The following is a 60,948-nucleotide window of genomic DNA, read 5'->3' as shown; positions in this document are numbered from 1 at the left end:
GTCCGTCGGTATATGTATTACGTGTTCTCACCATCTGCGAGAGAATAAGAATATAATGATTTAATCATCGATGATAGAATAAGATTGGACGACAGAATACGAAAAATGTGATATTGTTCCTAAACTTCGTAGCCTCTGAAAGATAAGTATAGACGTCTCCGTTTCGATCCTTCAGACTCTACTAAGCTTGATCGTGACTCGTGAAAACTAAGTAACCTAGTGCTCTGATACCAACTTGTCACAACCCGAAATTCCCATCTCCAGGACCGTGATGGCGCCTAACATTTCACTTGCTATGCAAGCCAACGTTAAAATAATCTTAACCATTTTTAAGCAAATTAAATTAAACATAAGTTAATTACTGAAATAAAGTGTGGAAGACCATAACAACCGAATCATCACAATACATCCCTGAATCTGGTGTCACAAAAGCACGAGCTACTAGAATAATACAAATAAAGTTCTGAATAAAATTCAAGTTGTTTGACAGATATTACACAGCTAAGATAAGATAGAAGGGGACTTCAGAACTGCGAACGCTGTGCTGTTATACCTCAAGTCTCTTATGAGTAGCTAAATCCGATCACATCTACGGTACGCCACTAGGACCAACTCCAAAATCTACACAATAAGTGCAGAATATAGTATGAGTACAACCGACCCCATGTATTCCGTAAGTGTTGAGCCTAACCTCGATGAAGTAGTGATGAGGCTATGACAAGACACTTACGTACACAATCTTTACAAGTATATACAAATACGAAACAACAATAATACAATAAATAACAATTTATAAATTGGGAGGGGACATGCGAATGGGAATGATATAATAATTTCAGTGGGAGAAGTATCACTTAGCAGCCGATTAATTCATTAACAATAAAATGAGCAACTGATAATATAAAAATGGCACGGCACCACCCTTTGTACTTTTACTCTCATCCCTCCCATAAACTGATAGATAAATAATAATAATAATAATTGGCACTATATCACCCTTCGTGCCTTAACTCTCTTTTGGCACGACATCACCCTTCGTGCTTTTATACTCTCTGAAAATGGCACAACATCACCCATCGTGCTTTTACACTAAAAAATGACACGACATCACCCTTCGTGCTTTTACACTCTTTCTCACCATATTCAACAATAATTAAATCAATAACAATTTCATGAATAATGATCAATTAATCAATAATAAACTTAAGCATGAATGTCTTAATTAAATAAGTAATTATTCAAAATGAAATAAATTCCTCCAGCATGCTTTGACTCAACCACAACGCATAAGTACTCGTCACCTCACATATACGTTGTACCCGCACATTAAATCGCGTCACAAGTAGACAAATAAATCCTACTCTCTCAAGTTAAGGTTAACCACGACACTTACCTTGCTTTGCAACCAAATTCAAGATTCCAATAAACCTTTGCCTCGCGAATTTATGTCTGAAATCCTCAAATCTAGTCAATAACAATTCAATATACTCAATATAAATCGTAGGAATTAATTCCATATGAATTTACTAATTTTTTGGATTAAAATCCGAAATTCATCTAAAAATTAACAATTGGGGTCCACGTCTCAAACCTCGAAAAAACTTACAAAATTCGAACACTCGTTACGAGGCGAGTCCAACCATACAAAAATTATCAACTTTCGATGTCAAATGGACCTTCAAATCTTAAATTTTTATTTTTGGAAAGTTTTACAAAAATTCCAATTTCTTCCATCTAAATACGAAAATAAATGATGAATATAGACATGGATTTATGAAATATAATCGCTTTGGTTATAGAACACTTACCCAATTCAAAGTCGTGAAAAATCCCTTTGGAATTGCCAAAATCCGAGACTCAAACTCAAAAATGAGTAAAAATGGCTAAAACCCGATTTTATGTATTTTGTCCAGTATTTTTGCACATGCGGACTATATTTTTGCTCCTGCGGACTCGCATTTGTGAGACAAAGCTCGCATTTGCGGAACAGGGCAGCATGTATAGTGGCCGCATCTGCGCCTAGAAATGCCGCACCTGCGACATCGTAGAAGCGCTCCAGTGACCGCAGAAGCGGTATTCCTCACAGAAGCGGCTCGCCCATCGAGAAGCGGTTGTGCACCTGCGCTCATTTCTCCACAGAAGCGGAGCTCGGCAGGGATGTCCAATGTCGCAGAAGCAACTGGAATTCCGCAGGAGCGACCACGCACCTACGCACAGAATGTCGCAGGTGCTACGCACCAGAACCAGCAGTGGGCAGCAGGTTCCAATTGCTTCGTGGCTCGTTTGAAACTCATCCGAGCCACCCGGGTCCTCGTCCGAATATTCCAACAAGTCCAGAAACATAATACGAACTTACTCGTGATTTCAATTCACGTCAAACAACATCAAAATTATAATTCACACCTCGATTTGAACTTTTGATTTTTCAAACTTTTTACTTTGCAAAACTCGTGCCCAAATATATTAAACGAATCTATAATGACTTTAAATTTGGCACACAAGTCATAAATGATATAACGGAGCTATTTTAATTTTTGAAATCTCAATCCGAGTGTGATATCAATAAAGTCAAATCTGTGGTCAAACTTTGAAAACTTTTAGCCTTTAGATTTCTAGTTTTTGTTAAATAGCAATAATTTGAGTTAGGGACCTCCGAATTTGATTCCAGGCATATGCCCAAGTCCCAAATTACGATACGGACCTATCGGAGCTATCAAAATACTGATCCGAGCCCATTTGCTCAAAATATTGATCAAAATCAACTCAATTGAGTTTTAAGACTTTATTTTACATTTTAATTCATTTTTCACATAAAACTTTCCCGAAAAATTATACGGACTGCACACGCAAGTCAAAGAGTGATGAATAGCGGGTCATCACAAATGATGATTTGAAGATAGAAAGACTAGAAATTGATCGAGAATATTTTTTAATCATTTGTACCCTTTTGTTAGAGCTTGATAGAAAAAAAGAAAGAGTATTTTGTCCACCTTTTCTAACCTGCGGAAGACATTTCATAAGAATTCATGGAACTCGTATGAATTTTAATATTTGTGGGTGTTGGGATTCGTTCTAAAATATATGATGGCATAATGCAATTCCTTTTGTACATAGTTTTTATTGTGATGGGAAAATACTTTTCTGGGGGCCACAAAGTGGTTGGATCGTTGGATCAAAGAAATGAGCACGGTCTTTAAATTTTGGAATGATATTTGCCTAGTTAGCACTTTAAGAGAAGGGTCTCAGTGTCATAGTGGACTTCTGTTAGGGCTAGGGACAATTTTGTCTACTATCTTAACGCTGGAATGTATTTAGACCAAAAGTAGAATTAGGGATAAACGTGACTAATTTACTAAAGTAGAGGGACAAATTTGACCTTTTTCTATAATACCAAAAATATCGAATTGAAATGTCTTAATACCGCACCATACTTACCGACGAACACCCATGCCAAACACTCAATGTTATTTGTTTGGAATAACTATATTTTATATTGATTAAAAAATTTAATTTATATTTTTTGTTTATATTTTATATTTTAATTGAATTCTTTTATAATAAATGTTTACATTTATTTTTCTTTTCTAAATAATACTAATTGCAAATTGAACATTTAAAGTCATTTTTCGTAATTTGATACTTAAAAGTACTTTTTTAAAAGATTGGTCAAATACATGAGCTTGCAAAAAGCACTTTTGAACAAAAATACTTTTCAAAATAAACAGTCTTGACAACTTGGCCAAACAGGTTCTTATATGATAGAATATAAGGGTCCACCGAACTCTATAGAGAACCAGGTTCCCTATCAGTTCCACTAGAACACACGCACACTGTAGTAAGTAAATAACAAGAGGAATTTTACGTGAAAAATTCCCAGTTCAACAGGATTAAAAGCCACGACTTACCCTTGTAGGATTTTAACTTCACTACTGAGCAACTCTTAGATTACAATCTCCGCAACCTAGGAATTATCCTCTTAATCCCTCACTAACTTGTAATACTCTATTACAAGCCACTTTGTAATAACTCTATTATAAAGACTTTACAACTCGACTAACTCTAGCCAAGACTCAAACACAAAGGTATAAAGTTTACAAAGAGTTTCCTACAGAATACATCTAAACAAGCTAAGTAGGAATTACAATTGAATAACTATTACAAAGTTACAACTCAACTAAGGACATACAATGACTTGCTGTGGGAAATTGGTCCGTAGTAGTGTTGCGCTTTATTCTTGATGCACTTGAGAATTGATTGCTTGATGATCAATAATCGTGAGGGAGCTTCTATGAATTCTCTAAGTGAACAAGTCCTTTGTTTTACCTTTCTTAATGTTAATAATGCACTTGTGACATCACTTGGGATGAAGTAAGCAAGGTAGGTAAAAGACACTCCTCATAAAGTTGACTGTTGCACTGTTTCTACACTGTAGCGTGTGCAAGCAACAACGTTACAGCTGGGGTAGTTGACTTGTACAGTTTTCTCGGGAAACGATAGTACTCTAATCCCTCTGTTGCTCCTTTGAATCTGAAGAGTCGAAGCATATTCCAAGCTGGAACCTTTCGATCTTAAGGTCTTGAGGATATGTAATTGGTTCCTTATCTGGTTCTTGAGAGTAAGTTTGTTAGATCATCAAAACATAAAAGCAAGGTACTTGTAACCTATCAATTTCTCCCCTTTTTATGATGACAAATTTATAATTGAAAATCCCAAAAAAAACCACATAGAACCAGACAGTGAACCAGAAAAGCCTTAAGTTTCCCCCTGAGTCTGTATTCCCCCTTAATCTTTCCCCTTTTGGCATTATAAAAAGAAGAGAAACAAGTATATAGCAAAAATAAGTCTAGCTTGAGTTAACTCATGCCACTTGTGTGCACACAACATGACTAAAAACAGAGCATAAAGACAAGGCATAGTTAGCAAAAAGGGAAAAGATGGCATTAACATTAATTTGCATTTTTCAATAGGAACAGAGTCAATGTTACTACCACCATCCATAGTTTTGAACAAACAAAAATAACACCACAAACATCATCATAAAAATTGACACTGAGGGAATAGATCGATCACTAAAGACTGGACACTAAAGGGACACTGTTTAGGGAGCATTGGAAGGAGATGGCTTAGAAAGGGCTTGGAGGACTAAATTCATTCGAGCATTTGCTGACATTTGCTCGTTGAGCAGTCTCTCTTTCAGGCCCTCCACTTGTTTCCTAAGCTCAATATTCTCTTTTGTTAGACGAGCAACCTCTTCTCCTTGAGAACTACTGGAACCAGGTGCCTCTTGTAGCTGACTTAACTGAGTCTCAAGGATAGCATTCCTTGCTTTCAATTTCCTTATCTCTGAGGTAGCACTGTTCTGAGCATTGATCAACTGAGATATGGTAGAAGTGCTTCCAACCCCTCCAATTTTCTCGATAACTCATATTCTTCAAGAGTAGCTTTGGATAAAGTTTGCTTCTTTGTGCCCACTTTAGCTTGTCCCAGAGGAACCTTGAAGTGGCTAAAGTCCTTGGTGAGAAGGAACCCATACGGCAACCTATGATTACCATCTTTAAAGTGTGTCACTTTGTTCATGTGCTCTATCACAATCCCAGGCAGATTAATGGTAGTGAAGTTGTCCAGTGCTTCCATGAGGAACAAGACTTCACGAGAGGTGATAGATCTTCTCTCAGCTCAAGGCAGCAGTACCTTGTTCACCATCTCAAACAACAGTTGGTATACAGGAAGGAGGGCTTTCTTCTGAACCCGTTCCCCCTGCTGAACTGCTATGTCCTTTAATATGGAATTTCTGAAGTTTTGAGAACATGATCCATGAACACTAGACAGACCTTCAACAGGCACACCAAGAATGGACCCCAACAAGGTAGAGTCCATCACCATATCAACTCCATTCACCAACACACAGATGTGATCATCTTCAACTTTAAAAAGGTCAGCATAGAAACTTTGAACTTCCTCTTCATACACCATTGGAGCATCATTTGTGAACAAATGTGTCCACTGTTGGAACTCACAAATCTCAACCAGCTGTCTCATACCAGCCTCCTCCAAGATATCAGGGGCAAATGTGCGGCCCCATAGCACTTTTTGACTTCTTAACCTCTCTTTCCTAGCAATCCTTGGATCACCCACTCTGGCCTTCTTTGAGGAATTAGGTTCCTCATCCGTATAAGATTTTCTCTTAGCAGACTTGCAAACATTCTTTCCTTTTTCATCAGACTTCACATACTTTTCACCCAATTCTTCCATTATCTTGGCATTAGACTCTTCTACCAACTTATCACCAGATTCTTTCACCACATTTTCACTAGCGACAACATCATCAGACTTGTTCAGACTTTCAGCAAACACAAAAGATCCCCTTTTAGGCTTGGGGATACCATGCTTTTGTGAGCGCTTTCTAGTCAAGGAACCAGGTTCCTGTTCTACTTCATCATCCACATTCACAACTGGCACTGTCTTCTCGCTTACAACTTTCCCATCTTTCACTAATTTTCTTCTCCTTGACTTAGCTTGGCTGTTCTTAAGCGCAGACTCAAGAGCCTCCTTCTTTTGCAACCTTGTAGTAGGTCGCTTAGGAGTAGACTCTTGAGTAACCATTGATATATGCCTAGTCAAGCTAGCAATTATATATCATCAGAATCCTCTTCACTTTCCCTAACTACTTCTTCAGAATCAGATCTCATCTCAGGCACAACCACACACAGAGGCTCAGCATCGAAATGAGGGGAGGGAGCAGGATCAATACTGACCTGGGGCTCTTGAGAGGACCCCTGAGTTGGATCCTCTGAGGAGGGATCATGTCCCTCATTTGGGACCCTAGTAGTATTGTCATGTGTCGATTGTTCAATAGGTACAAACTCTCTAGCCTCTTTCATAGTCTTAGACTCTTCCCCCTAAGTCCCAAAACCATCATCACCTCCTTCTATAACAACCCCTTCAAAAGCTATGGAAAACATGTTCTCTATTGCCTCTTTCTCTTGTACATCCATGGAGAACTCAATAGAGGAAGGAGTGTTACCCGTGGACACAAGATCATGAGCAGTCTTTGTTGAGTCAAACTTCTCGGAACTATCAGTTTGATATACCTTTGACCCTTTTTTTATAGGCGAACTTGAAATTTCCTTATTTTCTTCTTTGTCAGCAGTACTCTGTTCATCCCTTTTTTTGGGCGAAGTAGGAGAAGGACTCTGGGCTACAAAACTTTGGGGAGTGGAGATTTTGTGACTCCTATGAGAACCAGAACTCAAGTGGGTAGGAGAGGAGAGGGAATATGGGGGTGACTCTATCCTAGAGTTTTGGTTAGCAGTGGTGTGGGGTGAGGAGTCTAATATCGGTGTTTCAACAGGTGAGGACTCAATGGGGATGTCACTTGGAACACTCGGGGTTGTTTGATTTTCAGCCATGGTGAGAAGAAGAGAAGGGATTTGGCAGTTTAAAGAGAGGCAGAAGAATGAGTTTTTGAAATCTGATGGGAGGAGTTGTGACAGTGATAGATGTATAAATGATGGATGAGTGACCGGATAAGAAAGGGTGGAAGTTTTGGGAGTTGGGTCGGTTCTCAATGGGTGAGACGTTTGGGTTCAAAGGACGCAAAGAAAAAGTAACTGACATACTGATGATATGGCACTTATTTTAACCGTTCAAAATTGTGCATGAGAGAACAAAGAAACTACTAACCTGTGTTAGGAGAACTAGGTTCCCTGACTAATCTTGCATTTGTAAGCTTTGCCCTTTTTACCAGCACGTATTGTATCAATTGCCTATTTGCTTTGTAATCATCATGCGTGTCTACCTGTAACGGTATAGAGATGAGTTAGACTTTGCCAGAAAATACTTTTTAGCTAATTTTACCTGAACATTTCTTTCATAGCCAATCATCGAGGGACCAGGTTCCCAGTTGGGCTTTATCAACCCCAGTGCCAGACGATTTCTTTCAAAATGTTCTCTACTCAAGGCCTTGGTAAATATGTCTGCAATCTGATCTTCTGTGCTGCAGAATTTCATGCAAATGAGCCTTTTTTCAACATTGTCTCTGAGGAAGTGGTGACTCACATCAATGTGCTTGATTATCTTATCTTGGACTGGATTTTTGGCCATATTGAGTGCACTTGTATTGTCGCATGGGAGAGGCACACAATCTGAGAACACTCCAAAGTCTTCTAGATGCTGCTTGATCCACATCGATTGAGCATATCAAGAAGTAACTACTACATATTCTGCTTCTGCAATTGAGAGTGCCACTAAGTTTTGCTTCCTTGTACCCCACGAGATTAGGCAAGAACCCAGGAAATGTGCTATTCCAGGCGTGCTTTTCCTGCCCACCAGATAGCCTGCATAATCAGCGTCAGCATACCCAATAAGATCAAAGCTCTCACCTGAGGGATAGTAGAGAACCAGGTCCTGCGTTCCTTTGAGATATCTCAATATTCTCTTGGCAGCCTTCAGATGAGATTCCTTTGGATTAGATTGAAACCTTGCACAAAGGCCCACGCTGAACATAATGTCTGGTCTGCTTGCAGTGAGATACAAGAGTGACCATATGATCCCTCTATACATGGTCTGATTTACAGGGGAACTAGGTCCATCCATGTCTAGATGGGTAGCTGTGGCAATAGGGGTATCGATGACTTTTGATGCTTCCTTGTCAACCCTTTTCAGCAATTCCTTGATGTACTTCTGCTGACTTATCAATGTTCCCTTCTGAGATTGCTTCACTTGAAGTCCGAGAAAGAAATTTAATTATCCCATCATACTCATCTCGAACTCACTCCCCATGAGTTTTGCAAATTCTTCACAAAGAGAGTCAGTTGTGGCTCCAAAGATGATATCATCAACATATACCTGAACAATGAGCAGGTTCCTCCCTCATTTTTTCAGAAAAAGAGTGTTGTCAATTTTTCCTCTTGTAAATCCATTTTCTATAAGGAATTTTGACAACCTTTCATACCAAGATCGGGGAGCCTGCTTTAGCCCGTATAATGCCTTGTCTAGTTTGAACACATGCTTAGGATGCTCGTGACACTCAAAACCAGGAGGTTGTTTGACATAGACTTCTTCTTTGCAGATAGCCATTTAGAAATACACTTTTGATATCCATTTTGAATAGTGTGAACTCCATATGAGATGCAAAGGCAATAAGAATTCTAATGGCTTCCATTCGAGCAACTAGAGCAAGTATTTCATCATAATCGATCCCTTCTTCCTGATTGTAGCCCTGAACTACAAGCCTTGCCTTATTTCTTGTTGTATTTCCAAACTCATCAAGTTTGTTTCTGAATACCCACCTGGTTCCTATGATAGTTCGATCTGCGGGTCGAGGGACTAGGTGCCATACCTTGCTTCTTTTAAATTGTTGCAGCTCCTCTTGCATGGTTGTGATCTAGTCTGCATCTTTCAACGCCTCTTTGATGTTTTTGGGCTCTATTTGAGAAAGAAAGGCTGAAAAGGCAAGTGAGTTTCTTACTTTTTACATGGTTTGAACTCCTAAGTCAAGATGGGTGATTATGTTGTCAAGAGGATGTGAGCTTTTATGCTTCCAATTTGGTACCTGAATCTCATTGGTGGAGGGCCCAGGTATGTCTGACTGAGGTTCTTGGGCGCTTCTAACTTCAGCAAGTGGAGTACCTTGGACTGCATCAACAACTCTATTTTTAACTTCAGTTGTTCTGATTGAGGAACCTGGTTCCTCTATGTCAGTTGGAGATTCATTTGTGCCATTGTCAATTGAATCCTTGACCTGACCCCTCATGTTAGTTTTTCCATTTGCCATGTCAATGACTTCACCAGGGACAGATGAGGGTTCTCCACCTTGATCAACACGTCTGTCTTTCTAACATAAGAGATGAGATTCATCAAACATCACATGTATACTTTCCTCAACACATTGAGTCCTTTTATTGTACACTTTGTAAGCTTTGCTTTGCGATGAGTATCCTAGAAAAATTCCTTCATCACTTTTGGCATCGAATTTTCCAAGAGCTTCCTTTCCATTGTTGTGAACAAAGCATTTACACCCAAAAGTCCTTAGATGTGTCAGCTTGGGCTTCCTTCAATTCAGTAGTTCATATGGAGTTTTGTTCAGAATGGACCTGATCATGCACCTGTTCACCAAATAGCAGGCAGTGTTAACAGCTTCTACCCAAAAATTCTTTGCAATCCTACTGTCAATCAACATTGTTCTTACCGTGACTTCAAGAGTTCTATTCTTCCTCTCCACAATACCATTTTGTTGAGGTGTTCTTGGTGCTGAGAAATTGTGAGTGATACCATTTTTGGTACAGAACTCATCAAATTTGGCATTGTTAAACTCTGTCCCATGATCAGACCTGATGTTGGCTACCTTATTACCCATCTTCACTTGGATCTTCTTGACAAAAGCAACGAACACTTCAAAGGTTTCATCTTTGGTCCTGAGAAACAGAGTTCAGGTGAATCTGGAGTAGTCATCAACTATCACAAAGATGTACTTCTTTCCTCCTCTGCTTGGCACCCTCATAGGTCTACATAGATCCATGTGAAGGAGATCAAGTATCCTTGAGGTGCTAGCTTTCTTTTTGGGCTTGAATGAGGATTTGACTTGCTTGCCTTTTACACATGCATCATACACTTTGTGATCCTTGAAGCTTGACTTGGACAAACCACGAACCATGTCCTTCCTGACCAATTTATTCAGCAATGTGAAGCTTGCATGACCCAGCCTCCTGTGCCATAGTTCAGCATCATCATCTACGGCACTTAGACAACTGGGATCACCATTCTGTAGAGACTCAAAATTAGCAACATAGATATTTTTGTATTTTTTTGCTACTAGCACCACCTTACCAGTCACTAAGTTTGTGACTGTACATATTTTTTACACAAATTCTACCTTGTTTTCCTAGTCACAGATCTGGGAAACACTTAGCAAGTTGTACTTTAATCCGTTCACATAGTACATATTTTCGATTGAGTGTGAGAGAGACTTCCCAATCCTTCCAACTCCCAGAATGTATCATTTCTTTCCATTTCCAAAGGATACACTCCCTCCTTGCAGGGCCTTAAATGAAAGGAAATCATTTGTACTTCCAGTCATATGCTTTGAGCAACTACTATCCGTGTACCATTATAGGCTGCTTCCTTTCATTGTTCCCTAAACAAGAAGATCAGGAGTTAGACTTAGGAACCCAAATTAGTTTGGGTCCCTTATAACGAGGAAAGAGGTGAATGAGGGATCTTTTGGTCTATGCAGGCATCATGCGTTTTTTATATGAGGGACCAGGTTCTATGCCAGTGGTTACTTTTTCAGCAAAAGATTTGTTTTTCTGCTGTGACTAAAATCTGGTCTTACAGTTTTCTTTAAAGTGTCCATTGTTACCGCAGTGAGTGCAATGCCAATTGTCAGGTACAGTAACATACTTGCTATGAGGGTTGTAGGGAATCTTTTCCCTTTGAAACCCAATTCCCTGCCTGTTTCCCCCATTGTTTGTGTACATGTAAGTGATAGCATCAGAAGACCAGGTCCATTTGAGTGACTTTTCAAGACCACTCTTCACTTTGCCTATTTCTTCCTAAAGTTGTTTATTTTTTTCAAGCTCAGCACACAAACTAGACTTCACTGAATTTAACTCACTTTCAAGCTTAATGTGTGCCTCGCTTGCAATTTCCTTTCCCTTTTGATAACTTTCAGGCCTACTCTCCATTTTAAGTTCCCTAATTGTTTCCTTCAAATCCACTACCACCACTAATAGGTCATCTCTCTCATGCTCAAGGTTAGCAACTTTCTCAGCTAATGCTTCTTTTTCCCTTTTTAAACACTCGACGGTCTCTTTTAGGTCTACCACAACCACCATTAGATCATCTCTTCCATGTTCTATATTGTAATTTTTTCATCTAAAGTATCTTTCTCTTTCTTCAGGTTCTCAATTTTTTTCTTTAAGTCAACTACAACAACTACGAGGTCATCTCTGGTCTGTTCTGCTTCTCCTAACTTCACAATTAAAGAATCTTTATCATTTATAAGACTATGATAAGCATCAATTAACACATTTGCCAATGACATGAGTTTTTTAGGAGAATAAGATTTCAGATTTTTCTGAACATCCAGAAAATTTACCTCATCATCACCGTCATCTTCATCATCATCAGACTGAGCCATCAAGGCAAAGATTGAATCATACTCAGTTGCTTCACTTTCCACTGCCATCATTGAACTATCACCATGATTATTTTCTTCTTCAGATTCACTGGAAGAGTCTCCGAATGCAGCAAGAGTTTGTTTTACAACATTGTTAGCGACATTCTTTCTATTGAGGCGTTTATCAGGAACCGGGTTCCTCTTGGCTGCTTTGTCAAAGTTGTTTTTGTACTGATCTTGCTTTAGGAGAGGGCAATCCTTGATGAAGTATCCTAGCTTGCCACATTTATGACAGAGGTCATAATATTTTGGCTTGCTAGAACTTTCCCTTTTTGGAATGCCTCCATTCCTATGAACCATCAAGTAAGCCATATCACTATCCTCACCACTTGAATCATTGTTGCCCGTCTTGAGGACCAAGTTCTTCTCTCTCTTGGGTTCTCTTCTTCTTCTTCTTCTTCTTCATTTCATATATTTTCAGATTGCCAACAAGCTCATCAATAGTTAGCTCCTGCAAGTCTTTCGCCTCTGTAATAGCGTTCACTTTGCTTTCCCAAGAGCTGGGTAGCACACTAAGGATTTTTCTGACAAGCTTGTTTCTTGGAATGATTTCACCAAGAGAGTGAAGCTCATTGATGATAGAGGTGAACCGAGTATGCATATCTTGGATGGATTCATCGTCTTTCATCCTGAAGAGCTCGTATTCAGTTGTGAGCATGTCGATCTTAGATTGCTTCACCTTTGTTGTTCCTTCATGAGTTGTCTGAAGGGCTTCACAAATTTTCTTGGCTGACTGACTTGCTGATATCCTGTTGTATTCGTCAGGACCAATACCACAAACAAGAATTTTCTTTGCACGAAAATTCTTCTCTACCGCCTTTTGATCAGCAGCATTGAATTCCTTCCTTGTCTTGGGAATGGCTATAGCTGGGTCGCCAAGGTTCTTGGTAGGGACGAAGGGTCTGTCATATATGACATCCCATAGCTCAGAATCTTCAGCCATGATGAAGTCGTGCATCCTAGTTTTCCATTATCCGTAATACTGTCCATTGAACCTAGGTGGTCTGTAAGTAGACTGGCCTTCTTAGAAGTTTGGAGAAGCAGCCACGAGGATCCTTTCTAGGTGTTAACCTGATAGAAAGAACCCGCTCTGATACCAATTGATAGAATATAAGGGTCCACCAAACTCTATAGAGAACCAGGTTTCCTATCAGTTCCACTAGAATACACGCACATTGCAGTAAGTAAATGACAAGAGAATTTTTATGTGAAAAATTTCTAGCTCAATGGGATTAAAATCCACGACCTACCCTTGTAGGATTTCAACTTCACTACTAAGCAACTTTTAGATTACAACCTCTGCTACCTAGGAATTAACCTCTTAATCCCTCACTAACTTGTAATACTTTATTACAAGCCACTTTGTAATAACTATATTACAAAGACTTTACAACTCGACTAACTCTAGCCAAGACTCAAACACAAAAGTTTAAGGTTTATAAAAGGGTTTCCTACAGAATACTTCTAAACAAGCTAAGTAAGAATTACAATTGAAGAACTATTATAAAGTTATAACTCAACTAAGGACATACAATGACTTGCTATGAGGAACTGGTTCGTAGTAGTGTTGCTCTTTGTTCTTGATGCACTTGAGAATTGATTGCTTGATGATCAATAACCGTGAGGGAGTTTCTATGAATTCTCTAAGTGAACAAGTCCTTTGTTTTACCTTCCTTGATGTTAATAATGCACTTGTGACATCACTTGGGATGATGTAAGCAAGGTAGGTAAAAGACACTCCCCATAAAGTTGGCGGCTGCACTGTTTCTATACTGTAGCATGTGCAAGCAGCAACTTTACAGCTGAGGCAGTTGACTTGTACAGTTTCCTCGGAAAACGATAGTTATCTGTTCCCTCTGTTGTTCCTCTGACTCTGAAGAGTCGAAGCATATTCCAAGCTGGAACCTTTCGATCTTAAGGTCTTGAGAATATGTAACTGGTTCCTTATTGGTTCTTGAGAGTAAGTTTGTTAGATCATCAAAATATAAAGTAAGGTACTTGTAACATATCATTATACAATCAGGTTAAGTAAAGGCAATTGCATTTAATATCATTGATTTATATTCTTTAATAAATGATAAATAATTTGTTATAACAACTGTTAGTTACATTTATAGTGTAAAAGATCATTATACTATCAATGCATATAATTTAAATCTAAAATATTATATATTGTTACTGTAAATGAAAAAAAGAATTTAATACCCAGAAACTGGAAAAACCTAAATGTAGAAGTATTGTATTTATACGAGAGTAATAGTATATTTTTGCTGATGCGAAAGAAACCAACTTTGCTCGATCCCTTAATTAAGAATTTTCCACTAGAATAGGTGTATAGCACTACTTTAATTTGTTTTTGCATATATAGCCAAGTGCATTGGCGAATCAAACGCAAAGGCAAGTTCAATTGAATCCATAGCTTTTTATACATAACATAAATTTATATGTAAAATTTTTATTAAAAGTGTAATAAATAGTATATATGAACCCATAACTTTAAAATTATAATGAGTTCAATGCTAAAAATTTTAAAGATTGAACTCATAAAATTTAAATTTTAAAATATGATACGTGCATTAAGCGATTCTAAATTTTGGCATCTTCTAATAAAAGGAATATTTTAACACTTTCAGTTTAATTGTGATTGAGTACTTTTACTTTAAAGAATATACGTGTTTGATAAATTTAAAAAGTGCATCTCGCTTTTAAGCACGACAGTGTTATTCGGCTTGATTTGGTGAATTTTGCGTACTTTTAGACCCTGAATCACCTTTTGGATTCGAATATTCGTTCAAGAAAAACTAGTAAGGATGTATCAGGTATTTTTCAATTACCAAATCAAATTAATTGTGTCAGGTTATTAAATTTAAAGTCCAAACCAAACCAATAAAAGTCGAGTTTTTTAATCTCGTATTTTTAGGTTTTTTGGATTTTCGATTTTTTCCTCCATAAAGTCTTCATAACACAAAATATAGAATTTGTGTTTCAAATATTTCTTTAATCTTAGTAAGACATAACTATATAAGGTGTTTTTCAATAAAATAACATAAATATGAGATGAATCATCGCATTGTACAAAAATATTCAACAATAAATATAATAAAATTGCATAAAATTTATTATTAATAAGCCATAATGAAAACAAACATAATTTAAAATTACTAAGTTGCTAAAATAAGTACAACTAATAAGTACTACTATTATTTATTTAATTAAATACTAAAAGAAAAATAAGTTATGCATTTTATCTAAACAATGAAAAAACTAAAAATAGATATCCAACACTATTTTCATTCATAGTACAATTGAATTGCATGTCTTTTATTAGCATTAATATTGATTTGATTTCACTTTAGGATTTATTTGAGTAACTAATATTTATGGACTATAAAACTTATTGGAGCATCCAAAAAATATAAGTCCAAGCTTGAGATAATACGCTAAAAGATAAAACTATGAAATATCTTAAGAAATACTTATAAACTACACTACAATAAATTTTTTATGTATTAAATATATTTAAAACTTTCATACCTATAATGTCGGGTTAATTTGGTTTCGATTTGATATTTTTTTAGTTAAAACCAAACAAAATCAATTATGGTCGGGTTTTTTCTCCAACACCTAACCAAGTCAAACCAAATTATAGTCGGAGTTCTTTTTCTCGGGTTAACTTGAATTATCGAATTGGTGCGGTTTGTTGATTTCGTTTGCACACCCTTATTTGTAAGGATTCTTTTCATATGTTGGTGGCGTCGCATATAAATTACAAATTCTGGTATTTGGCCATATGCAAAGCGTTGCAATAACTTTTTTAGTATTATTAATCAGGCGTCGTGAGATGGTAAGGATAATTCATATTTATAATTATTTTTGGCTCAATTTAATAATTGATTATCGTGAGATGATAATTCACATTTTTATACCGTTAAATACAAAAACAATTAAAATATTTATTGGATAAGATATTCACCTTTTTCAATCACAATCACTAAAAAGGAAAAGAGAATTTGGGACAGATAGTTGCATGCATCACGTTTTCAATGTTTATCATAACATATTGAAATTGACAGTCAAAATCCTTGTCGACAGCTTCCATCTTTTTAACAACACCAATATCACTCATATCCCGTGAAATTAGTATTGCATTTCTTTTTCAAAAGAGTGACAAAGCAATAAAATCTAGCTATAAATCAATCGAGAGAATAAAATTCCAATAAAATTTCTCGTGATATGAAAAGAAATACTAGAAGATTTAAGTACATATCATTCAAAACGAAACTTTTAACTAAAGACTAAATTGACTAAACCATCATCTATCGAATTAATTAACCTCATATTGAGAAACTTTTGATTAGTTTGAAAAGAAATAAACTCTTTTCTAGGAGAAGAACCAAAACATCTACAATCAAACATCTCTATAACATTCTTGTTTGTTCCGAATATTTTTGTATGTTATAACGAAGTGCTGTTATAGAGAACATATATTATACTCCTTCCGTTTCAATTTATGTAAACCCATTTGACTGGGCACGGAATTTAAGAAAAGAGAGAAGACTTTTGAACTTGTTGTGTAAAATGAGGCACATATATTTTGTGTGGCTATAAATCATTGTATAAAAGTAAATTGTTTCCAAATAAGGAAAGAGGTCATTCTTTTTGGCACGGACTAAAAAGAAAATTTGTTAGGATCGGAAACCCGGGTAGTGCGAAATTTAGCCAAACAACGGTATAATGACAATAACAAAGATAATGGAAGTTGATAATAATATCAATTAAAGCAGATAAAGAAGACACCAATTTAACGTGGTTCGGTCAAAGTGACCTACGTCCACAAGCGGAGAGGAGCAATTTCACTATACGAATAAGAGTACAAAACTAGAGTAAATACTCTAATTAATCCCAAATACTCTAAGAGAATAACCTCACAAGATCACTCCAAAGAAATGGTTCACACAAGTGCTTCCCAACACTTAACTCTCATACAAAACACTCTTAATAAAGGAGGAAAGGAAGAAACAAGAAATGAAGACTGAAGTCTTGTTGGTGTGTATAAAATGAACTAATGACCTTTCCTTTTATAGGCAAAAAAGTCTTGGCCTCTTAGGTGTAAAAGAAGAGATACAACTTGTGCAAATGATGTCCAACACATAATGCAATATTTTTGGGTCCCAAAGAATATTGCCAACAAAGTCTACACTTTGCAAATATACTTATACTTATGTGAGATGGACTCCATTAGCCAAAATATTAGCCATAATTACAAAATATGTTCACATAAATTGAAACAAAAGGGAGTAACATAGCATGAAAATTGGTTCCGAAAATTTTTGGCTTTTATAAAGAAGTGTTGTTATATAGGGATGGTGTTATATAAATGTTTGACTATATTATTATTATATGATTTTTGCATATTCTTAAAAAAGACATTTAATAACCTTAACCGTTAGAGTATGTCTAAAATTACCATTTATCTCTACCTTAAATTTCACACTTAATAAACACTCTATCAATTAAAAGTAGGTTTGAAAAGTGATAATTGACTTTTTATTTTTTCAAAAACGTCAGTTATTTTAATACAAATTCATATCGGAGCAATAAATATTTGAGATCGAAAGAAAGCACTTTGTATTCCATAGAGAAGTATTTGATTTTGTACGACTTCCATTTCTATATTTTTTTGTTTGTATTCCTTTCATAATACCAAGAGACACCACAAGGGAAAGTGAAATTATTAAAAATTGGTCAATGACATGCATCGCGTTTTCAAATATGTTTTTTGTTATTCTTTTTTCTTTTTGAAGTAATATTTTCAAATAAGCTATTCGCAACAATTAATGCCCCGTTTGTACATAAAAAATTAAAATAAAATAAAATATTTGTCCATGAAATTTTGAAAGATTTTAAAATTTTTTCGAAAATAAATTTTCAAACATTTTCAGTTTTTTTTTTTCATTCATAAAATTGTAATATGTTTTCAAGTGAAATGTATGTATAAACATAATTTTAAATTTTAAATATCATGTTCAAATCAACTTCAAATACAATATTTTTTTTCAAAAATTAAAATTTTTATATCCAAAGGCATACTAAATCTTTTACGGAGATGATAAAAAGGCTCTATACGGTTCAGAAGCATAAAACAACAGTTATTTCGAAACTATTTCAATAGGTGTACAGTCCCATTTTCTGAAAAAATGTCAAATCTACCATTTATGTTCTTACTTTACCCATTTTCGAAAAATATTATTATTGGGGACCACAGGACAGGGGCGGCTCCCAAAATTTTCTACCAACACAGCAAAAGATTAAAATTGAAAATCATGAATACTTTACAGAATACTTAGTGGACTTTTCGACATAGGAATTGTAAAATTCTGAAAAAAATAAAAAATTAATTTTAAGTTAAAATAATATTTAAAAATTAAAGTTGTGTTTGAATATTAATATAATTTTATTTGAATTTTTGTGAGTGATTTGCACTAAATTTTTTGTAAAATAGCCTTATATAGTTTTTTAAAATTTTAAAATTTTTCTTTTAAGTGAAAATTTTATGGCAAAACACAAAAAAAGTGAAATCTTTTTCTATTTTTAAACATTGTGGTTATAAACTAAAAGTATTTATTAATAAATATTTCTACGCGAGGGAGTATCTCATTAAACAAAAAAGTACACAATAAAGTGAAATTTCACTTTGAGCTATTTATTGTTCTTACTTCTCAACAGTCACGTGTGTTAGGAAAACCTTCATGTCGGCCACAGTTTATAGGCATTTAGATTTAGTGAGATTACAATTTGATAACAAAGACTTCAACAACCAAACAAACAGGGCCCTATATAAATTAAACAATTCACGCCATTTCTCTTCCTCCTTCCTCCGCTGCAACCCTTAGACAACGACCTCCGCCGCCGGCTAAATCTCCACATCCCCGCCACCGCCGGATTCTATTGTATACGTACAAATGGAGGTTCTTCATTTTACCGCTTTAAAGTCGTTGAATTCCTGCCTTCGTCCGGACTTAACGGCTAAAAGCTCCCCCATTGTTCCTACTAATGCCGTGAAAACGAGAAAAAGCAAAAGGAACGCATTTATCCGTGCTAAGGCGGTGGAGATCTTGTCATCTCCAGTTACGGCAGCGGAGCCGTTACAGGCATCACCGTCACAGGATTCACCTTCGGTTCCGTTGCTACGAGTTTCGCCGAGCTCGTTGCAGTGCGAACCGGGATACTTAATACCGAATAGTCCGGTTTTAGGTACCGGTGGTAAGATTGGTTACGAGTATTTGACAAATATCTTGTCGTCGAAAGTGTATGACGTGGCTTATGAGACTCCTTTGCAGAACGCGCCTAAGCTGTCAGAGAGATTGGGAGTTAATGTGTGGCTCAAAAGAGAGGATCTTCAGCCTGTATGTATCTTTCGGTTTGTTCTTTGATACATTACATAGGAATTGTTAAAGTTTGAATTTTTGTTATTAAATTAAGTTCTTGATATATTTCTGTGCTAATTAATATTAGGATTATCACTCTAGTTTTGGATTGAGGCATAGTAGTAGTTGTTGTTGTTGTGTAAATGGAATTTCTTCAGAACTAATTTTTTAACAGCTGAAAGCTACTTTACACTGAGAGAATATTTGGTTACTAAGAGTATTTGGTATGAGAAAGTCAAATGAAAACTTGAAAAATACTAAGAGAGTAGTTGGTATGAGAAACACATTTTCCCCTCAAAATGTCAAATGAAAGATTATGCAGTTCTTTTGTGATAGAATAGAACTACTGTAATAGAAATTTATTGTCCAGAAGTACATCTCATAGTTAGTGATTTAGCTACTATTAAGATTTCCGTTCTCCTTAATATCTGGAACTAAACCATATCAAATGGCTGAAGTAGCTTCTGTTCTCTTTGTTTTTTCCTGTGGGATTGCACTACAATTCACTGTCTAAGAATGATCTGTCAGGACTTTTTTGTTCTTTGACGTGACTGGTTTCGGGAAAGTTGAGCCTCCAAGCTATGCCAAGAGCAGGTTTTGGGAATTTGGTGTTTGCTTTTGGGGGTTGAAAGGTCGGGCAATGTATTAGGACTAGAAATTTGGGTGCTATACCTTATTGTACATAGCAACCGCGTAACAGAAAGGGAGGTCTTAGAGACTGTTTTTGGGATGAAGTCTTTGCTTAGATATGGATTTCCTCAACTTATTTTAAAAACAAGGTATAGATTTCCTCGGAGTGACAATTAGGGGGCTGCAGAGATATGCAAGAGACGTCAGAAATGTATAAGCTTTTATGTATATAGTGTGGGGAAAATGAAGCAGTTGACTTCCTTTGAGCTGGGGCTAGGGGAAAAGTCGGGTAGCTTTGGATCTTAATTTCTTGAATATTTTCTCACATTGTTGGATCTTGATTTTCAAATATTTGTCTATTACAGGCATGTACCTGTAATTTATTCTTTTAAACTTTGATAGAAAGATTCTAAGCTATTCGAGGTTTGTCTCATTATATTTTGATTATGCTTCAAATATTTGAAATTTAAGGAATCTTTTGAACTTACTGTAATTGCATTGTTTCAAGAACATCCATGTTAGGCATTTTTCTCTTATCACGTATTCATGTTTCTTTTTCCCTTTGACCAAACTCAACCGACACTCGAAGAGGAAATTGACTCTGCTCTACTCTATCCGTCGTTTGGCTTTGATCCACTCTTGTTACATTTTGGGTTGATTCGGATCTTTTTCTTGTTGGGGTTAGACGAGGTTTAATTACATTAGGGAAAGAAAAAACAAAATAGACAGTGGGCTTGTGCTTATCTGATTGGTTCTGTGGATTTATCTAGTTTTGTATCTTTTGTTTCCCCTAAATATTATTCCTCTATACTTTTGGCTTTGAAAAGTTAATGCTTGTTCCACTTCTGTAGGCTGTTATTCTCCTTAAGATTTTCTAAACTCCCCTCCAAAAAAAGAAAGAAAGAAAGATAGAAAGCATGAGTGAATGAATGAAAGAAGAGGTTCTTATAGTTGGAAATACAATATTTTGCATTGGAGTAGAGTACACTCAGTAAATTTGACATACTCATATGGGCAGGTCTTCTCGTTCAAGCTCAGAGGAGCTTACAATATGATGGCAAAACTTTCTAAGGAGCAGTTGGAAAGAGGGGTTATATGCTCATCAGCTGGAAATCATGCACAAGGTGTTGCATTAGCCGCTCAGAGACTTGGCTGCAATGCTGTGATTGCCATGCCTGTTACTACACCAGACATTAAAGTTAGGATTGTTGAATTACACTTTTGGTTTTTATAGCTATAGTTTTGAATGAATTCCGTTATTTTAACTTATCCATTTTTCTAAAAACCATGTTTTTCCAATCTGAGCAGTGGAAATCAGTTAAGAGATTGGGTGCTACTGTTGTTCTAGTGGGAGACGCATATGATGAAGCTCAAGCATACGCAAAAGCGCGGGCCGAAGCTGAAGGCCGTACATTCATCCCTCCTTTTGATCACCCTGATGTCATCATAGGACAAGGTACAGTTGGAATGGAGATAAATCGACAGCTTAAAGAAAACATTCATGCAGTCTTTGTGCCTGTTGGTGGAGGGGGTCTTATAGCTGGTATTGCTGCCTATTTGAAAAGGGTTGCCCCTGATATAAAGATTATTGGAGTTGAGCCACTTGATGCAAATGCAATGGCATTATCATTACAGCATGGTCAAAGAGTAATGCTGGACCAAGTTGGGGGTTTCGCAGATGGTGTAGCTGTTAAAGTGGTCGGTGAAGAAACTTATCGTCTCTGCAAGGAATTAATAGATGGCGTGGTCCTTGTTGGTCGTGATGCTATATGTGCATCTATAAAGGTTAGCCCCCATCTTTTATTTTACATGTTGCTTCATCTGGATTATGTGACTGTTTTGGTTTTTACCTTATATCTTACTAAGGACCAAATCTTTCAATGCCTGTTATTATGCTCCTTGAACCACACCACCAGTCTCCCTAAATGAGACTACCAATTGCAATTTTTGTCAGTTACCTCTATTTCTTTGCTAGGGCCTAGGAATTGTTAATTTTCTCACCTTTGTTCTGGCCTCTTGTGTTATATATGATGATACTATGCAACAATGTTTTAAGAGATGGAATGGACACAGCGGCGGATCTGCCTTGGAGCCATTGGTGCCTGTGAACCCATGCTTGTGGCTCTAAATTTGTATTTTTACTATACATTTTTTTTAGAAAAAGGTGATATAATCTTCTGTGGCCCCATGCTCTCAAATGAGTGTTTGGTGCACTGGTTCAATCTTTGCGATAAGACAAATGCTTTGTACAGGAGGTAATTAGATCAAACCTCATTTAGAGCTTTCTTCTTTTCTTTTTCCTTGTCCACTGGCAAGTGCCAAGCACTTTCTTTATCTTTTTTCCTTTTCCCCCTTTGAATCTTTCTTCTTTTCCCTTTTCTATTTTTTCCCTGCTTTTCTTTCACAACCAAGCAGCCTTAATCTCTTCTTTTTTTTTCCCCTCTTGAAAAGGACTTAGCATTATACTGAAATATATTAGTTAAAAGATCTGTATATTATCACTATAATTTTACTATCTTGATAGATTACTTACTATTAGAGGTTACCAATCAAATGATTGTGGTAAGAAATTACCTATAAGTAATCTCTAAGCGACATAATTCCGTAATACTAATAATTTACATCTTTAGTATGTAAAGATTGAATTCTTCTGGAAAAAAAGAATAAGCATATCTCCCATATCTCTCATCAACTACCAAGCCCCCAACTCTAATGACTTTACAACCTTAGCTTGAAAATTGCTTGAATCGCAAATTTGGCAGTTGCGACTCGTCCCTCTTCTGTCGTTGCCAACAGTGGTGCACCCATCTTCTTGAATTTCTGGATCCGCCTCTGAATGGACAGGGTGGTTTAAGCAAAATTATGAATCGTAAAAGAAAATTAAAACGTTGTAAAATAATATATAAAAATTGTAGGAAGCTATGAACTTTGATACCAGCATTCCGCAAAATTTCAGAAATGATCAGTGGGAAGAGGCACCACAGGTCTTTTACCCCCGGGGTTTCGGTCTAGTGGTAAGACCGCAATTTGTGATGTGTGGGTTAGGCGCACGTCACTGGTTCGTTCCCTGCCGCAGACAAAAGCTTGGTATCTAAGTGGAAAAGGGTAGAGGGACAGGCCTTTGTCCATCGAGTTTCGAACCGTGTGCCACAAGCTCTCGGGGATTTCTCGGTTATCAGATAAAAGGAAAAAAAGAGAGGCATTGGTGTTTAGTTAAACTTGATCATCCTTTTATAGGTGCTAGACTGTGGAATGTCCACTGAAGCAACATGTTTCTGTGCCAATTTTTTTTTTTTCGTAATCTTCTTAGAGATATATATGACCATTTTTCATGCAGCAAGTCTATAACAACTGGTGAGACAGCTTTTTTGCATGAGTTATACATCTTTTGATGTGACAGTTCATTGTTCCTTTGATAGGACATGTTTGAAGAGAAAAGAAGCATACTAGAGCCTGCAGGTGCACTTGCTCTTGCTGGAGCTGAGGCATACTGCAAGTACTATGGCCTCAAGGGTGAAAACGTAGTAGCAATAACTAGTGGAGCCAACATGAACTTTGACAGACTTAGATTGGTAACTGAACTCGCAGATGTTGGTAGACAACGGGAAGCTGTTCTTGCTACTTTTATGCCAGAAGAGCCAGGTAGCTTCAAGAAGTTCTCTGAAATGGTAGGTTACCTTGAGTGCTTAATATGGCTATTTGGTTAGTAGCACTTCCCTGAATAGCAGACTGAAGCATTCTCTTCGATTACAGGTAGGGCCAATGAATATCACTGAATTCAAGTACAGATACAATTCTGGGAAAGAAAAAGCTCTTGTACTTTACAGGCAAGGTCTCCTTGATATTCTAAAGAGATTTCGACTCATTTAGATGATGATTTTAATATTTATTAACACAATTACTTTATTCATGAAAGGACATAAACAAATTCTTAATATTTCCCAGTTATTTGCCTCTCCATAAATCTATTATTATAACCTATAATAAAGCCAGTTTTATTTTATTTTAAAATTTTAAATTGAATAATGCTAGCTTTATATTCGTTGTTTTATGGCCCCCCTTTTTAATGTGCAGTGTTGGTCTTCACACAAAATTAGAACTTGAAGAAATGGTGAAGAGGATGAAATCTGCAGAACTGCAAACCGTTAATCTTACGGATAATGACTTGGTCAAAGATCATCTAAGGCATTTGGTAATGTTTTTAGTCTCTATATCATATTGATTTAATTCCTAGTATAAAACAGTATGTGTAGTTATTCTAGTAGTGTTTTCGAATATTTTAGTTTTTACCACTATGTTAAGAAACTTAAATAACAATTAACACTAACAAATTAATGTTTTCATCTCTTGAGATTCTTAATTCTTCGAGAGTACATTTGCAGAGAAATGAGTTTTAACTTCCTATCATAGGTGACGAGATGTTTCCTTTGTTCTACCTGGTTTTATGAATTATGCGGTGCACATTGGATATTGATGGGTCTCTCTCTCTCTCTCTCTCTCTCTCAGATGGGTGGCAGAACAAATGTTCAAAATGAGCTTCTGTGTCGATTCACTTTTCCCGAGAAGCCCGGTGCTTTGATGAAGTTTTTAAATGCTTTCAGCCCACGTTGGAATATAAGTTTGTTTCATTACCGTGCACAGGTACCTATATGGAATCTCATTCTTCTAGTTCCGTTCTTCCCTTTGTCGGTGCTTGTCTTTAGTTTTTCTGCTATTACTTTTGAGTAATTTTTTCTATTGTTTTTTTGTCCTGAAAGGGAGACACTGGTGCAAATGTGCTAGTTGGCATCCAAGTTCCGCAGGCTGAGGTCGATGAGTTCCAGGGACGGGCTGACAGTCTTGGGTATGAATATGCAATGGAGAGTCTCAATGAGGCTTTCCAGCTCATAATGCACTGAAAAAGCTGCAGCTCATAATGCAAAGAAAATAACATGTGGAACTTGCCGACCTCACTTTCTCCCGGTTAGATCATTCTGAACTCTCGTTGTTAGCGGAAGATGCTTGGTTCATAGATCCAGTGTGCTAGATGATTTTGGGCTAGTCCTTATCTTTTCTATAAGTAGCTATTTGTATCATTGTATGTTATCTTAAGGCCTTCATTTCCATGAACAAGCAATTCACTTTCAAGATAATTTTAGGAGTTCTCTTCTATTTCAACTTTGGCCTTCTTAGTCCCAGCTTCATCATGTGTTTGGACTAAATTAATTTTGTTTCATGTTCATTATCTTGTTTTTGTTTTTCTGCGGGTGCTTGGATTTGAATTTTGAAGAATTACTTTTGGGATCATATTAAGAGAATAGGTTGGGTGGTTTGTTTTTCGGGTGAAACAAATAATTTACTTCCTTCCTTTGGCAGACTTGAGTGAGAATCTTGAAAACTGCACACCTAGTTCAGCTCGCATACACCTTAAAACTAAAGTCTTGACCTGTGTGGGCGTGTGCAATCTAGGTTGGTAGTGTCTGTTCTACGTATAGGGGCTGAAAAAAACTAACATTGAATGGAGATTTTCAATCGTAGTGGGAAATTTACATGGGTGAGCCTTCTACTCTTTCATATCGTTATGCTTACTTCTCTATTGATTGAGAAAAAACAAACTAAGAAACAAAAAGAAGATTTTTTTTCCTTTTCCCAGTTAGGTTCTTTTTGGTTCCTCTTCCTCAAATGGATCATGCCTTTCTATGCCGAGATGATATAGTGCGATCTAGCATGTCTCAGTTAAATACTATGGTCTCAAATTCTAATGGCGTTTCTAATTATAGTCAGAGGTGTATTCAAAATTTAAATTTGATGCATTCGACCTTTCGGTTCTTGTCGCTGAACCCATTACTCTTTTAAAATTATGGCTTTAGAAATTAATATTTATTACTTTATATATATATATATATATATATATATATATATATATATATATATATATATATACGTATATTGTCCAACACACTGGGTTCTTTTTAACCCAATTATTATATGCTACATGCATGTGATTGCAGCTTGTGTTAGAGATGATCTTTTCTTTCACTTTCTCTTCTCATTCTAAGCCACGATCTTTCTAAGATTAAATAAAGTAAAACATAGCATATGATAAAGAGTTTATTGACCAAACCAACAAAAGTCGATTTTTTCATATGCCTTAATATATCTTCAGCTCTTCACATACGTATTCAATAAAAGCTTTTAATATTCTTTTATTTTATTGTGTTCAAGTATTCTCTTTTCTCCCTTTCTTTGAGTGGAAAAACGTGAGATGAGTTCTTCAACCCGTTCTTTGAGTGCTTTGATACCAACTTGTCACGATCCAAATTAGCCCTCCGCAAGGTGTCGTGATGGCACCTAGTCTTTACGACTAGGTAAACCTAATATTACAAAAAATATAAAGAAAACACAACATTTTAAAGATAAACAGCATATTGTGAATAGCCAAGAGTAGTACCACTCAGCATATACAAAATGATTTCCCAAGACCTGGAATATCATTAAGTCACAAGTTGCTATAATTTATGTAGCTCTATACAAAAGTCTAAAGATAATAAAGAAAGTCTCTACGAGGGAGTAGAAGGAGACTCCGAAGATCTGCGGACGCAAGCAGTAGTATCTTGAAGTCTCCTAGAATCAGCAGCACACACTAACCCCGAGGCTGATAGCTCGCACCTGGATCTGCACACGAAAACATGTGCAAGGAAGGGCATGAGTACACCACAATGGTACCCAGTAAGTGCCAAGCCTAACCTTGGTCGAGTAATGACGAGGTCGGGTTAAGGTCCTACCGGAGTAAATATAATAAATTAAACAGTAAAAGATATAAGTAAAATTTACGGTAACATAGTTAAAGAAATTCTTGAAAATTTAACAGTTAAGGGAGTCCTCGGCTCAGAACAAGGTAAACACAGTGGGGAATCTCTCGGGATACTGTCCCGTAGTCCCAAAGTAAATATGCAGTGCTGGGGGATCTCCCAGAATACGTCCGTAGACCCAATGTAAATATGCAGTGCTGAAGAATCTCTCGGAATACGTTCGTAATCCCAAAGTAAATATGCAGTACATGGGGATCTCCCGGAATACGTCCATAGTCCCAATTTAAATATGCAACTCAAGATGAAATGACAGGTATAGCATCGAGTTATACAGTTTATACTGAACACATATAAGGAAAATAGGGACTTAACTAAGCATGACGCACAGAATGTCAAATAGGCAGTTAAAACACGTAAGCATGCTTCTCTAGTCTAAGTTTAACAATTAAACATATTAGTGCAATTTAATAAGGAAAAACAGTTTATGATTTAGAAAGGAAAAACGATATTTTTGCAATAATAGTCCGTGTACGTACTCGTCACCTCACGTACACAGCGCCCACACACCAATTAATATCGAACATCCTAAGGGGAAAGTCCCCAACACAAGGTTAGGTAAGCCACTTACCTCGAACCGCTTAAATCAACTCGATATCACGTTCTTGCCACGAGTATCCGACTCCAAATGGACTGGATCTATTTAAATTAATTGCATAATGTAAATATAACTACAAGTAACTAATTTAGCTAATTAATTCGAAGCTAAAGCGTGAAATTAGAAAAAAAACGCCCAAAAAGTCTTTCCGGTCCCACGCCTCGGAATCGGGTAAAAAATTATAAATTTTGAACACCCATTCACTCACGAGTCTAACCATATCAAATTTACTAAAATCCGATACCAAATGGTCCACAATATCCACAAATCAAACTTTCAAATCCCTAGCCTCTAAATTCCAATTTCCACCTTAAATACACACTAACTAGGTAGGAAAATACATGGCAAAGCAAGATTATTGATAAAAAATAAGCACAAGGGACTTACCTCAAGAAATGCCTCGAAAATGCTCTCAAAAATCGCCCTAAACCGAGTTTGTAAAGTCAAAAATGACAAAAATCACGAAGCCCTTCGGTTTTAACCACTGCCCAGGTATTTCCGCACCTGCGGAACCTGGGTCGCTTGTGCGGATAAAGTGCGCATCTGCGCAATTCACTTGCCCACCTCTGCCTTCGCACCTGCGATGAAAGGGCCACACCTGCGGAAATCCCTTCCGCTTCTGCGCATCTTGCGCATTTGCGGGCATCGCAGATGCGGCCTTTTTCCACGCACCTGCGACCCCTGACCAATCCACCAAACTCTGCTTCTGCGCCAATTTTCTCGCACCTGCGGGCAGCCTTGCGCAAATGCGATTATAGCAGAACCAGCAAAAAGCACCAGATTTTTCCTAAGTCCAAATTCATCCCGTTAAGTATCCGAAACACACCCGAGGCCCCCGGGATCTCAACTAAACATACCAACCAATCCTAAAACACTATACGAACTTAGTCGAGCCTTCAAACCACATCGAACAACACCAAAAATCATGAATTAAGCACAGATTCAAACCTAAGAATTTAAGAATTTTTCAAATTCTACAAACGATACCGTACCACATCAAATCTAGTCCGAATGACCTTAAATTTTACACACAGGTCAAAAATGACATTACGAACCTACATCCACTTTCGGAATTCCATTCCGAGCTTGATATCAAAATTTTCACTATCGACCGAAATCGCCGAAAAACTAACTTTCGCCAATTCAAGCTTAAATCCACTATAGACCTCCAAAACACATTCCGGACGCGCTCCTATCCCCAAAATCACTCAACGAAGCTAACGGAGTCGACTGAATTTCATTCCGGATCCGTTTTCACACAATTCTGACTATGGTCCAAACTCTAAGGCTTAAACTCACAACTAGGGACTAAGTATCCCAAAACTCCCCGAATTCCATAACCAAACATTCCGGCAAATCCCAAAAGCATAAACAAATATGGAGAAAGCAGATATTAGGGGATCAGGGATCTAATTCTCAAAATGACCGGCCGGGTCGTTACAACAAGTAATTGGAAAATCGCCCTAAAACGTCTCCCGGGGCCCACGTCTCCGAATCGGGTAAAAGTCATAAAATATGAACACCCATTCACTCACGAGTTCACTTGTACAAAAATCATCTAAATCCGATGTCAAAATCTCAATCAAAACCCAAAATCTTAGTTGAAGAACTTCTTCCCATTTTCCCCAAATTTCTCAACCAAATTTCTTAATTAGATGATGAAATCAACCATAGATTAGAGGAATATAATCATAAAGGAGTTAAGAATCGTTACCCACAAGCTTCCTGTGAAAATCCCTCAAAATCTCGCCTTAATCCGAGCTCTCAAAGTCCCAAGAATTGAAATGAGATAAAACCCTCGATTTGGTCATTTTTTCTGCCAGGAAACTCGCATCTTCGAGCCTTCAACCACACCTGCGGTACCGCTTTTGCGGCTAAGACTCCGCACCTACGGAGTTTCATTAAACTCCCAGGCTTCGCACCTGCGCACTACCCTCTACACCTGCGGACGCACTTCTGCGCTCACTTGCCCGCTTCTGCGGAACCTTGACCACCTCAGCTTCCTGCCCAAATCCGCTTCTGCGACCACCACACCGCATCTGCGGATGTGCAGATGTGGCCCTCATCTCGCATCTGTGCTCACAGGCTCTCATGACCAAAAGCGCACCTGCGCCCTTCTCTCAGTATGTGCGAGTCCGCACCTACGGTCTCCCCACCGAACGCAGGTGCGAAACACCAGAAACTAGCAACATCAGATATTGCGTAAGTCAAAATTTCCATCCGTTAAGCATTCGAAACACACCCGAGGCCCCCGAGACCTCAACCAAACATACCACCCAATCCTAAAATACCATACGAACTTAGTCGAGCCCTCAAACCACATCAAACAACGCTAAAATCACAAATCATCCTCCGATTCAAACCTAAAGAACTTGAAACTTCCAAATTCGACAACTTATGCCGAAACCAACCAAACCACGTCTGATTGACCCCAAATTTTGCACACAAGTCGTATTCAACCCTACAGACCTATTCCAACTTTAGGAATCGGAATCCGACCTCGGTATCAAAAATTTCACTATCGGTCAAAATCTCCAAAATTTCGACTTTCGCCATTTCAAGCCTAAATGAATTACAGAACTCCAAAACACAATTCGGACACACCCCTAAGTCCAAAATCACCTAACGGAGCTAACAGAATTGACGGAACTCCATTCCGGAGTTGTCTTCACACAGTTTCAACTATGGTCCAAATCCTAAGGCTTAAACCTCCATTTAGGGACTAAGTGTCCCAAAACACTCCGAAAACCAAAACCAAACCTCCCGGCAAGTCATAATAGCAGAAACAGATCTGGGAGAAGGAGTTAATAGGGGATCAGGGCTATAATTCTCAAAACGACCGCCCGGGTCATTACATAAATAGGTTTCAAATAGTGAGAATTACCTTTAGAAGCAAACTCTAGAAAATCCCTCTTTTGGTGTTGGTGGATTTGATGAAATCTAGCAAACCAAAGGATGTTGCAATGTTAATACTAGTGTTTCTCAACATTAATTATCACAAAACATGGATAAAAACTCACATTGGAGTGTATGGAATGCCCATGGCCGAGAGCCTCTCTCTCTAGAACCCCAAAACCTTCAAAATATTCTTTATTTTCTCTCTCCCCGGGCTTCCCTATTTTTATAAAAAATAGCCTGCGTAGGCAAATTACGTAGCCTACGCAGCTTCGCTATGCAGACTTGCGTGGCCTACGTAACAAAAGCCTCCCCTCATTTTTCATTATGTTTTTGCCTACGCAGCCTGGGTAGGCTACGCAAAAAGGCTACGTAGGTCTGCTGGAATACTTTTCTCCCTTTTAGCACAATAATTTCAAGTTATGCCTTTAATCATACAACTTGAGGACCTTAAATCCATCTTACCTTCATGCCTAAGTATTGTAATGATCTTATTACCCTTGTGTGAGTTCGCAAGCACTTCGAGATCTCGCAAAATATTCTCTTAAGCTCGAGTTCAGCTTAATCTTGTTAGAAAAATTTTCGGGGGCTTTACAATCTCCCTCACTTAGAAGCATTCATCCTCGAATATCAAGGGGAGGACGAAATCAAGTTCAAATATCCAATCATAACCCTTTTTTACCATTGCACTAAATGACCTCATTATTACTCATCTCTTTTTGACTAATTCTCCAAATTCTCAATAATTACGGCAGCGCTTCCTTTGTTTCTAGGTCTATCTAAATTTTCTTTACCTGCCAGCGAGCCACAAGGATACAAATAAAGAAGCCAACACTGCTCCACACATCATAGTAATATCAACAATATAACAACGACCTCATATGCCTCAAATCATAATTGCATAGCCACTTTTGGCATCACAACAATAAAATCTATTACAATGAGTCAAGTCTAGCCATCATTGGCAATAACTAAATCAACAACGCTAATAATATGTGTAACACTCAACTTATAATCAAGATAAATAAATTACTTACTTACTCCATTGAGTCAAAATACGATATTCACCAAATCTGAAGTTTCTAAGTAGTCATAAATATAGTTCCGGCAAGTGTGGATATCCAATTTTCCTATTCTCCCAGGCCACCCAAGTGGCCCCCTCGAAGTCATGATTACACTAATATATTTTAGCTGAAGCAACAATTTGAAATCCCAACCACTGACTCTCATAACAAGAATCTCAATTGATCATTTCTCGTAAATCAAACCATAATTATTAGTATCCAAACATGCTACCAAGAATAGAGAATTACATTACCTTTAAGGTTGCCTGTAGAAATCCCACGTGCCTCTCTATCCACATATTTTCGTAGTGTGACAAATAACACATCAAATCTATTAAGAGTAGTTCCGGTAGCAAAGTGAACTCACGTGCACACCTTCGATCTTTTTAGAAATCATACGCAACCTTGAAAAAGAAGGCGCTTCCATCTGGGGCTTGCAATACTTTTCATTAACAATTCCATTTTATGAATATTACATCATATTTCTTAAACCATGTTCTTGGTGAAGTCCGTCCGAATAACAACTTTACACTTGAGACACCTATTTATTTCCATCCCTACATCTTTTATAGTTCTCTTATAACCAAAGTTTCACCATAAGGCTTAAATTAACCTTACATAATTCGTCCTCCAATTTTAAACTTTTTGACTAAATTCACACTTAAGAGTTTTTCTTTATGGGTTAGGATCCCATTTATCAACTTTCTTGCAGAAAAGATTTCAAAATCATGTAACTCCTTTATTCGGATATTATTCATGATGTCATTCATCCATTCAAAACTCTTGAGACTTAAGTTCATCTGTATCCATTTAGAACATTACTTTATCCCTTCAAAAAAATCAAGCACGATATTGTCTTACCTTGTTCGCCAATAACGTGTAGTTTATCTCCTTGCCCTTACGACAATCACAACTAGAATTTCTTCAATCCCCAACTTGTTAATCATCATAGCTAATATGTCCTCTTCATAGAAAATATTCATTCCCCACTATTACTAAGTTTGTGACACACACACACCAACCATCGATTTCTTAATGTCGACATTCGTGGTTCCATTCACCAGGGTTTGTTTTTCATCATAGTAGCACCACTACCTGTAGGTCTTCGACACTTGGCCTTCAATATGACCCCTCTTAAGGATTATCGCTCCCTTTCGACATACTGAATTTACTTGGGCATCATGTCTCAACTTACATAGCCCACTTCATGTTTAAGAATACACTCGGAAAAAATATTTCTCTATTCCCTCTTGCTACTTTTGCGCAATAACATTTTCATGTTTATTTACCCTTTTTTCCCCTTTTAAACTGGTATTCAAGTATTCAAGTATTCAAGTCAGTTCATACCCAACCCGAACTTCTAAGACTCATTTGAACCATTTGATTGTTTATTGGCGACTTATTCGAATAATAATAATCTACCTCTTTAATTTCCACAACAAAAATATTGTACCTCTTTTATTTACAATAAACTTGTAGCTCCAATACAGCCTACTTTATTGCTCTTATACTTTGTCTACTCTTGGAAGATATTGATAAATTCAACTTGTCTTTTCCGTCTCCGGCAGGTAAGATCTCTCTTTCCTTCACCCATCACCTTAAGGTAAAATTACATGTATGGCTCTCCCCCACTTAAGAGTGAGTCTGTTCACAAGCTTCTATGCTTCTTCCATGGACTTTACAAAGTCTTTAAACCATAAGTACACTTGCCCGGTACACTTACGTGTCTACTCTAATGTTAAGGGTCATTTATTTCCCAATCAAAAATATCTTCTCATAGTCTCCACTTTCGACTGAGTTTGACTCAAATCTCATGATCATCATATTCATGTTATCTTTTGATTCTGGAGATATGATTGAATCTCTACACTCATCATATCTCTCTTGGTTCCTTTCCCTTCTTAAATACCATGACACTTTCAACCCACAACTCATGTTGCTAAGTATAATGATTCTCCACCCTTACTACAATATCATGATTAACATATTTCTCAGGTACAGACCTCATAACTTTACTAACGTGCACACTCATTGATCTTAGCTGAGATACGCATTTGGAGTACAACTCTGTTGTGTTATTCATGAGTTCATATTCACATATAGTTTTCTGCAAGTACAACTTCCTTATGCTTCTGAGTCCATGCCCGAATATGTCATTAACAAGCACGACTTCGTTAAGCTCTAAGCAGAAGCTCAACCATTTTGAACAAGTATGAATGCTTCACATGAATTCGTATATCATATCTTTATGCAACTTTTAATAGTAACTCTTTTTTTTTCTCTTTCCTTTTCGATCATACCATTACTACCCATGAATTTTAACATGTGTTTACACAATGAGATTCTCCATATCTAATAGGATATCCTTAGCCTCATTTACACACAACATCTTTAGGATGCATGAGACATCAATACATATATTTGAAATACTTACAATTCGTCAACTTTCGAAATATAATATTACCGTTCTCCAACTCTTTAGCCTTAATTCGTTCATGTAATATTTTACAACTCCTCAAAAGTATTACCTAGCCTCATACTTCATTCAACATATTTAACCCCTTTACAATGTAAGAGTTTTAATCAATCCATACTCAGCTGCTCCATTGGCCCATATAAAGCTTTTTGGAGTAAAATCTCGAAACTTCACCTTTCACAAATTTATCAACACCAATGAGACATACCTCATCTATTCAAGTTTAATATCATCCTTTCATGAAAACTTGCCTTATAAATAATTTATCTTACCCCTTTAACCTCTGAGGTCATGCCTTTTATACACTTCGTACCTTGACATTTTATCTACTTATCCATTCTAGTGTCTTTATATCATTGCAATGTATATCAATATTTATTATTAATAATTAATTCCCTTCATAATGCCTTGATCACTCAGAAATGCGCTTGATACTCTACAAATGTCATTGTTAGCTCATATGACATGATAATGACTACAGCCTGTCATACTAAGTGTCTATCTGGCCCACATAAACTTTCAGTATCCATCTATAATAATCTCGGGACTCGAACTTTTTTAATCGACTCAAAACTATCATATTCACTCGATTGAACTTTACCTCTCCTTGTTCAACTTGTCTTTCAGAACTGGTAGGTGATATATTATATTCATGTCCTTTTTCCCAAGCAGTCCCAACCATATACCAGGCCACTAGGGTCATGCCCTCTCAAGATGTGATTATTCTTTTTGGTAGCACAAACTTCCTGCAATTCTTGATGTATCACGACAACGGTCAACGCGATTCCCGGCTTATCTTTCTTCAAGCAGTCATTAGCTCTTGACAAAAAAAACATATGATTCGTTATTGCATCATTCGATTTGAATCTATTTTAGTTCATTTCTTATCTTTTCCCACATAGTCATATACAAAGGCACCGACTCTTTCTTGGTAGCTCATCTAGTAGCTAGTGTCGTTACTTAAATCTCAAGCATTATGCTCAACACTCTCCTTCGTAAACCCCTCCAGGATGTCAATACATACACACGATTTTCTCCTCACTTGAAGATTTAACGCACGATCTAGAGTGAGAAGAAAGGAATGAGACAATCCTACAATGTCCATGTAGCCTTTCCGTTATGGGTGTGGTGCACAACACACTAATAAGGAGACACGATTCCATAGACTTCCTAGGACTCGAATTAGAACCTAGTGCTCTGATACTAATTTTGTCACGACCCAAAATTACGTGACCGGCAACCGACACACTATCCAACCCGGGCGAACCAAACCGTACCAGAATGCCTATCTATATGCTAAGTAAATACATGCGGAAGCCTTTTTGAAAATACAATCATTTTAAATAATTAAAATCATACATGAAGTATAATCTTTAAATAAGTCATTTTCAATAATTGAAAATACATAAAGATATCAATGTCTATTTCATTTCATGATATATGAATGACCATCAATTATAACCCCAAAAGAGTACTAATAGTCTATGGAATCTCTAAGACATGAGAATAAAATAAACATTTGGGATAATCCCGACCAACGGAGAATAAAGAATCAACATGACAACTACCACGAAATATAAGTGGTGCCTCACCATACACATCGGAAAAAGAGTCATCCTAGCCTCATCTGTTCATCACGTACCACACCTCTTCCTGAAATATATAAAGTAAGCGGGACCCTAGAGAGGGGCCCCTGAGGGCTGAGTACACCACGGTGGTACTCAATAATTGGCATAGACTCTCTCTAACTCAAGTTCCTGGGACAAGGCTTTAAAAAAATAATGCAACCAACATTTGATATAGAATGATAACAATTATATCAATTCATGCTCTTTATCATGTTAAATGTAAGGACTAGAAAAATGTAAATTGTGATACAAACTTTTAAAGCATTTATATCAACCCATGATCCTAATAAAAATCATGAAAAACCATTTCAACTTCATTAAATCATTGAAGTCACTTTCATCTCTTTAGGCCTAAACATAACAAAATAATTTTTTACCTTTTTACCGGGAGTACTATACCGACACCGACATAATAAATAACTACTAAGTAATCGACCTAGCAACAAGTATTTGACCCTACTTGTCTGGACGACTTCCCGTAGTGCCGTACGAGTCGACTTAACCTCATTACCTTAAGTAATGATCATTTGCCCTCTCAATGGGGGACTTTATCCCACAAACCTCGGCTTAGCCTTGGAATGTGTCCCTACACCGGCACGTGTAGTTCCATGGTAACAAACTTAACATTCGAACCAGTATCGGTGGTCTCCCCTAGTAACTCCCAAAACATTTGATATTTCAAAACAAAAAATAGATTTATAGCATATTAGCCTCAAAGGATCTATTTATCATTGCTCATGGCCAACTAAACCATTTGGATAAAAACAATCAAATGTATGATCTTCTTCATGTTAAAGCTTTTAGCAATTTAACATCCATTCTTTATAGATACAACGAGTGTTATCCATTAATCAAGTTTCAAAAGAAATACTCTTCATAAAAATACATCTTTAGCCCTCAACTATTTTATATTCCTTCCAATGCTCAAGTTTGAATAAAACATTATAATATTTTCCTCAAGCATCATTTGACATCAAACCTTTAGAAACAAGATTTTCAACTGTAAAACAACAAAACTTTCTTTATGCAACCAAATCTTAGTTGAAGAACTTCTTCCCATTTTTCCCAAATTTTTCAACCAAATTTCTTAATTAGATGATGAAATCAACCATAGATTAGAGGAATATAACCATAAATGAGTTAAGAATCGTTACCCATAAGCTTCCTCTGAAAATCCCTCGAAATCACGCCTTAATCCGAGCTCTCAAAGTCCCAAAAATTGAAATGATATAAAACCCTCGATTTGTTCCTTTTTCTGCCAGGAAACTCGCATCTGCGAGCCTTCAACCGCACCTGCGGTACCGCTTTTGCGGCTAAGACTCCGCACCTGCAGAGTTTCATTAAACTCTCAGGCTTCGCACCTGCGCACTACCCTCTGCACCTGCGGACGCACTTCTGCGCTCACTCGTCCGCTTCTGCGGAACCTTGGCCACCTCAGCTTCCTCCCCAAATCCGCTTCTACGACCACCACACCGCATCTGTGGATGCGCAGATGCGGTCCTCATTTCGCATCTGCGCTCACAGGATCTCATGACCAAAAGCGCACCTACACCTTCACTCGGCATGTGCGAGTCCGCACATACGGTCTCCCCACCGCAAGTGCGAAACACCAGAAACCAGCAACATCAAAAATTGCGTAAGTCAAATTTTCCATCCGTTAAGCTTTCGAAACACACCTGAGGCCCCCGAGACCTCAACCAAACATACCACCCAATCCTAAAACACTGTATGAACTTAGTCGAGCCCTCAAACCACATCAAACAACGCTAAAACCACAAATCATCCTCCGATTCATACCTAAAGAACTTGAAACTTCCAAATTTGACAATCGATGCCAAAACTAACCAAACTACGTACGATTGATCCCAAATTTTGCACACAAGTCGTATTCAACCCTACGGACCTATTTCAACTTCTGGAATCGGAATCCGACTCCGGTATAAAAAATTCCACTACTAGTCAAAATTCCAAAACTTCGACTTTCGCCATTTCAAACCTAAATGAATTACAGACCTCCAAAACACAATCCGGACACGCCTCCAAGTCCACAATCACCTAACGGAGCTAATGAAATTGACGGAACTCCATTCTAGAGTCGTCTTCATACAGTTTCGAATACGGTCCAAATCTTAAGGCATAAACCTCCATTTAGAGACTAAGTGTCCCAAAACACTCCAAAAACGAAAACAAAATCTTCCGGCAAGTCACAATAGCAGAAAACGATATAGGAGAAGCAACTAATAGGGGATCAAGGCTATAACTCTCAAAATGATCGACCAGGTCATTACATAAATAGGTTTCAAATAGTGAGAATTACCTTTAGAAGCAAACCCTAGAAAATCCCTCTTTTGGTGTTCTTGGTGGATTTGATGAAATCTAGCAAATCCAAGGATATTGCAATGATAATACTAGTGTTTCTCAACATTAATTATCATAAAACATGGATAAAAACTCATATTGGAGTGTATGGAATGCCCATGGCCGAGAGCCTCTCTCTAGAACCCCAAAACCTTCAAAATCTTCTTTATTTTCTCTCTCCCCGGACTTCCCTATTTTTATAGAAAATAGCATGTTTAGGCACATTACGTAGCCTACGCAGCTTCTCTACGCAGACTTGCGTGGCCTACTTAACAAAAGCCTCCCATCATTTTCATTTAATATTTGCCTACGCAACCTGTGTAGGCTACGCCAAAAGGCTACGTAGGTCTACTGGAATCCTTTCCTCCATCTTAGCTCAATAATTCCAAGTTATGCCTTTAATCATGCAACTTGAGGACCTTAAATCCATCTTACCTTCATGCCTAAGTATTGTAATGATCCTATTACCCTCGTGTGAGTTCGCAAGCACTTCGAGGTCTCGCAAAATATTCTCTTAAGCTCGAGCTTGGCTTAATCTTGTTAGAAACATTTTCTGGGGATTTACAATCTCCCCCACTTAGAAGCATTCGTCCTTAAATGTCAAGGTGAATACGAATCAAGTTCAAATATCCAATCATAACCCTTTTTTTACCATTGCACCAAATGACCTCATTATTACTCATCCCTTTTGACTAATTCTCTCAATTCTCAATAATTACGGCTGAGCTTCCTTTGTTTCTAGGTCTATCTAAATTTTCTTTACCTGCCAGCGAGCCACAAGGATACAAATAAAGAAGCCAACACTATTCCACACATCACAATAATATCAACAATATAACAACGACCTCATATGCCTCAAATCATAACTGCATAGCCACTTTCGGCATCATAACAATAAAATCTATTACAATGAGTCAAATCTAGCCATCATTGGCAATAACTGAATAAACAACATTAATAATATATGCAACCCTCAACTTATAATCAAGATAAATAAATTACTTACTCGCTCCATTGAGTCAAAATATGATATTCACCAAATCTGGAGTAGAGGCCGAGGACATCTACGTGGTGCAGCCAGAGCAACCGCAAGAGCTGCTATAGAGGACCAACCAGTAGCTCCAGTTGGAGGGCAGGCCCCTGAGAGGCATGTTACTGCACTAGCCCTCTAGGAGACTCTAGCCTAGTTTCTGAGCATGTTCAGCACCTTGGCTCAGGCAGGATTGATACCACTTGCTCCTGCCACATCTCAGGCCGGGGGAGGAGCATGGACTACCGTCGCCGATACCCCAGAGCAGTTTCAGGTCGACCAGGTTCCAGATATCATACCGATATAGCCGGTAGCTCCAGTTCAGCCCGAGTTTAGGACATCAACTTCTGAGGCGGAGCAGCTCAGGCTCGAGAGGTACAAGAAGTACTAACCTCCTACTTTTAGTGGCTTGGCGTCAGAGGATTCCCAGGGTCTTCTTGAGGAGTGCCACCGTATCCTTTGTACTATGGGTGTTGCAGAGACTAGTGGGGTTTTTTTACTACATTCCAGCTTAGAGGAGCGGCCTATCAGTGGTGGCGCGCATACGAGTTGGGTAGTCCAGCTGAGGCAGCTTCACTCACTTGGACTCAGTTCTTAGATATGTTCTTGAGGGAGTATGTTCCCCAGAGTCTCAGAGATTCTTGGCGCGCAGAGTTTGAGCAGTTATGCCAGGGTGTTATGGCCATGTGAGAGTATGCAGTCCGATTTAGTGATTTGGCTAAGCATGCACCGGCCTTGGTTTCTATTGTTTGAGAGCAGGTTCATCGATTTATTGAGGGGTCAACCCCAGTATCAGATTGAGCATGGCCCAAGAGTTGGAGATTGATATTGCATACCAGCAGGTAGTCGGGATTGCTAGGAGGTTAGAGGGTATGTTGACTCGGGAAAGAAAGAAGAGAGAGACCAAGAGGTCTCAAGAGTATGGCATTTACAGTGGTACTCGTGCCCCAACGGCAGCTCGTCAGGGAAGGGGTTATATGGGTCGCCCTATTCATTCAACACTTCTAGCCGCCAGTGGTGCTCTGGCCACTATAGGCCCCAGGATCCTTATTATGCACTGCCAGTGTCTAGTGTGCCTCCTGTACAGGGTGCTTTCAGTGGCCAGTCCAGTCGCAGCAGCCACGTCCTTTGAGAGCTTGTTTTGAGTGTGGTGACACTCGTTATGTGGTGAGGGATTTCCCCAACTTTAGGAGGGGTGGACCTCCATAGATTTCTCAGGCACTGCGTTCTCCGCAAGGTCCTCAGGCTATGGTTACAGCACCAGCAACCACCCCACCTGCACAGTTAGCTAGAGGTGGAGGTCGATCAGGTAGAGGTCTCCCTAAAGGGGAGGTCAGGCCAGATATTATGCCCTTCCTGCTAGGACAGAGGTAGTTGCATTAGATTCTATTATCATAGGTATTGTACTGGTATGTCATAGAGATACATCAGTCTTATTTGATCCAGGCTCCATGTATTCATATGTGTCATCTTATTTTGCTCCGTATTTGGGTATATCCCGTGATTCTTTGAGTTCACTTGTTTATGTATCTACACCCGTGGGTGATTCTATTGTTTTTGACCATATGTATCGGTCGTGTTTGATTTTTCTTAGTAGTTTTGAGACCAGAGCCGATTTATTATTACTCAGTATAGTGGATTTCGATATTATTTTGGGCATGAACTGGTTGTCGCCCTATCACGCTATCATTTATTGTCATTCCAATATGGTGACGTTGGCTATGCCATGTCTACCGCGGCTAGAGTGGATAGGTACCTTAGATTGTGTTCCTAGCAGGGTTGTCTCATTTATTAAGGCTCATTAAATAGTGGAGAAGGGGTGTGATGCGTATTTGGCCTATGTGAGGGATGTTAGTATTGATACTCCTACCGCCGAGTCTGTTCCGGTAGTGAGGGACTATTAAGATGTATTCCTGATGGATCGTCCGGGCATGCCGCCCAACAGGGGCATTGACTTTGGCATTGATTTGTTACCGGGCACTCAGCCCATTTCTATTCCACCTTATCGTATGGCCCCAGCAGAGTTGAAAGAATTAAAGGAATAGTTGCAAGAGTTTCTCGATAAGGGCTTCATTCGGCCCAGTATGTCGCCTTGGGGTTCTCCTGTCTTGTTTGTGAAGAAGAAAGATAGTTCTATGCGATTGTGTATCGATTATCGCTAGTTGAACAAGGTTACACTGAAGAACAGGTATCCATTGCCATGTATTGATGACCTATTTGATCAGCTTCAGAGTGCCAGAGTGTTCTCTAAGATCGACATGCGTTCAGGCTATCATCAGTTGAAGATTCGGGAGCCAGTTATCCCGAAGACTGCTTTCAGGACTCGGTATGGTCAGTACGAGTTCCTTGTGATGTCTTTTGGGCTGACTAACGCCCTAGCAACATTCATGCACTTGATGAACAATGTATTTCAGCCCTATCTTAACTCTTTCGTCATTATGTTTATTGACAGCATTCTGGTGTACTCCCGGAGTTGGGAGGATCATGAACAGCACCTGAGGACTGTGCTTCAGACTTTATGAGAGAAGAAATTATATGCAAAATTTTCGAAGTGTGAATCCTGGCTAGATTCAGTGGCATTTTTGGGTCATGTAGTATCGAGTGAGGGTATCAAAGTAGACCCGAAGAAGATTGAAGCAATGAAGAGTTGGCCCAGACCATCCTCAGCTATGAAAATTCGAAGTTATCTTGGCTTAGCGGGGTATTACCGTCGATTTGTAGAGGGTTTCTTGTCTATTGCAGCACCTATGACCAGATTGACCCAGAAGGGTGCTCCGTTTAGGTGGACCAAGGATTGTGAGGAGAGCTTTCAAAAGCTCAAAATGGCTTTGACAACAGCCCCAGTGTTAGTGTTGCCTACTGGATCGGGGACCTATATGGTGTATTGTGATACGTCACACATTGGTCTCAACACGGTATTGATGCAGGACAGTAGGGTGATTTCCTACGCATCTAGATAGCTCAAGGTGCATGAGAAGAACTATCATGTCCACGACCTTTAGTTAGTAGCTATTGTTCATGCCTTGAAAATCTGGCGGCACTATTTGTATAGTATTCCTTATGAGGTTTTCACCGATCACCGGAGTCTACAACATCTGTTTAAACAGAAGGATCTTAACTTGCGGCAGCAAAGATGATTGGAGTTGCTTAAGGATTATGACATCACCATTCTCTATCCTCCAGGGAAGGCCAGCGTAGTGGCCGATGCCTTGAGACGCAAGGCGGAAAGTTTGGGCAGTTTAGTACATCAACCAGTAACAGACAGGCCTTTAGCCTTGGAAGTTCAGGCATTGGCCAACCAGTTTGTCAAATTGGATATTTCTTAACCAAGCCGAGTTTTGGATTGTGTGGTTTCTCAGTCTTCTCTTTATGATCGTATTAGAGAGCGTAAGTATGATGAACCTCATCTACTTGTCCTTAAGGACACGGTTTAGCACGGTGATGCCAAGGTGATGACGGCGTATTACGGATGCAGTGCAGGCTATGTGTTCTTAATGTAGATGGTTTGCGTGAGTTGATTCTCTAGGAGGCTCACAGTTGATCAGCGACCGGGTGGATTGCTTCAGAAGTTAGAGATTCCGGAATGGAAATGGGAGCGTATCACTATGGATTTCGTTGTTGGTCTCCCACGAACTCAGAGGAAGTTTGATGCAGTCTCGGTGATTGTGGATAGATTGACCAAGTCAGCTCATTTCATTCATGTGGTTACTACTTACTCTTCGGAGCAGCTGGCTCAGGTTTACATCCGCGAGATTGTCAGGTTTCATGGCGTACCGGTATCTATCATCTCTAACTGGGGTACGCAGTTTACATCACGGTTCTGGAGAGCCGTACAGCGTGAGTTGGGTAATCATGTGGAGTTGTGTATAGCATTTCACCCTCAGATGGACAGACAGTCCGAGCGCACTATTCAGATATTGGAGGATATGCTTCGTGCATGTGTGATGGATTTTGGGGGTGCTTGGGATCAGTTCTTGCCACTTGCGAGTTTGCCTACAATAACAGTTATCAGGCGAGCATTCATATGGCCCTGTCTGAGGCTTTGTATGGTAGATGGTGCTGGTCTCCAGTGGGTTGGTTTGAGCCGGGCGATGCTAGGCTATTGGGTACAGCCTTGGTTCAGGATGCTTTGGAAAAGCGGGATTGACTTCGTATAGCCTAGTCCAGGCAGAAGAGTTGTGCGGATCAGAAGGTTCGCAGCATTGCATTCATGGTGAGGCTAGAAAGGCGTAAGAAGCCTTGCTTAAAAAAGCACAAAAAAGCTATAGATAGGAAGCTATTTCTTTGATCAGTCCATATCACTATCCTCTCCCTCATTATTATCAAATATACTCTTCTTCGCTTTCTTCATCTTCGGTCATATCTATATCATTATCATTAATGAAACCATCTTCTTCATTATACCTACTTGTCCCAGCTTGTTCTATTGCATGATCATAATTAATGATGTGAGGTTCAACATCATCCTTGTGTAAAGACACTAAAATATTATTTTCTTGATCACAATTACCCTCCATATTAAATTGAACTTCCTCTTGTTGATAAGCTTCTCCATTCTGTAATGTTTCATCTTCAACATTTATGCAATTATCATCCTCTTCAGGTATATTAAAAAGGTCGCGAGAACTTGTCTTTAAAACAACAGGCCAGTCTTTATCAACCATGTTGTTGACATAGAAGGCTTGTTCAGAATGAGATGCCAACACAAATGACTCATTTATATTCAAGGCACATCGAGTATTTACACTTGTAAAACCATACTTGTCAATTTTATATCCTTATCCTAAGTCAGTCACATCCCACCAATGACACCTGAAGAGGTAAACCTTTCTATTTCCCCAGATACGATAACTCGTAAATGTCCTCTAATACACCATAGTACTCCTTAGAGTTTGAATCATCTCCTCTCACAAGAACTCCATTATTATGCATTTTACTTTTTGATTCAAGATCTTTTGTTTGGAATCTAAATCCATTCACCATCAATGTGGAATATCGATGCACCATTGGTCTAGGACTGATTGCTAAGCTTATGATATCATCATTTGCATTTCCTTGTGCATCTAATTGCAAGATCTACAAATTAAGACAAATAACTCCCTCGTAACCAATAATATAATAGGATAATCAAAAAGTATTCAAAATGAAATTTGATTTAACACTTACATGTACACGAAACGAAACAAGAAAGTCATTGTTATGCCTTTCATCTCTTATTGAACTTTATCTTTCAATCTCTTTTGTATGTTCCCCTGCATTTTAATGATATAATTAGTTAAGAAAATGAATGAATTATTCAAATCTGAAATCAAATCCGAAACTATCTCAAAATTGACTAAAAAATAAAAAAATTCCATCAAGAGTGGCCAAGCCTCTTCACAATTTTGAAGAACATACATGCATGCTTGTTTAAACTCATCACGAGATAGCGTGATGGTTTTTGAACCACCTTTTTTTCCCCACTATTTTTAAAGATGGACATTTCGGCATTTGACACAAATTCATCGCCATTCCTAGCCGGTCTATTAAACTTGGTTGAGATATTCTTTAAGTATCTTGATCAAAATGTGAGATTTTCTTCTGTCAAATAACCTTCTGCAATTGAACCTTCTGGACAATTTTGGTTTCGAACATATAACTTAAGTGTTCCCATGTGCATGTATGCAAATGATTAGTTAATATAATTAATGTGTCATTCTTAAACTGCAATATTAAAATTTATATGAAAATACATTACTTCTCGAAAGGGTACATCCATCGATTTTGAACTGTTTCACCAAGCTTTGCCTCTCTTGCCAAGTGAATTGGCAAATGAACCATAACATCAAAGAACGTCGGAAGAAAAACAATTTGAAGTTTGCACAGTATGATAGGAATTTCAGCCTCTAGGATATCAAGATCTTAAATTGTCAAGCACTTAGAGCATAGATTCTTGAAAATTTTTCCTAATGCTATAATTGGTTCACACACTTCTTTAGACAACAAGCCACGTATAGCTACTGGAAAAATATCTTGCAACAATACGTGGTGATCATGACTTTTCAATCCATGTATCCTTTTGTCTTGTATGTTGACACATCTTGAAATGTTTTATGAAAAGGCACTAGGAACCTTCAAATTAGCTAAGAAAGTGCATGCCTTCAACTTTTCGCCGGGAGATAATGCATAGCATGCTGCCGGTAATAAAACATTATTCCCATCCTCAATTGGGTGCAACCCTTACCAGATTCCAAGATCCACCAAGTCATATCTGCTTTTCACCGTGTCCTTTGTCTTTCTAGTCATATTCATCACAGTAGATACAATATTATCAGACACATTTCTTTCTATGTGCATTACATCCAAGTTTTGTCGTAACATAAGAGTCTTCCAATAAGGCAAATCGAAAAAAATACTTTTCTTCCTCCAATTATAAGCATCATTAGGAACATTACGCTTTCGCTTTTGCCCTTTACCATAAGTCACATTTCTCAAACTTTGTAATTGCTCAAGTGCTTCGTCACCTGTTAAGGGATTAGGTGCAACACCCATATCTATTTTTCCATCAAATAACCTCCTATTTTTACTCCATGGATGGTTCATTGGAAAAAAGTGACGACGACCCATATAACACAACTTATTACGTAAAGAAACCGATTGTATGTCTTTATGACAACAAGGAGATGCAAGTTTTCCTTTGGTTGACCATCCTGAAAGGTTCCCATATGCATGAAAGTCATTAATCACCCACAAGATAGCCACACACATCATAAAATTAGTTTTTGATTATGCATCATAAGTCTCCACCCCCTCCCATAATTCTTTTAACTCTTCAATCATTGGTTGCAAGTATACATCTATATCATTGCCCGGAGATTTAGGACTTGAAATAAGAAGTGCCATCATGAAATATGGATCCTTCATGCAATACCATGGTGGCAAATTGTATGGAACTAATATGACTGGCCAAATGCTATGACTAGTACTCATGTTCCCATAAGGCTGGAAGCTGTCACTTGCTAAGCCTAATCGAATGTTTCTTGATTCAGCTGAAAAGGTTGGATGGAGCTCATCAAAATATTTCCAAGCCATGCCATCAGATGGATGTTGCAATACACCATCATTAATATTTTGCTCCTTGTGCCACCTCATTTGTTTTTGCTGTCTCTCTTGTTATGTACAATCTTTGTAGTCTTGGTTTGATTGGAAAAAGTAGCAAGACTTTATGGGCTATTTTCTTGCCTCCAGTATCTTTTGACTTCCATCTAGACTTACTGCACTTAGGACATGATTCGGCATTGACATACTCTCTCCAATATAAGATACAATCATTCTCACATGCATCTATTTTGGTATAATCCAAGCCTAAGTCTTGAAGTACCTTCTTCGCTTCATAAAAGAATTTGGTACAAATGACCCCTCTGGAAGAACTTCTTTACAAAATCTCAACAATGCATCCATCGATTGTTGTTCCAATGATTAAGGCTCTTCAAGTGAAGTAGTCTAACTACAAAAGACAACTTTGACACTTTTTTACAGCCTAGATAAAGTTCTTTCTCAGAATCTTCCAAAAATTTGTAGAACTTTTTCGCATGCACATTTGACTCTTCATTTTCCTCTTGATAATTATTCATATTCTCCATATTTGTAACTCCACAAGCATCATGAATCATTTCTGGAATATCATCTGTTTCAACATGTAACGACACAACCGATCGTTTTGAGTATTACAAACCCATTTCCTTATTTACTGCTTAAATTGTACTTTACAGTTGTTATGTAAATTACCGGGGTAATTGGTTCGGGTCCGGTGAGGTTTTGGAATGAATTGGAACACTTAGTTCTAAGGTTTAAAGCTTAAGTTAAAATAGTGACCGGATATCGACTTATGTGTAAACAATCTCGGAATGGAGTTTTGATAAATTCAATAGCTCAGTATGGTGATTTTGGACTTAGGAGCGTGTCCGAAAAATTATTTGGAGGTACGTAGTGGAATTCGGCTTGAAATGCCGAAAGTTAAATTTTTGAAAAGTTTGATCGGGAGGTTGATATTTTAATATCGGGATCGGAATCCGATTCTAGAAATTGGGATAGGTCCGTAACGTGAAATGTGACTTGTGTACAAAATTTGAAGTCATTCCGGATTGATTTGATGTGTTTTGGCACAAGATATAGAATATGAAAGTTCAAAGTTCATAGATTTTGATTTGAAGTGCGATTCGACATTTTTATGTTATTTGATGTGATTTGAGGCCTCGAGTAGGTCCGTTTATGTTATGTAACGTGTTAGTATATTTGGTTGAGGTCCCGAGGGGATTGAGTATATTTTTGGATTATTGGTTGAGAGATTTAAAAAGTTAAAGAAATTTGGGAGTTTGGCCATGATCAATATCGGGTCAAGACGACCTCTTTTTAGTGTTTTGAGTGCGCGAGCAGGTTCGTAGCGTATTTTATGATTCAAATTCATATATGATTTGTGTCCGGGAGGTTCCGGATGAGTTTCGGGGTGAGTTTTGAGCGAGTCTGGGCATTACCGGAACTGAGGCATGGTTCTAGTGCTTAAAATTCCGCTGAGGGCGGCAAAATTTCGCTGAGGGCGGCAGAATTTTGCTGGTGCTTAAATTTGGCCGCGGAGGCGCTCTAGGGCAGATCTGCAGATTCGCTGGTCCGACTTCAGAAGCCTATATCTTTTGATCTACAAGGAATTTTGAGATGATTCAAGCAAAAATTTGTAGCCCTTCGTGTCTAGTTTCCAGAAAGGTAATCAAGTCATCCTTTGGATATTTGTAGAGAAATTTATGGCCAAAATACTAAAGCCTGTCACTACAGCCACCACCAGAAGCGCGAACATCGCTACCTTTTCGCGGTCGCGCCTGGATTTCCGCGGTCAGCGTAGTGGAGATCAGAGAGTGCACTATATAAACGGGGTTTAAGGTATTATTTCACATTTTGGACCTAGGGAGATCGGTTTGAGACGATTGTTCGTGGGTTTTTCAAGAAATTCATCGGGGTAAGTGATTCTAACTCAGATTTGGTTAACATACATCAATATATCATTGTTTTCATCATGTAATCAGTATTTTGAGGTAAAACTTTGGGGAAAATTGTAGAAAGTTCATAAAATAAATTTTCGAGATTTGAACACCGATTTAGAGTCAGATTTGAGTGAAATTAGTATGGTTGAACTCGTAACTGAATGGGTTATCGGATTTTGTAACTTTTGTCGGGTTTCGAGACGTGGGCCCCACGGGCGATTTTTGAGCTAAATTACGGATTTTTATGGAAAATTAGTATTTTCTCATGGAATTAATTCCAATAAATTTTATTAACAGAAACAAATTATTTGTGGCTAGATTCGAGGCATTTGGAGGCCAATTCATGAGGAAAAGGTATAGCGGAGTAAAGAATTACACGGTTTGAGGTATGTAACACTTCTAAACTTGGTTCTGAGGGTATGAATCCCCGAATTTGGTATGATATAAATTGTTGAAGGTGACTCACACGATAGGTGACGAACATGTAGACGTGCACCATATAAATTGTGTCTTAAATAAATCCTGTGAAGTTGTAAAATTAAAGAATCATGTTATTATCTGAACATGTGGCACGTGTTAGAGGAATTTAGACGAGGCTAGTAGTAAAGATCATGTTTAGATTATGTGCCGATATTTTAGGACCCATGGGGTCGTGATGCTGTTGAATTAATTGTTCAAAAATATACATTTCACACTCTGTAATAATTATCCAGTGTAAGGATATTTGTGGGATTAAGCTGCGCAACGCAGCAAGCCATTTGGCTTTATATATGTTATTATTAGATGGATCGAGGATGCTCGCCTGTAGCAGGCCAGAATGGATTTATACATTGTTCTGGATCTGGGCTGCCCGCCTGCAGCAGGCCTTATTGGCTTTACTATTTTATGGATCGGGGCTGCCCGCCTGCAGCAGGCCTTATAAGCTTTATTATTATATATTTGGGATGGAGTTTCCCAGGGCATGTACTTGCCTTACTTATTTATATTGTAATGAGTTATCTCGACATGGATATTGTCAGCATCATTTACTGACACGACCCAAATTATCCCTCCGTAAGGGGTCGTGATGGCACCTAGTCTTTACGACTAGGTAAGCCTAATATTTCGAAAAATATAAAGAAAACACAATATTTTAAAGATAAATATATTATAAATAGCCAAGAGTAGTACCACATGGCATATACAAATAGTTTTCCAAGACCCGGAATATCACTAAGTGACAAGTTGCTATAATCTATGTAGCTCTATACAAAAGTCTGAAGATAATAAGGAAAGTCTCTAGACGAGGGAGTAGAAGGGGACTCCGAAGATCTGTGGACGCAAGTAGAAATACCTTGAAGTCTCCTAGAATCAACAGCATGCACTAACCCCAAGGTTGATAGCTCGTACCTATATTTGCATACGAAAACATGTGCAGGAAAGGGCATGAGTACACCACAATGGTACCCAGTAAGTGCCAAGCCTAACCTCGGTCGAGTAGTGACGAGGTCAGGTTAAGGCCCTACCGGAGTAAATATAATAAATTAAATAGTAAAAGATATAAGTAGAATTTACGGTAACACAGTTAAAGAAATTCTCGAAAATTTAACAGTTAAGGGAGCCCTCGGCTCCAAACAAGGTAAATACAGTGGGAAATCTCTCGGGATACCGTCCCGTAGTTTCAAATAAATATGCAGTACAAGGAGATCTCCCGAAATACGTCCGTAGTCCCAAAGTAAATATGCAGTTCTGGGGGATCTCCCGGAATACGTCCGTAGTCCCAAAGTAAATATGCAGTATAGGGGATCTCCCGGAATACGTCCGTAGTCCCAAAGTAAATATGCAGAACAGGGGGATCTCCCGAAATACGTCCGTAGTCCCAAAATAAATATATAGTACATAAGAATCTTTCGGAATACGTCCGTAGTCCCAATTTAAATATGCAACGCAAGATGAAATGACAGGTATGACATCGAGTTATGCAGTTTATACTGGACACAGATAAGGCAAATAAGGACTTAACTAAACATGACACACATAATGACAATTAGACAGTTAAAACACGTAAGCATATTTTTCTAGTCTAAACTACACAATTAAACATATTAGAACAACTTAATAAGAGAAGCAATTTATGGTTTTAAAAGGTTAAACATGATTTTTGCAATAATAGCCCTTGTACGCACTTGTCACCTCACGTACACGATGTCCACACACCAAATAATATCAAGATATCCTAAGGGGAAAGTCCCCAACACAAGGTTAGGCGAGCCACTTACCTCGAACCGCTCAAATAAACTCGATATCACGTTCTTTCCACGAGTATCCGACTCCAAATGGCCCGAATCTATTCAAAACAGTACAATACCATCAATACGCGCTAATGGAATGAATCCCACAAGAAAAACTACAAAATTAGGCCAAAACCCGAAATTGGCTCAAACCCGACCCCCGGGCCCACGTCTCGAAACCTGACAAAATTAATGAAACTAGAAAGCTCATTCACTCACGAGTCTAACCATATCAAATTTACTAAAATCTGACACCAAATGGTCCTCCAATCCACAATTCAAACTTCCAAATTCCTAGCCTCCAACTTCCAATTTTCACCTTAAATACACATTAACTAGGTGGAAAAACACATGGCAAGGCAAGAAATGCCTCAAAAATGATCTAAAATATCGCCCTAACCCGAGTTTGCAAAGCCAAAAATGATAAAAATCGCGAAGCCCTTCGATTTTAATCACTACCCCAGGTATTCCCGCACCTGCGGAACCTGGGCTCGCACCTGCTGGTGCGCTTGTGCGGAAAACGTGTGCATCTGCGCAACTCACTTGCCCCCTCTGCTTTCGCACCTGCGCACTCGCGCCTGCGGACGTCCCTTTCGCTTCTGCGCATCTTGCGCATTTGCGAACAACCTTGCGCATTTGCGGGCATCGCAGATGCAGAACTTCCTCGCACATGCGACCCCAGGCCAACTCTAGACTTCTCGCATATGTGCTTCCATCTTTGCATGTGCGACTCGCGCACCTGCGGTCTTTTTTCCGCAGGTGCGAAACACCAGAACCAGCAAAGGCACCAGATTTTCCTAAATCTAAATTTCTTCCCGTTAAGCATACGAAACACACCCGAGGCCCTCCGGACCTCAACCAAACATGCCAACCAATCCTAAAATACCATACGAACTTAGTTGATCCTTCAAACCACATCGAACAACACGAAAATTATGAATTAAGCACGGATTCAAGCCTAAGAATTTAAAATTTTCCAAATGCTACAAACGACGCCGAACCACATCAAATCTAGTCCGAATGACATCAAAATTTACACACCGGTGAAAAATTACACTACGAACCTACAGACACTTTGGGAATTCCATTCCGAGCTCGATATCAAAATTTCCATTATCGGCCAAAATCGCCGAAAAACTAACTTTCGCCAATTCAAGCCTAAATCTATTACAGACCTCCAAAAAAATTTTTGGATGCGCTCCTAACCCCAAAATCACTCAACGGAGCTTACAGAGTCAACAGAATTCCATTCCGGATCCATATTCACACAGCTCTGACTACCATCCAAACTCTAAAGCTTAAACTCACAACTAGGGACTAAGTGTCCCAAAACTCCCGAATTCTATAACCAAACAATCCGGCAAATCCCAAAAGAAGAAACAAATATGGGGAAAGCATATATTAGGGGATCGAGGCTCAAATTCTCAAAACGACCGGCCGGGTCGTTACATCCTCCCCCTCTTAAAACAATCGTTCGTCCTCGAACAAGTATGAAGACATACCTGAAACTGTGAAAAGATGAGGGTACTGGCTGCGCATATCCTGCTCGGTCTCCCAAGTCGCCTCCTCGACCGGCTGACCCCTCCACTGGACCTTTACTGAAGCAATATTCTTTGACTTGAGCTTTCTGAATTGCTTGTCCAAAATGGCTACTGGCTCCTCAACATGAGATAGATCTTTGTCCAACTTGATTGAGCTGAAATCCAATACATGAGTCGGATCACCGTGATACTTTCGGAGCATAGACACGTGGAATACCGGGTGAATTTCTGCTAGGCTGGGAGGTAAGGAAAGCTCATAAGCAACCTCCCCAACTCGCCGCAATATCTCAAAAAGACCAATGAACCTCGGGCTCAGCTTGCCCTTCTTCCCGAACCTCATGACACCCTTCATAGGCGATACCCGAAGCAAGACCCGCTCACCCACCATAAATGCCAAATCACGAACCTTACGGTCTACATAACTCTTCTACCTGGACTGGGCTGTGCGAAGTCTCTCCTGAATCACCTTTACCTTATCCAAGGCATCTTGGACCAAATCTGTACCCAACAATCGGGCCTCACCCGGCTCAAACCATCCCACTGGGGATCGGCACCGCTTATCGTACAAAGCCTCATATGGTGCCATCTGAATGCTGGATTGAAAACTGTGGTTGTAAGCAAACTCTGCAAGTGGCAAGTATTAGTCCCATGACCCTCTGAACTCCATCACACAGGCTCGGAGCATATCCTCAAAAATCTGAATCGTGCGCTCGGACTGCCCGTCCGTCTGAGGGTGAAAGGTTGTGTTCAGCTCTACCCTAGTACCCAAATCCTGCTGTACGACTCTCCAAAACCGGGATGTGAACTGTGTACCTCTGTCTGAAATGATGGATAATGGAATACCATAAAGGCGGACAATCTCTCTAATATAAATCTCAGCCAATCTCTCTGAAGAGTATATAGTCAACACTAGAATGAAATGGGCTGACTTGGTCAGCCAATCCACGATCACCCAAATAGTATCAAACTTCCTCAAAGTCCGAGGAAGTCTAACCACAAAGTCCATGGTGATCCACTCCCACTTCCACTATGGGATCTCTAACCTCTAAAGTAATCCACCCGGTCTCGGATGCTCATATTTAACCTGCTGACAGTTGAGACACTTGTCCACAAACCCAACTATATCCTTTTTTATTCTTCTCCACCAATAGTGCTGCCTCAAGTCCTGGTACATCTTCGCGGCACCCAGATGAATGGAGTACCGCGAGCTATGGGCCTCCTCAAGAATCAACTCCCGAAGCCCATCTACATTGGGCACACAGATCCGGCCCTGCATCCTCATCACACCGTCATCACCAATAGTCACATCTCTGGCATCACCTCGCCGATCCCTTTCTTGAAGAACTAGAAGATGAGGATCATCATACTGGCGCTCCCTGATACGGTCATAAAGAGAAGACCGAGCAACCACACAAGCTAATACCCGACTATGATCTGAAATATGCAATCTCACGAACTGACTGGCTAAGGCCTGAACATCCAAGGCTAAGGGCCTCTCAGCTGCCGGAAGATATGCTAAGCTCCCCAAACTCTCTGCCCGGCGACTCAAGGCATCGGCCACCACATTGGCCTTCCCCCGGTAGTATAATATAGTGATATCATAGTTTTTAAGTAGCTCCAACCACCTCCGCTGACGCAAATTAAGGTCCTTATACCTGGACAAGTACTACAAACTCCGATGATCAGTGTAAATCTCACAGGGAACACCTTACAAATAATGGCGCCAGATCTTCAGGGCGTGAACAATAACTGCTAACTCGAGATCATGAACCGAAGAATTCTTCTCATGCACTTTCAACTGTTTAGACGCGTAGGCAATCACCCTACCGTCCTGTATCAATACCGCTCCGAGGCCAATCCTCGAGTCATCACAATAGACAGTGTAGGACCCCGAACTTGTAGGCAATACTAATACTGGGGCTGTAGTCAAAGCTGTCTGGAGCTTATGAAAGCTCTGCTCACACTCCTCGGTCCACCTGAACGGAGCACCCTTCTGGGTCAACCCGGTCATAGGTGCTACATTGGATGAAAATCCCTCCACAAAGCGATGGTAATATCCTGCCAAACTAAGGAAACTGCGGATCTCCGTAGCTGATGATGGTCTAGGCCAACTCTGCACTGCCTCCACCTTCTTCGGATCCACCTTGATCCCATCACAAGACACTATGTGGCCCAAGAATACCACTGAATCAAGCTAGAATTCACACTTAGAAAATTTTGTATATAACCTCTTCTCCCTCAAGGTCTGAAGCACGGTCCTCAGGTGCTGCTCATGATCTTCCCAAGATCGGGAATATACCAGGATGTCGTCAATAAACACAATGACGAAGGAATCAAGATAAGGCCAGAATACACTGTGCATCAAATGCATAAAGGCTGCTGGGGCATTGGTCAGCCCAAATGACATGACAAGAAACTCATAGTGACGATATCTGGTCCTGAAAGCAGTCTTCGGGATATCCGACTCCCGAATCTTCAACTGATGATAGCCAGAATGCAAGTCAATCTTGGAAAACACCATGGCACCATGTAACTGGTCAAATAAGTCATCAATACGAGGTAATGGGTACCTGTTCTTCACTGTAATCTTGTTCAACTGCCGATAATCAATACACATACGCATAGAACCATCCTTCTTCTTTACAAATAAGACCGGAGCACCCCAAGGTGACACACTGGGCTGAATGAAACCCTTATCAAGCAACTCATGCAACTTCTCCTTTAACTCCTTTAATTCAGGAGGAGCCATACGATATGGAGGAATAGAGATGGGATGAGTGCCCAGCAACAAATCAATGCCAAAATCAATATCTCTGTCGGGTGGCATGCCCGGAAGATCAGCTGGAAACACATCTGGGAAGTCCCTCACTACTGGAACTAACTCAACTATAGGGGTATCAATACTGACATCTCTCACGTAGGCTAAATACGCATCACACCCCTTCTCAACCATTCCTTGAGCCTTAAGAAATGAAATGACCCTGCGGGGAGTATACTCTAAGGTACCTCTCTACTCTAATCTCGGCAAACCTGGTATAGCCAGCGTCACGGTCTTAGCATGACAATCAAGAATAGCATAAATGGGCGACAACCAGTCCATGCCCAAGATAACATCAAAATCTACTATATTGAGAAATAATAAATCGGCTCTGGTCTCAAAACCACTAAGAGCAATCAAACACGACCGATATACGCGGTCCACAATGAGAGAATCTCCCACGGGAGTAGATACATAAACAGGAAAACTCAAAGAATCCCGAGATATCCCCAAATGTGGAGCAAAGTAAGAAGACACATATGAGTACGTAGAGCCTGGGTCAAATAATACCGATGCATCCCTATGACAGACAGGGACGATACCTGTGATGACTGAATCTGAAGCAACGGCCTCTGATCGGGCTGGAAGGGCATAGTACCTGTCCTGGCCTCCCCCTCTAGGGTGACCTCGACCTCCCCGACCTCCACCTCGAGCTGGCTAAGGAGGTGGGTAGTAGCTGGTGCTAAAAGAATGGCCGGAGGACCCGGTGGAGCACGTGGAGGCTGATAAGTCTGTGGAGGTGCACCCCTCCTGGCTCTGGGGCAATCTCTAACCAGGTGACGAGTGTCACCACACTCAAAACAACCTCTCGGAGGACGCGACGACTGAGACTGACTCAGACCTGGCCTGCTGGACTGGCCGGAATAGCACCTCGAGTAGGAGGCATACTGGATACTGGCGGTGCATAATAGGGCTCCTGAGGTCTAGGAGAAGCTGGGACACCGCTGGCTGCCGGAAGAGCTGAATGAACAAAGCGACTCACAAAACCCCTACCATAGCGTGCTGCTGGTGCACGAGCTCCTGAATAATGACCAGTCTCTCGAGACCTCTTGGCCTCTCTCTCCTCTCTGTCCCGGGTGAACATGCCCTCCACTCTCCTAGCAATGCTCACTACTTGCTGATAAGTGATGTCTATCTCCAACTCCCTGGCCATACTGGTCTGAATACTGGGGTGGAGTCCCTCAATGAAGCGACGAACCCTCTCTCTGACTATAGCAACCAGAGCCGGTGCATGGCGAGCTAACCCACTGAAGCAGACTGCATACTCCGACACAGTCATAGAACCCTAACGCAACTGCTCGAACTCTGCGCGCCAAGCATCCCTGAGGCTCTGAGGAACATACTCACGCAAGAACATCTCTGAAAACTGAGTCCAAGTGAGTGAGGCTGCCTCGTCCGGACTACTCAGCTCATAGGCACGCCACCACTGATATGCTGCTTCCCTTAGCTGGAAAGCGGTGAAAGAAACCCCACTCGTCTCCACAATGCCCATAGTGTGGAGAATACGATGACACTCCTCAAGAAAATCGAGAGCATAATCTGAAGCTAGTCCGCTGAAAGTAGGTGGGTGGTACTTCTTGTACCTCTCAAGTCTGAGCTGCTCTGCCTCAGAAGCAGCTACCCTGATCTCATGCTGAATCGGAGCCACTGGGGGCATAGGAATATACTCTAGGGCTTGATAAACCTGGACCCTCTACTCAGGGGTGCGGGCTGCGGGAGTCTGTGCCCCTCCCCCAGCTTGAGATGTAGCAGGAGTTATCGGAAATAGTCCAACCTGAGCCAGAGTGCTGAACATGCTCAAGAACTGAGCTAAAGTCTCATGGAGGGCTGGAGTAGCAATAGGGATCTCCGGCGTTGGCCCTCCAGCTGGAGCTGCTGGGGGCTCCTCTAATGCAGCTCTCGCAGATGCTTGGGCTGCACCGCGTGGTCGTCCTCTACCCCGACCCCGGCCTCTAGCGGCTCTGGCAGGGGGCTCGGGTGTCTGATCGTCGGTCCTCCCATTGCGGGTCTCACCATCTGTGAGAAAGAATAGAATAGAATCGTAGAATTTTTTGTTGTTAATAACTCGCACGACAAGGAAATCAAAGAAATATGATTGTTCTTAACAGTTACATAGTCTCCCGAAGATAAGTACGCACGTCTCCGTACCGATCCGCGATACTCTAATAAACCGGCTTGTGACTCACGACTCCTACGAACCTAGTGCTCGAATACCAACTTGCCACGACCCAAATTATCCCTCCGTAAGGGGTCGTGATGGCACCTAGTCTTTACGACTAGGTAAGCCTAATATTTTGAAAAATATAAAGAAAACACAACATTTTAAAGATAAACAACATATTATAAATAGCTAAGAGTAGCAACACTCAGCATTTATAAAATAATTTCCCAAGACCCGGAATATCACTAAGTCACAAGCTACTATAATCTATGTAGCTCTATACAAAAGTCTGAAGATAATAAAGAAAGTCTCTAGACGAGGGAGTAGATGGGGACTCCGAAGATCTGCGGACGAAAGCAGAAGTACCTTGAAGTCTCCTAGAATCAGCAGCACGCACTAACCCAAGGCTGATAGCTCGTACCTGGATCTGCACACGAAAACATGTGCAGGAAAGGGCATGAGTACACCACAATGGTACCCACTAAGTGCCAAGCCTAACCTCGGTCGAGTAGTGACGAGGTCAGGTCAAGGCCCTACCGGAGTAAATATAATAAATTAAACAGTAAAAGATATAAGTAGAATTTACGGTAACACAGTAAAAGAAATTCTTGAAAATTTAACAGTTAAGGGAGCCCTCGGCTCAAAACCAGGTAAATACAGTAGGAAATCTCTCGGGATACCGTCCGTAGCTTCAAATGAATATGCAGTACATGGGGATCTCCCGGAATATGCCCTTAGTCCCAAAGTAAATATGCAGTGCTGGGGGATCTCCCGAAATACGTCCGTAGTCCTAAAGTAAATATGCAGTACAGGGGGATCTCCCGGAATACGTTCGTAGTCCCAAAGTAAATATGTAGTACATGGGAATCTCCCGAAATACGTCCGTAGTCCCAAAGTAAATATGCAGTACATGATGATCTCCCGGAATATGTCCGTTGTCCCAATTTAAATATGCAACGCAAGATGAAATGACAGGCATGGCATCGAGTTATGCAGTTTATACTGGACACAGATAAGGCAAATAAGGACTTAACGAAACATGATGCACAGAATGTCAATTAGGCAGTTAAAACACGTAAGCATGCTTTTCTAGTCTAAACTACACAATTAAACATATTAGTACAACTTAATAAGAGAAGCAATTTATGGTTTAAAAAGGTTAAACATGATTTTTGCAATCATAGCCCGTGTACGTACTCGTCACCTCACGTACACGGCGCCCACATAGCAAAATATATCAAGATATCCTAAGGGGGAAGTCCCCAACACAAGGTTAGGCAAGCCACTTACCTCGAACCGCTCAAATCAACTCGATATCACGTTCTTACCACGAGTATCCGGCTCCAAATGGCCCGAATCTATTCAAAACACTACAATACTATTAATACGCGCTAATGGAACGAATCCCACAAGAAAAACTATAAAATTAGGCCAAAACCCGAAAATTGGCTCAAACTCGGCCCCCTGGGACCACGTCTAGAAACCCGACAAAATTCACGAAACTAGAAAGCTCATTCACTCATGAGTCTAACCATATCAAATTTACTAAAATCCGATACCAAATGGTCCTCCAATCCACAATTCAAACTTCCAAATCCCTAGCCTCCAACTTCCAATTTCCACCTTAAATACACATTAACTAGGTCGGAAAATACATGGCAAGGCAAGATTATTGACCAAAAATAAGCACAAGGAAGTTACCTCAAGAAATGTCTCGAAAATGCTCTCAAACATTGCCCTAACCCGAGTTTGCAAAGACAAAAATGATAAAAATCGTGAAGCCCTTCGGTTTTAATCACTGCCCAGGTATTTCCGCACCTATGGAACTTGGGCTCGCAACTGCGGGTACGCTTGTGCGGAAAACGTGCGCATCTGCGCAACTCACTTGCCCCCTTTTCCTTCGCACCTGCGACAAAAGGGCCGCACCTGCGCACTCGCGCCTGCGGACGTCCCTTCCGCTTCTGCGCATCTTGCACATTTGCGGGCATCACAGATGCGTAACTTCCTCACACCTGTGACCCCAGGCCAACTCTCGACTTCTCGCATCTGCGCTTCCATCTTTGCATGTGCGGCTCGCGCACCTGCGGTCTATTTTCCGCAGGTGCGAAACGCCAGAACCAGCAAAGGCACTAGATTTTCCTAAGTCCAAATTTCTTCCCGTTAAGCATACGAAACACACCCGAGGCCCCCGGGACCTCAACCAAACATGCCAACCAATCCTAAAATATCATCCGAACTTAGTCGAGCCTTCAAACCACATCGAACAATACGAAAATCATGAATTAAGCACGGATTCAAGCCTAAGAATTTAAAAAATTTCAAATGCTACAAACGACGCCGAACCACATCAAATCTAGTCCGAATGACCTCAAAATTTACACACAGGTCACAAATGACACTACGAACCTACAGCCACTTTCGGAATTCCATTCCGAGCTCGATATCAAAATTTCCATTATCGGCCGAAATCGCCGAAAAACTAACTTTCGCCAATTCAAGCCTAAATCTACTACAGACCTCCAAAACACATTCCGGACGGGCTCCTATTCTCAAAATCACTCAACGGAGCTAACAGAGTTGACGAAATTCCATTCCGGATCCGTCTTCACACAGCTCCGACTACAGTCCAAACTCTAAGGCTTAAACTCATAACTATGGACTAAGTGTCCCAAAACTCTCCGAATTCCATAACCAAACACTCCGGCAAATCCCAAAAGCAGAAACAAATATGGGGAAAGAAGATATTAGGGGATCGGGGCTCAAATTCTCAAAACGACCGGCCGGGTCGTTACATTTATATTTAGGGATAAATTATCCTAGGGTTGGATTAGCCTTATTCGGTACTGAGTGACTGACTGTCAGTCGATATGCATATATATATATACAGGTTGGAACACCCATGGACTGGATTGGCCATAAATAGTACCAAGTGACTGGATAATTTGTGACCAATATTTACATGAGGTCTTTCTACTGAGATGTCATATGCCTCATATCATGCAATATTGATCTATTTCACCTGTAATGATTTTAACTGTTGAACTTGAAATCATTCCTACATTTCTGTACCATTATTTTTACTGGACTGTACCTGCAGAGCTCATTATTTATTTCAGCCCAGAGGTTAGTCAAGTTACTTATTGAGTTAGTTGTACTCATACTACACTCTGCACCTCGTGTGCAGATCCAGGTGTTCTCGGATACAACGACTGCTAGAATTCAGAGTTATTTTTGTTGGAGAGTATCAAGGTAGCTGCTTGACTACCGCATACTTGATTCCCTTTCTATTTAGTTATTGTACTGTTCTATACTTCAGACAGTGATGTTCATCAATCAGACTTTGTATTCATTTAGATACTCATGTACTCAGTGACACCGGATTTTGGGAGTGTATATTTGAAATTGTGAGATTTCTTCTGCTGAGTTTAATTATTTTGTTTTCAAATTTAAAAGATATGGTGTTTTATTGAGATTTTCGGCTTGCCTAGTATTGAGATAGGCCCCATCACGACATGTGAGATTTTGGGTCGTGACACAACAGTATCATCATCTACTTCGATATTGCATACATCATTAAAATTTTTAACTCTTACTAATATTTTTCCATGCAAGTCCCACACTTTATAACTATCCCAGAAACCTTTCCCTACCAAGTCTCTTCTTACTTGGATTCTTGTCTTGAACGCAATATTTCTACACCCTTTACAAGGAGACCGAATTATAGAGCTTAAAAGTCATTTATTCCTTTAATATACCTTCTGTCACATCTATCCCTAATATTCAACCAAATTTTATCCATATCTTTCAACAAAAAGAAATGCAATCAATTAAGTAATTAAAGAGAATCAATAATCAAAGCAAACCAATTATATAAGCAAGTGGTTAACTCAATGATTCTACACGAGTATAAATCAATAATGGAAACACAAGCTATATAAATAAGGTCTGAACTGAATGATTCTACACACGTACACACACTAGGATATAGGACATCAATTTTTTATAATAATGA

At 39.3% G+C, this 60,948-nt stretch overlaps 2 protein-coding genes across 2 annotated transcripts; one reads left to right on the top strand and one right to left on the bottom strand.

Moving 5' to 3' along the window:
- Positions 1-12,512: 12,512 nt before the first annotated feature.
- On the bottom strand, positions 12,513-13,121 carry LOC138904431 (uncharacterized). The gene has a single exon (XM_070192930.1). It carries the CDS (start codon positions 13,119-13,121, stop codon positions 12,513-12,515), a length of 609 nt encoding a protein of 202 aa, XP_070049031.1.
- A 5,857-nt stretch (positions 13,122-18,978) lies between these two features.
- On the top strand, positions 18,979-25,392 carry LOC104090314 (threonine dehydratase 1 biosynthetic, chloroplastic). Its single transcript, XM_070195047.1, has 8 exons — positions 18,979-19,584; positions 21,254-21,433; positions 21,544-22,020; positions 23,655-23,907; positions 23,993-24,062; positions 24,310-24,427; positions 24,742-24,876; positions 24,993-25,392. The coding sequence occupies exons 1-8, from the start codon at positions 19,141-19,143 to the stop codon at positions 25,131-25,133; spliced, it is 1,818 nt and encodes a 605-aa protein (XP_070051148.1). The 5' UTR covers positions 18,979-19,140; the 3' UTR covers positions 25,134-25,392.
- Positions 25,393-60,948: the final 35,556 nt, after the last annotated feature.

This window comes from Nicotiana tomentosiformis, chromosome 2 (assembly GCF_000390325.3).
Source record: "Nicotiana tomentosiformis chromosome 2, ASM39032v3, whole genome shotgun sequence".
NCBI classification, from domain to species: domain Eukaryota; kingdom Viridiplantae; phylum Streptophyta; class Magnoliopsida; order Solanales; family Solanaceae; genus Nicotiana; species Nicotiana tomentosiformis.
This window is presented reverse-complemented; position numbering and strand designations above follow the sequence as displayed.

Bases quoted from the DNA above. Each gene is read 5' to 3' on its own strand.
- LOC138904431 (XM_070192930.1), bottom strand. From the start codon at position 13,121: ATGGCTGAAGATTCTGAGCTATGGGATGTCATATATGACAGACCCTTC.
- LOC104090314 (XM_070195047.1), top strand. From the start codon at position 19,141: ATGGAGGTTCTTCATTTTACCGCTTTAAAGTCGTTGAATTCCTGCCTT. The intron at 23,908-23,992 runs GTTACCTTGAGT...GATTACAGGTAG, and splicing joins GAAGTTCTCTGAAATGGTAG to GGCCAATGAATATCACTGAA. The intron at 24,877-24,992 runs GTACCTATATGG...TTGTCCTGAAAG, and splicing joins TGTTTCATTACCGTGCACAG to GGAGACACTGGTGCAAATGT.